The sequence below is a fragment of the Mauremys mutica genome, chromosome 4 (assembly GCF_020497125.1).
Source record: "Mauremys mutica isolate MM-2020 ecotype Southern chromosome 4, ASM2049712v1, whole genome shotgun sequence".
Taxonomy (NCBI): Eukaryota; Metazoa; Chordata; order Testudines; family Geoemydidae; genus Mauremys; species Mauremys mutica.
This window is the reverse complement of record NC_059075.1, coordinates 157026862-157095728: the sequence shown is the minus strand read 5'-3', so window position 1 is coordinate 157095728 and position 68867 is coordinate 157026862. Positions and strand designations below refer to the sequence as shown.

Genomic DNA, 68867 nt, shown 5'->3' with positions numbered 1-68867 from the left:
GATTCCTGGTGCTGACGGACGCCACCAGCCCCGTGTCACATCAGAGCCACCAGAGTCCTTGGGCAGCCGGGCTGCATCGCTGCACGTCGCACCACACACAGGAATCGGTTCCCAGGAAGCGGGGAGGGTGGAAAACCAAGAGGAGAATCTGCAGATTGTGACCACGGGGGAGAGAGGAGACACCACAGAGCCAGAAGCAGAACTGGGTGTGACACCAGAGGAGAGAGAACAGGGAGAAGTTCAAAGCGTAGAGACGTGTCCAGTTGTCTGGTGCTCAGTGCAGCAGGTGAGAAGAACATCATGGAAATCCGAGCTGTGGCAAAGGAACCGGTGTCCCAACAGGACACGCTGGGGGATGGATTCTCGGCCAAATCCTTGGGGAGGTCAAGTGGGCACAAAAGACGCTCCAGAGAAGGCAAACAGCCTTCAGGAGTGGGCAGATCCGTCAGCAGCACCTCCCATCCTTGACTGTCTGGGTACTGACTGCTGGGAATCAAGGACATGTTTAACAAATGCTTCAGTATGTGCTTTTGCCAATACTTCCCCTCTCACAAACACAGAGTCTGTGTAGCCAGGGGTGGCTCTAGGTATTTTGCCGCCCCAAGCACGGCAGGCAGGCTGTCTTCGGCAGCTTGCCTGCGGGAGGTCCCCGGTCCCGTGGATTTGGCGGCACGCCTGCGGGAGGTCCGTCAAAGCCGCGGGACCACCGGACCCTCCACAGGCATGCTGCTGAAGGCAGCCTGCCTGCCACCCTCGCGGCTACCGGCAGAGCGCCCCCCGTGGCTTGCCGCCCCAGGCACGCGCTTGGTGTGCTGGTGCCTGGAGCTGCCCCTGTGTGTGGCAAAAACTTTTAATAAAAGGAGGGAAGTAACTCCGCATTAATTTGGGAAAACACCACAACTAGGGTTCAGAAACACAAACCATGAGAAAAAGACCCACCCCCAAGTAAGTTGGTCCGTATCCTTTTCCCCTCAGGGTCTTAAGTCCAGCAACCCAAAAGTCCCTTTAACGTGCCCGTCCTTTCTCTCTACCCCACTCACAGTTGCTGACCTTGGACAGTGCAGACCCAGAGTTCAGAGGTTCAACTGCTGAGTTCACCTCCCACCCTGTGCGGAAGGCGGCGGGGGGGATAAGGAGGCACCTTATATGCTCCACTGCTCAGGCATTCACTCATCTGTCAATAGCCGATTGCTGCATCTCTGCAGGGCTGTGCTCTGGCCCTCTCCACCAGCCACCCTACTGGTCACACTACTTTGCCAGCTGCCCACTCACCAAGATATCTTCAAGGCCCCCCACCACACTTAACACAGCTCTCAGTGATTTCAGCTGTGAGTGTGTAAGCTTCACTGCTGCTGCATCATACTGAGTGGTTTCTTATAATAGAGACACTGTCCTGAAGTAGATCTAATACTTAGGGTACGTCTACACTACAGGATTATACCGATTTTACATAAACCGGTTTTGTAAAACAGATTGTATAAAGTCGAGTGCACGCGGCCACACTAAGCATGTTAATTCAGCGGTGTGCGTCCATGTACCGACGCTGGTGTTGATTTCTGGAGCGTTGCACTGTGGGTAGCTATCCCGTAGCTATCCCATAGTTCCCACAGTCTCCCCCGCCCTTGGAGTTCTGGGTTGAGATCCCAGTGCCTGATGGGGCAAAAAACATTGTCGCGGGTGGTTCTGGGTACAGCCTCACCCCTCCCTCCGTGAAAGCAGCAGACAACCGTTTCGCGCCTTTTCTCCTGGGTGAACTGTGCAGACGCCATTCCACGGCAAGCATGGACCCTGCTCAGCTCAAGACAGCAATCATGGACGTTGTAAACACCTCGCGCATTCTCGTGCACTCAGTGCTGAACCAGGACCTGCAAAGTCAGGCGAGGAGGAGGCGGCTACGGCAGCGCAGCGACGAGAGTGATGAGGACATGGACTCAGAATTCTGTCAAACTGCGGGCCCCTGCGCTTTGGAGATCCTGATGGTAATGGGGCAGATTCTATCCATTGAATGCCGATTTTGGGCCCGGGAAACAAGCACTGACTGGTGGGACCGCATTGTGTTGCAGGTGTGGGACGATTCCCAGTGGCTGCGAAACTTTCGCATGCGTAAGGGCACTTTCATGGAACTTTGTGACTTGCTTTCCCCTGCCCTGAAACGCCAGAATACCAAGATGAGAGTAGCCCTCACAGTAGAGAAGCGAGTGTCAATAGCCCTCTGGAAGCTTGCAACGCCAGACAGCTACCGGTCAGTCGGGAATCAATTTGGAGTGGGCAAATCTACCGTGGGGGCTGCTGTGATGCAAGTAGCCAAAGCAATCATTAAGCTGCTGCTACGAAAGGTAGTGACTCTGGGAAATGTGCAGGCCATAGTGGATGGCTTTGCTGCAATGGGATTCCCTAACTGTGGTGGGGCGATAGATGGAACCCATATCCCTATCTTGGCACTGGAGCACCAGGGCACCCAGTACGTAAACCACAAGGGGTACTTTTCAATGGTGCTGCAAGCACTGGTGGATCACAAGGGACGTTTCACCAACATCCACGTGGGATGGCCGGGAAGGATTCATGACGCTTGCGTCTTCAGGAACACTACTCTGTTTAAACGGCTGCAGCAAGGGAATTACTTCCCAGACCAGAAAATAACAGTTGGGGATGTTGAAATGCCTGTCGTTATCCTGGGGGACCCAGCCTACCCCTTGATGCCATGGCTCATGAAGCCATACACAGGCAGCCTGGACAGTAGTCAGGAGCTGTTCAACTACAGGCTGAGCAAGTGCAGAATGTGCCTTTGGCCATTTAAAGGCGCGCTGGAACACATTACTGACTCGCTCAGACCTCAGCCAAACCAATGTCCCCTTTGTTATTGCTGCTTGCTGTGTGCTCCACATTCTCTGTGAGAGTAAGGGGGAGACCTTTATGGCGGGGTGGGAGGCTGAGGCAAATCACCTGGCCGCTGATTACGCACAGCCAGACACCAGGGCGATTAGAAGAGCACACCAGGAAGCGGTGCAAATTAGAGAAGCTTTGAAAACCAGTTTCACCACTGGCCAGGGTACAGTCTGACTGTTGTGTTTCTTTTTCCTTGATGAAACCCCCACCCTTGATTGACTCATTCACTGTAAGCCACCCACCCACCCCACCCCCCTTCGATCACAGCTTGCTTTCTAAGGAAATAAAGTCACTCTTGTTTAAAAATCATGTATTCTTTATTACTTAATTATAAAAAGAGGGAGAGAACTGACAAGGTAGCCCGGGTGGGGTTTCAGAGGAGAATAGTAGGGAAGTAAAAGGCCACTATAAAAATTTTATAATTTCATAATTTCATAATAATGAGAGCCTTTTGGTTGGGCTGTCCACTGGGGTGGAGTGGGCGGGTGCACGGAGCCTACCCCCACGCGTTCTTACTCGTCTGGCGGGTGAGGAGGCTAAGGAACATGGTGAGGGGTGAGGGTGGTTATACAGGGGCTGCAGCGGCACTCTGTGATCCTGCTGCCGTTCCTGAAGCTCCACCATACACCGGAGCATGTCAGTTTGATCACGCAGCAGCCCCAGAGTTGCATCCCGCCACCGCTGATCTTCCTGCCGCCACCTCTCATCTCGAGCGTCCCTCCTGTCCTCAGTTTGGTCCCTCCTGTCCTCACGGTCACTGGCATCTTTCCTGTACTTTGGTACCATGTCCTTCCACTCATTCAGATGAGCTCTTTCATTGCAGGTCACTTCTATGATTTCCGAAAACATTTCTTCTTGCATTATTTTTTTCCGCCGCTTCATCTGGGCTAGCCTTCGGGATGTGTAGGGAGGCTTGAAAAATTTGCAGCTGCGTGAGGGAGGGAAAAAAGGGAGAGAAGTATTTAAAAAGATACATTTTACAGAACAATGGTTATACTCTTTCATGGTGAACAACACTATTCACCTTACATAGCACATGTGATCTCCCTACAAGGTCGCATTTTGCATCTTCATATTGAGGGCCTGCGGCTTTGGTGTTAGAGATCTCACAGCCGCAGGTCCAGGCACCAGAATTCTGATTGCATGCGGCCATGGTAAGCCATTGTCTTTCGTCTTCTGCAGCCTTCATCTATCCAGTGCCCTCCTTTCCCAAATAGCAAGCAAAGCCCGTTGAGTGCTGCTTCTTTCCTGTTAATGTGCAGCAGCAGAAACCACCCTGTGGCTGGTATCATGGAAGATCACTGCTAAACACCACCCTTTCCCCAACCCCCCAGCCGCGTGGCTGGTAGCAGGAAAGATCCCTGCTAGCCAAACGCGGAAAAGCTCAGCGCCAATTGCGCCCCCTCCCCTTCCCCCCGCTTGGCTACCTGCAGGGAAGGATTTCTTTTAAGCAACAGGCAAACAGCCCAGTAGGAATAGCCATCTCTGTCCCCTTACTTAAATTCCTGAATTTCAACCAGGTTACCATGAACGATATCACTCTCCTGAGGATAACACAGAGAGATAAAGAACGGATGTTGCTTGAATGCCAGCAATCACCGGGACCATACGCAGCTAGGCTTTGTCATGCAATGATACAATATCTAAACAAATATTTTGCCTCGGTCTTTAATGAGGCTAATGAAGGGCTTCGGAATAGTGGCAGAGTGACTGATGGGAATGAAGGTGCAGGGTTGGAAATTACAGTATCCGAGGTAGAAGCCAAACTTGAACAGCTTAACAGTAGTAAATCAGGCGGCCCGGATAATCTTCATCCTAGAATATTAAAGGAATTGGCGAGTGAAATTGCAAGCCCGTTAGCGATAATTTTTAACGAATCTCTAAACTCGGGGGTTGTACCGTTTGACTGGAGATTAGCTAATATAGTCCCTATTTTCAAGAAGGGGAAAAAAAGTGACCCGGGTAACTACAGGCCTGTTAGTTTAACATCTGTAGTATGTAAAGTCATGGAAAAAATATTAAAGGAGAGAGTAGTTACGGACCTTGAGGTCAATGGCAATTGGGACAAATTACAACATGGTTTTACGAAAGGTAGATCGTGCCAAACCAACCTGATCTCCTTCTTTGAGAAAGTAACAGATTTTTTAGACAAGGGAAATGCGGTGGATCTAATATATCTTGATTTCAGTAAGGCGTTTGATACGGTACCGCATGAAGAATTACTGGTTAAATTGGAAAAGATGGGGATCGAAATGAAAATCCAGAGGTGGATAAGGAACTGGTTAAAGGGGAGACTGCAGCGGGTCGTATTGAAAGGTGATCTGTCAGGTTGGAGGGAGGTTACCAGTGGAGTTCCTCAAGGTTCAGTTTTGGGTCTGATCTTATTCAATCTATTTATCACTGACCTCGGAAACAAAAGTAGGAGTGGGCTGATAAAGTTTGCGGATGACACGAAGTTGGGAGGTATTGCCAATTCGGAGAAGGATCAGGATATCCTCCAGGGAGATTTGGATGACCTTGTAAACTGGAGTATTAGTAATAGGATGAAATTCAATAGTGAGAAGTGTAAGGTTATGCATTTAGGGATGACTAACAGGAATTTTAGTTATAAGCTGGGGACGCACCAGTTGGAAGTAACGGAAGAGGAGAAGGACCTCGGAGTCCTGGTTGATCACAGGATGACTATGAGTCGGCAATGTGATGTGACCGTTAAAAAAGCTAATGCGGTCTTGGGATGCATTAGGCGAGGTATTTCTAGTAGGGATAAGGAGGTGCTAGTCCCCTTATACAAGGCGTTGGTGAGACCTCATTTGGAGTACTGTGTGCAGTTTTGGTCTCCCATGTTTAAGAAGGATGAATTCAAACTGGAACGGGTACAAAGAAGGGCCACTAGAATGATCCGAGGAATGGAAACCCTGTCGTATGAAAGGAGACTTGAGGAGCTCGGTTTGTTTTCCTTAACCAAAAGAAGGTTGAGAGGAGATATGATTGCACTCTTTAAATATATCAGAGGGATAAATACCAGGGAGGGAGAGGAATTATTTCAGCTCAGTACTAATGTGGACACGAGAACAAATGGATATAAATTGGCAGTCTGGAAGTTTAGGCTTGAAATTAGACGAAGGTTTCTAACCATCAGGGGAGTGAAATTCTGGAACAGCCTACCGAGGGAAACAGTGGGGGCGAAGGACCTCTCTGGTTTTAAGATTAAGCTGGATAAGTTTATGGAGGGAATGGTTTGATAGGATAACGTGATTTAGTCAATAGGTCAATAAAGTGCGACCACTGGTAATTAGTACCGAGGGTCAATGTTGGGATATTGAAAGTCTTTTTCCTGAGTGTCTGGCTGGAGAGTCTTGCCCGCATGCTCGGGGTTCAGCTGATTGCCATATTTGGGGTCGGGAAGGAATTTTCCTCCAGGGTAGATTGGCAGTGGCCCTGGAGGTTTTTCGCCTTCCTCCGCAGCATGGGGCAGGGGTCGCTTGCTGGAGGATTATCTGCTACTTGAAGTCTTTAAATCAGGATTTGGGGACTTCAACAGCTGAGTCAAGGGAGAGAATTATTTCAGGAGTGGGTGGGTCAGCTTTTGTGGCCTGCATCTTGCGGGAGGTCAGACTAGATGATCATAATGGTCCCTTCTGATCTTAAGTTCTATGATTCTATGATTCTATGATACCAGATTACTTGCTACATGCATGGCGTGGTCAAGTATCCTACCATGGAGGACGGAATAAAGCAGCGTTGCCCAGAAACCTTCTGCAAAGGCTTTTGGAGTACCTCCAGGAGAGCTTCATGGAGATGTCCCTGGAGGATTTCCGCTCCATCCCCAGACATGTTAACAGACTTTTCTAGTAACTGTACTGGCCGTGAATGCATCCCAAGTCCTCAGGGCAAATTAATCATTAAAAAACGCTTGCTTTTAAACCATGTTTCATATTTACAAGGTACACTCACCAGAGGTTCCTTCCATGGCTTCATTGTCTGGGATAGTTGCTTGGGAGGACTGGGAGGGTAATTCCGTCAGGGTGAGAAAAAGCTCCTGGCTGTTGGGGAGAACGGAGTGCTGTGTGCTCTCTGCAAGCTCGTCCTCCTCTTCCTCCTCATTTTCCCCGTCCGCAGAATCCTCAGCCATGGCTGCGATTACCACCCCCACCTCAGAATCCATGGACAGGGGTGGGGTACTGGTGGTGAACCCCCCTAGAACTGCATGCAGCTCAGCGTAGAAGCGGCATGTTTGCGGCCCTGCCCCAGACCTTCCGTTTGCTTCTTTGGTTTTCTGGTAGGCTTGTCTGAGCTCCTTAACTTTCACATGGCACTGTACTGAGTCCCTGGTGTGGCCTCTGCATCATGGCCTTGGAAATTTTTTCAAATGTTTTTTCATTTAGTCTTTTGGAACACAGTTCTGTTAGCACTGAATCCTCTCCCCGTATAGCGATCAGATCCAGTACCTCCTGTGCAGTCCATGCTGGAGCTCTTTTTCGATTGTCAGGAGACTGCATTGTTACCTGTGCTGATGAGCTCAGCGTGGTCACCTGTGCTGGTGAGCTCTCCATGCTGGCCAAACAGAAAATTAAATTCAAAAGTTCATGGGGCTTTTCCTGTCTACCTGGCCAGTGCATCCGAGTTCAGATGGCTTTCCAGAGCGGTCACAATGGTGCACTGTGGGATTGCTCTCGGAGGCCAATACCGTCGATTTGCAGCCACACTAATCCTAATCCGATATGGTAATACCGATTTCAGCACTGCTCCTCTCGTCGGGGAGGAGTACAGAAACTGGTTTAAAGAGCCCTTTATATCAATATAAAGGGCCTCATTGTGTGGACGGGTGCAGGGTTAAATCGGTATAACACTGCTAAATTCGGTTTAAATGCGTAGTGTAGACCAGGCCTTAGAGATCTAGGTATCAGTGACTTCAGCTCTACAGCATACAAGAAGGGTCTCTACTAAATCTAAATTAGCTCTCTTATTATACTATGAAAAGGAAGGATCAAGGAGCATCTAAATACACTTAAGCACCAGATACAATAACTTAACTCTGTTCTTCCAGAAAATTAGGCTTTGGAACCCATGTTCCCTGCCTCCCGAGTGGCATTTAGTTGAGGGTGAGTCCCTCCATCGGGGTATGACAGGTACAGTTCTGCTGCCCTCAGTTCACACAACAAGGACAACAACCCTTTATTACTCCTGCCCCAATAACAAGGAGACTGGGGATCCCACACCAGCCACAAGTGATCATTTGGGCCAGCAATCTCATCATGCTAAGCACCTAGGCAGGGTGGGTGTGCCCATACAAACGAGATCAGCTTCTGAAGTCTTTTTCCACCGCTCACCACTAGATGTCAGGGGAGAGCTCATCCAGACTCTGCTTAAACTTCAGCCAGGGTGCGAGGCCACAGGCACCGGAGCTGTTCTGCAAGCAGAGCCGTGGGGAGTGACCTGCCCAGCACAGGGCGCCCCAGAACTGGTGACAGCGCCCGGCGGGTGTGAACACAGGAGCCAGTCAGCACAGAGTGGAGCTGGTGGGGGGGTGCACAGGTTAACCACTCAGGAGCTGTGTTAGCTACACAAGTTCCTGTCCCAGGAATTATCACCATAAGCAAGTTTCTGAGGCCTGCGTTCCTCAGGCCAGGAGTCCCCCCTGCGCATGCCAGGACCACAGAGGTCTCACTGCGGGTACCGTGTCTGAAGCGCCTTCCTACATTGTACTAGGGTAAAACCTCACAGGTGACCCAGGGTGTTTCATGTCTCACAATACTGAGTTGGGGATATCTGTGTAACTTACACTCAGATTGGCTTATGGGAGTAACCCAAAATTATCACTTCTATGTCTGGACCCGGCCCCAGGACTGTCTCTCTCATTCCAGCTGCTCCCAGACTCTCCATCCCCCGGCGATCAGCCGGGACAGACACAGCGAGCTCCTTCCCCTGCCACGTGTGGGGATTCTACCCCGGGGACGTCACTGTCACGTGGCTCAGAGACGGGCGGGTTCTGACCGACGCCACCCACTCTGCCCCCCAGAGGAACCCGGATGGGACCTTTAACCTCACCCTGACCTACACCTTCACCCCCACCGTGAGTGACTCCGGCAGCATCTTCTCCTGCCGCGTCAGCCACGCGGCTCTGGCCCAGCCCCTGCGGGAGGAGTTCCCCCTGGATGTCACAGGTGAGGGGCGTTGGGCTCCCGGCTGGATGTTATGGGCTGATGGGGGCACTCAGCTGAGTCCAACATGGGACCCCAGCAGAGACCCATGCTGGTACATGGGGGAATATTGGGGGTGGGGGGTGGGATGCTGGCACCCCCAGGGCTGAAGGGGCCCAGTACAGTAGTGGGGGCAGCGGGAGGCCGGAGGAGGGCTCAGGTCTGACTGTGGCTTTATAACAGAAATGCCAGGGCAGCCGGCACCCCTGACCCCCAGCTCCCCCCGCCCCCACTCTGCGCAGGCCCCAGGCTGGGACAGAACAAGGCTGCGATTCTGCCTGACAAAATGTACCATAAAGGGCCAGGCCCAGTGAGCCCAGGCAGCCCTGCGCCTCCGTCCTGCACCCCCTGGCGGGTGGGGGCAGCGCGGGGAGGGCACCGCACCCCACGGGGAGATGCCATGAGCCGGCTCTGACTTTCCCTCCCTTTCCCGTCCCGGACCAGGAGCGGATCACACCAGCACCGCGATCGGGGCGACCCTGGGGATCCTGGTCGCAGGGGGAGCTGCAGCCGCAATAGCCATTTACTGCTGGAGGAAGAGGCAGGAAGGTAACGGGGGACGGTGCCATTGGCCAGTGGAGGGGGTGCTGTGTTACCCCAGAGGGAGCAGAGAGTCCGGGGGGGGGGTGGAGGGAAAAGGGACACCCCAGGGGCTGTGGGGCTGGGGGTGTGTGTGTCTCTACAGACTGAGCCCCCTGCAGCAGATGACTTGCAGCTCCTGATACTGGGGGGCACAATGTAAAGGGGGGACGTGTGACCGCCCCACATGTCGCCCCTGGGGGGAACTTCCAGCCCCACCTCCCTGGGCCAGGGCAGCCAATCCTCTCCCCCACCCCCCTCCTGGGGCAGGTGTCTCTGGGACTGTCTGGGGCCAGCCCTGGCCCAGGGGGATTCACAGCCCCAGTGTCTCCCCAGAGGTGGCTGACACCGCAGTGGGGGGCAGGGGTGGGCAGGGCCCCTCCTCCAGGGGCCAGGGAACCTGCTCCCACGCCCCACCTCAGTGACCCCCTGCCCTGTGCCCAGTGTGGGGGCTGCTGTGCTCCCCACACCAGAGTTACGTGCCGGGGGGTGTCTCTGTCCTTCTCCGGCTGCGCCTCCCCCAAGCTCGCTTGGCCGCGCTCCCTGGCAGCTGGGGGCAGGAGGGAGCCGGTTCTCACGCCGGCTGCTCTGGGTCTCTGACGTGGCGCATGGCAGCTGCTGGAGAGAGACCCTGTGACGTTCCCCTCTGGTGTTGTCTGGACCTGTGATCTGCTAGGTCACTCCAACGCTTGACACTGGGAACCAGCCTGACCCTGCTCTGCTGGGAGGACCCCACTCCTGGGCTGTTCATGCACAGCCTCTGGCAAGTAAGCTGCTCCCAGCTACTTGCAAGTGAATGACACTAGCCAGTATCTACAGTCCCAGACCCTGGGAACCTTGAGCATGCCAAGGGGCAGGTGCAGCAGGACAAGGGAGCCCCTCTCCCTCCCTCGGCAGCCCAAGCAGAAATCGCGGGGGGGGGGGGGGGTTCACCCCTCCTATCCCCCTACCTGTCACCTCGGGCAGGGCCCATCCCCAGGGGAGGTTTCACCCTCCTGCTCTCAGGGATCTGCCATTCCCGGCCCTGAGCTCCGGCCGGACGTGTCTCCCAGATTCCCCCGCCCCCCACACTGACCCGTGGTCACTCTGACCCCAGGCAGGGGAGACCCCTACTCCGTCTCCGAGGTGCTGGGGCCGGCGCGGTGTCTCCTGGGACAGGAGGTGACCCTGAGCTGCGCCATGGAGGGGACGTTCCCCGAGGACACGGCTGTGACGTGGGAGCGGATACACGGGGAGGACAGGACGGTGATCGGGACTGATGGGGTCAGCGAGGCTGGGGAGGGGTCTGAGCACCAGCCGCTGTTACAGCCCCAGCCCCAGCGCTGGAGAGCGACACAGGAGAGATCCCCTTGTAAGGTAACTCCCGTCTCTTCATGTGCAGGTACATCTAGCCCCGTGGCTGTAATTTTCACTCCGTGCATCTGAAGAAGTGGGGTTTTACCATGGAAGCTCATGCCCAAATCAATCTGCTAGTCTCTAAGGTGCCACCGGACTCCTCGTTGTTTTTTTACAGGAGAGATCAGGGACCTGCCTCACGGCCTCCCTGAGCTTCACCCCCACGGTGCAGGACGACGGGGTGCGGGTCAGGTGCAGCTTCCACCACGAGGCCAGAGGGATCCGAGAGCAGCGAGAGTCCAGGGAGATCCAGCTGTGGGGTGAGTAGTTGTCATGGGGTCCCCGGGCGCTGCTCTGGAACTGCTCCCCACCAAGCCAGGCAGGACTCTGGGAGCCTCCTCTCCCTCGGAGCAGCCTGTCTGCAGGGCAAGAAGCTCCCACGGCTTCACCACCTGGGTCTGACCTTGGAGCATTCAGCATCCTCTGCCCCTCCGTGCGCTTCCCACAGCGAGTCCACCCAGGCGGGGTCCTGGGGGGGCCACAGGGTCCTGCCCCCCACTGCGCAGTCAGACGGGACTCTCAGCCAGCCAGTGACACAGAGGTTTATTCGATGACAGGAACAGGGTCTAACACAGAGCTTGTAGGTACAGAGAACCGGACCCCTCGGCCGGGTCCATTCTGGGGGGCAGTGAGCGAGACCCCCACATCTGCCCTCACTCCTCGTCCCCAGCCAGCTCCAGACTGACCCCCTCCAGCCCCTCCTCCTCTGCTCAGCCCCTTTCCCCGGGCCAGGAGGTCACCTGATCTCTTTGTTCACTTTTAGCTATTCCCTTGCAGTGGGGGAAGGGCCCCGGCCATTTGTTGCCAGGAGACAGAGTGTCGGCCATTTATGCACACTGGAGACTTAAGAAATGCATGGGGGAAACTGAGGCACCCACATAGTATTTAGAGAAAACATTAAGAACATTCCCACTTCATCACAGTCCCCAGTGTGGATTGTCTTGGAGATCCTCTCCCAAGGGAGACCCCAAAGGGACACCAGGGATCCCTGAGCCTAGAGGAGACAGGAACTGCTGGGGGGGGGGATCGTAGGGCGAGAGCATCACCCCCCTAGAGACTAGACAGGAGGGTGTGAGAGAGAAGATCCACTCTGTGACTGAGCTGCCTTGTTCCCTCTGGTCCAGCTCTGTGTGCTGATGGTGAGCTGTGAAGAAGCCAGTGCAGGGGTGGAGGGTGTGATGGAATAGGGAGGTTTGTGTGGTTGGTAGGTGAGAGCAGGGACCCTCTGTGTGCTTGGTAGGCAGAGACAGGTATGCAGCTGTAACATGAGCCTGGCTGGGGGAGGGGAGGTCTCACCTCTGGCTGTAGCTAGACAAAGGGAGGTGGGAAAGTGGAATCAGTTTTTCGGTTTGGGAGCTGGGTGGTGGGTCTCAGGGGATCCTAGGCTGGGATCTAAGCACCCTGAACCCCCCAGAAGGGCCAGATTGGGGGTCCTGGCTCTGAACCCAAGCTGGGCGGTATCCTGTGTTCCTGTTGTTCAATAAACCTTCTGTTTTACTCGCTGGCTGAGAGTCACTGTGAGACCAGGAAGAGGGGTGCAGGGCCGGACTCCCCCACACTCCGTGACAGAGGGTGAGACCCCGGGTCCTCTCCAGCTACAGCCCGTCCCACTTGGCCCCAGTGTGTGGGGGGAGGGGCCTGGCACTTTGCTTCTTCTCACATTGCGCCCCCCGGCCCCCGGGACCCAGGATACAAATCTAGTGGCCAGAAGTCTGTCAGTCCCTTCTATGCGCTAACCCGCCACCCCCGGCCCCTGTGTTGCCTTCAGCCACTGGGGCTAACCGGGGTTCCTGGAAGTCAGAACAAACGGAAAGGGATTCAAATCCCAAACTAGCTGGGAGGGGAGGGGGATTTCCCTCCTTTGCATCCCAGTGAGAGGAAAATCCCTCAGCCCCTGATCTCACTGACGCTCCTGCTGTCCCCACCCAGCCCCACCACAGGTATCCAGGATCCAGGTGTTACCGCACTGGGAGCCCCGGGACGAGGTGCCATTTGCTGTACAGATCCAGAACTTTTACCCCAGGGGGATTCACCGGCTCCAGTGGAGCTGGGACGGGGCAGAGAGATGGAGAGATGAGAGCCCAGAAATCCGCCAGAACCCGGATCTCACGTTCAGTGCTACCAGCGTCTGGAGAATCCCCAGTGACCAAATCACCCGTCCGGAATTTACAGTCACCGTGTCCGTTCAGCAAACCCCTCAGAGCCCCGCAATCGAGAGGGAGATCAGAGCCGGGGACACAGGTGAGGGGGCTCCCTGGGGTCAGACGGGGAATGAGCAGGAATCGCTGCCCCCCGCGGGGTCCCTGAGGGGTAAATGAGCTTTGGGAGCTAATATTCCTCGTCCCCCTTTCCGGCTGGAGACGCCGATGGGTCGGGGTGTAACAGTGTCACACACGGGGGTGATTTTATGGGGTACCAGCCCCACTGAGGGGTCAGATCTCTCCTGTCTGAAGGGAGGGGGGAGCAGCCCCCACCAGGCCCCATCTCCCCCTTGTGGAGCCTGTAACTGTCTCTGGATGTTTCATTCCCCAGGTCTCCTGCGGCCCCCAGAGGTGTCGGAAATCTCCCAACCCGAGTCAGTGACGGAGGGGGAGGAAATCACCCTGAGCTGCCGCATGACGGGGCATTTCCCCGGGGCGCTGGGAGTGGCCTGGCTCAGGAAGGAGAAATCAGCTGCAACCAGGCGATCTATGCAACAGAGCAAGGGAGACACCCTGGTTCCTCTAGAAAACTCTGCCGAGTACAGAATCGAGCCCGGAGCTCCCGACACACAGGATGGGAAAAGCTTCCAGCAGGAGACGAGACTCAGCTTCACCCCCTCGGTGCAGAGAGACCAGGGGGCCGAGTACGTCTGCTGGGTGGGACACGTCGCCCTATGGACTCCCATGGAGAGACGCAGCCAGGAGCTGCAGGTGACAGGTCAGACTGCACTTTAAAACAACATTTTATTATCAGGGAATCCACCAATTCGGGCCTGTCTAGAGTAGGAAAATGGGTTGTGTTTGTAGGATGTTCACGGACATGGTTTAAGTAACACTTCTGTAAAGGCTCGTGTAGACAGGATTTAGCACCTGTGAAAACCTGATAGCCCCTGCTCGATGTCCCTAATCTACACAGAGTCTTGGGCCCAAAAAGGAAAGTGACTCTCTCACCATCTAGCCATCAGCAGAGGACATGCTCAGACATCCCCCCAGAGATGGAGGCTTTGTGCCTCCATAAACACAATCCCTGCCTGAGGGACAGAGCCCGCAGGGGACGTGCGTGATGCCTCACCCTCTGAATGGTGTATCGTGCTGTCTGCCACACAGCTGGCCTGGCCCCTATGCAGGGTGAGTGACTGAAATCAAAACCATTGAAATCACTGGTTTGAATCATGATTTCAGTCCATGAGCAGGAAGCCTTGAGTTCAGTCACCGGGTTTAATCCTGTTCGCATTTGTACTTTTCAATTATTTTTCCTAAAGAAAGGTTGGTTCTGGTTGGTTGGGAACCGTTAAACCAAGTGAATTAGCAACTAAATCTCACCACCTAAATCTGGTATTTCTTTTTGCTAGCCAGGAGGATGCCCTGTGCCCACACACATTGATTTCAGCAACTATACAGCTTAACTCATATATATTCAGATTCTGAATATTGATGTTTTTTGTGTTTGCGAATGGTGAATGATGCATTTCTTAGTTACTAGATGATGGTTAATTTTTCATGGTGTGGTCTGTAGTTAGTGAATTGAAGTGATTGTTTCTGGTCATTGTGTCCTTCAGGAGTTTAGAGCTAGTAGATCTCACCCTTTCACAACTAGTTTTTATTCAGAGATGGGAAGAGAAGGAAGTTTTCCTGCTCTTCCAACTCCCAGTCAGTTTCTTATCTTTAAATGTCATTGAACTGAACTAGCTGAATAACCTTAAATGAAGGAAATATTCTCCTAGAACGTACAGACGAGACGATTGCACTTAAAAGCTGGTTTGGCACTTCAGCAAACTTTGGTTCCAGGTGTTTAACTGAACAGTGACTTCCACCAGCTCAGTGGTTTGACTTGCTTTAAAACTGACCATACATCCCTTTTTGGCTGAGACAGTCCCTTTTTTAAGATCTGTCACTGACGCTCCTGCTGTCCCCCCAGTCCGGCCGCAGGTGTCCGGGATCCAGGTGTTACCGCACTGGGAGCCCCGGGACGAGGTGCTGTTTGCCATCCAGATCCAGAACTTTTACCCCGGGGGGATTCACCGGATCCAGTGGAGCTGTGATGGGGCAGAGAGATGGAGAGATGAGAGCCCAGAAATCCGCCAGAACCCGGATCTCACGTTCAGTGCTACCAGCGTCTGGAGAATCCCCAGCCGGGAACTGAACCGTCCGGAACTCAGAGTCCGAGTGTCCGTTCAGCAAAGCCCTCAGAGCCCCGCAATCGAGAGAGAGATCAGAGCCGAGGACACAGGTGAGGGGGGTCCCTGGGGTCGGACGGGGAATGAGCAGGAATCGCTGCCCCCCGTGGGGTCCCTGAGGGGTGAATGAGCTTTGGGAGCTAATATTCCTCGTCCCCCTTTCCGGCTGGAGACGCCGATGGGTCGGGGTGTAACAGTGTCACACACGGGTGATTTTATGGGGTAACAGCCCCACTGAGGGGTCAGATCTCTCCTGTCTGAAGGGAGGGGGGAGCAGCCCCCACCAGGCCCCGTGTCCCCCTTGCGGGGCCTGTAACTGTCTCTGGATGTTTCATTCCCCAGGTCTCCTGCGGCCCCCGGAGGTGTCGGAAATCTCCCAGCCCGAGTCAGTGACGGCGGGGGAGGAAATCACCCTGAGCTGCCGCATGGTGGGGCATTTCCCTGCGGATCTGACTGTGACCTGGCTCAGGAGGGACAGGGGAGCCGGAGCTGCTGTTCCCCTGCAGGGCTCTGCCGAGTACAGAATCGAGCCCGGAGTTTCATGCACACGGGACTGGAAAAGCTTCCAGCAGGAGACGAGACTCAGCTTCACCCCCTCGGTGCAGAGAGACCAGGGGGCCGAGTACGTCTGCCGGGTGGGACACGTCGCCCTAGAGACCCCCCTGGAGAGACGCAGCCGGGAGCTGCAGATAACAGGTCAGTTTCCGGAATGAATTTATATTCTTGCAGACCCTCACTGTGTCTGTGTGTGAAGCCTGCTGGGCTGGGATCAGCTCCGTTATGATCTGTACTTTAAACGTTTGAGCATCTACACTTGCTCTTAGGCACACGGGTCAATTTCGATGAATCTTCACACCCACTGCAAATCCAAACCCAACCTCATCCCGTGTCCAGGTCAGCTCCTTGCTAACGTGGCCAGAGGTGGTGTTCTGGGCAGGTTTTCAGGCAGAGTGAGCTCACAGGGGAACCCCAAATGTCAGCTAGAGCACGGTGCCTGTGTCACCCCTCGTGTGGCTCAGTGGGAGATCGGGAGGAGCAGGGACCTGTAGCTAGGTAATCCCCCCAGCGCCGAGTGGAGCCGGACAATGAGCTACCGTGTCTGACATACAACACTCCAGGCTGTCACTAACCCTCAGGCACCTCCCTGCTTTGGAGTGCGGACTGGGGTCACTAGGGGCAGAATTAGCTTTTGCCACCTGTGTGAAAATTGGTCCAAATTTAGCCTCGCTGTGCACCTCTGCCATCACCAGTGACGCGTCCTCAGGAGAAGCATGTCAGAGCTTGGCAGCCGAGCGTGCTCCACCCCCCGAGCTCTCGGCGTGTGCTCCCCAGGGCTGAGCTGGGCTTGCTCTGTGCTCCTGTTGGACGCAGGAACGGAGAATAGGGAGATTGTCTTGTTCTTTCCATGGCCCCGCTCCCCCAGCTGGCACCCAGGCAGCGTGGAGAAGCAGAGCCCAGCCGGGCTGGCATGCAGAGCGGGAGGAGCAGTGCGGGAAGGGCTGGGCTGGGGGATAGAGACAGAAAGGACAGGCTGGGTTGGGACATGGCCGTGAGACGGGGTCAGAGCAGGAGGCATTGGGAGACGTGAGCAGAAGTGTCTGCAACTACTAGACGGTCCCCTGCAGACCCTGCAATGGGACCCAAGAGTCCCGAGTCTTCCCCTTCCCCCGCTGTCAGCAGGTCGCTGTGATGCTCGGGCCGTGCTGTGTCTCGTCCCCCTAGGCCCCGACTCCAGGAGTGCGCCGGGGCTCAGGCACCCCCAGGAAATAGTAGGGGGTGCTCTGCACCCACCAGCCACAGTGGTAGTGGGGCCCCAGGCTGGCCGCCGATCAGGGGGTGGGGAGTGGAGCAGCGAGCGGCTGGCAGGAGGCGCTCGGGTGAGGCAGAGAGGCGCAAATGGCAGGTGTGCAGGGGGGTCCTTGGGGGAGGGGGCAGAGCCTCTGAGAGGGGGTGGTGCAGGGGCAGGAGGAGGCGGAGTGAGGGTGGGGCCTTGGGGCGGAGTGTGGGTGGAGCATCCACTGGGAAAAGAGTCAGCGCCTGTGTCATCCCCCTGTAGTGCCTGATCCACACAGAGGATAACAGCCTACTGCCGCTCACCTCACCCCCAGCAGCAGGGCAGTAGTGGCCCCACACTGACTCCTGACCCTCTCCTGGATAACCGCAGCACCCCTGAGGCTGTGGGTGTCACAGGGGTCGCTCAGGGGAGCTCTCGCTGGGTGAGGGGAGGGCCTGGCAGAGGCTGCTGGGGACACAGAGCCAGGTCAGACCAGATGGTGACGGGGGGCGTGTGTCAGATCGCCAGGTGCTGTAACTATGACGTGCGATTTCCACACGTTCTAGAGCCACCACAAGCTCCAGTTCTTCGCGAGATCTCCCGGCCGCAGGTCCTGGCCCCCGGGGAGCAGGTCACACTGAGCTGCCAAATATCCAGGTTCTACCCCAAGGAGCTGAGCGTGACCTGGTACCGACGGGGAAGGGGAGAGTCGGAGTTCAGGTGCTTAAACAACCTGGACACCCACAAGATTGTCACCCCAGACCCCACAGCCGCGCCAGACAGGAAATCCTACAGCGTGACGTCCCAGCTCCGCCTCACCCCCGTGCTGCCCGAGGACGACGGGGCAGAGTACCGGTGTTCTGTGGAACATCAAACCCTGCAGGAGCCTGAAGGAAAATCCACTGGGCCGCTGGAGCTGCGAGGTACGAGCGAGCGGGACAGGGCAGCGCCGCGCTGACGCTGGGGTTGTTGTGGCTGAGGAGGTCTCTGCTCTCAGGCTCTTGGAGCGTCCAGAGGAAGCGTCGCTTTGGGCTGAGCCTCCTCCGGCCGGTTCCCAGCACGTGGGGCGGTTCCTGGATCGTTTGGGGACTTGCCCGTTGGCTGCTTGCAGGTTCCCCCAGCGCTGGGGAAAGAGGGTGTCAGGTCTGCAGAGAATTGATGGGCGGGTGCAGCAGCCCCTCTGGTTAAACTGGGTTCAGTTTCCCACTTAAGGCAGGGACTCCCCCTCATGATTTCGCAGGAGAACAGTGTGTCCTCCCCAGACTCGCAGCCCAGGGTCTGAGGGCAAAGCAGGAATTGTCTAGGGAATTTCAGCTAAATCTGGGATCTGGTACGGGAATGGGAATGAATCATAGAATATCAGGTTTGGAAGGGACCTCAGGAGGTATCTAGTCCAACCCCCTGCTCAAAGCAGGACCAATCTCCAACTAAATCATCCCAGCCAGGGCTTTGTCAAGCCTGACCTTAAAAACCTCTAAGGAAGGAGATTCCACCCCCTCCCTAGGGAACCCATCCCAGTGCTTAGCAAGTTAAAGAAGTATGGGCTGGATGCATGGACTATAAGGTGGATAGAGAGCTGGCTAGATCACCGGGCTCAACGGGTAGTGATCAACGGCTCCATGTCTAGTTGGCAGACTGTATCAAGCGAAGTGCCCCAAGGGTCAGTCCTGGGGCCGGTTTTGTTCAATATCTTCATTAATGATCTGGAGGATGGTGTGGACTGCACCCTCAGCAAATTTGTAAATGACACTAAACTGGGAGGAGTGGTAGATATGCTGGAGGGTAGGGATAGGATACAGAGGGACCTAGACAAATTAGAGGATTGGGCTAAAAGAAACCTGAGGAGATTCAACAAGGACAAGTGCAGAGTCCTGCACTTAGGACAGAAGAATCCCATTCACTGCTACAGACTAGGGACCGAATGGCTGGGCAGCAGTTCTGCAGAAAAGGACCTGGGGGTTACAGTGGACGAGAAGCTGGATATGAGTCAGCAGGTGCCCTTGTTGCCAAGAAGGCTAACGGCATTTTGGGCTGTATAAGTAGGGGCATTGCCAGCAGATCGAGGGACGTGATCATTCCCCTCTATTGGTCATTGGTGAGGCCTCATCTGGAGACTGTGTCCAGTTTTGGGCCCCACACTACAAGAAGGATGTGGAGAAATTGGAAAGAGTCCAGCGGAGGGCAACAAAAATGATGAGGGGGCTGGAGCACATGACTTATGAGGAGAGGCTGAGGGAACTGGGATTGTTTAGCCTGCAGAAGAGAAGAATGAGGGGGGATTTGATAGCTGCTTTCAACTACCTGAAGGGGGTTCCAAAGAGGATGGAGCTTGGCTGGTCTCAGTGGTACCTGATGACAGAACAAGGAGCAATGGTCTCAAGTTGCAGTAGGGGAGGTTGGATATTAGGAAACACTATTTCACTAGGAGGGTGGTGAATCCAGCCCTGATATTCTATGATTCTATGATTCCAGAGGACTGGAAAAGGAAGAATCTAGTGCCCATCTCTAAAAAGGGAATACGGACAACCCAGGGAATTACAGACTAGCCAGCTTAACTTCTGTACCTGGACAGAGAATGGCGCAAATAATTAAGCAATCAATTTGGAAACACTTAGAAGATAATAAGGTGATAAGTAACAGTCAGCATGGATTTGTCAAGAACAAATCGTGTCAAACCAACCTGATAGCTTTCTTTGAGAGGGTAACAAGCCTTGTGGATAGGGGGGAAGTGGTAGACGTGGTATATCTTGACTTTAGTAAGGCTTTTGATTCTGTCTCGCATGACCTTCTCATAAACAAACTAGGGAAATACAACCTAGATGGGGCTACAATTAGGTGGGTGCAAAACTGGTCGGAAAACTGTTCCCAGAGAGTAGTTAGCAGTGACTCACAGCCATGCTGGAAGGGCATAACGAGTGGGGTCCCGCAGGGATCGGTTCTGGGTCCGGTTCTGTTCAATATCTTCATCAATGATTTAGATAATGGCATAGAGAGTATACTTACGAAGTTTGCAGACGATACCAAGCTGGGAGGGGTTGCAAGTGCTTTGGGGGATAGGATTAAAATTCAAAATGATCTAGGACAAACTGGAGAAATGGCCTGAAGTCAATAGGATGAAATTCAATCAGGACAAATGTGAAGTGCTCCCCTCAGGAAGGAACAGTCAGTTGCACACACACAATGGGCAATGGCTGCCTAGGAAGGAGAACTACGGAAAGGGATCTGGGGGTCAGAGTGGATCACAAGCTAAATATGAGTCAACTGTGTGACGCTGCTGCAAAAAAAAGCAAACATGATTGTGGGATGTATTAGCAGGAGTGTTGTTTTCACGGACTCACAGATCGTGCCCACTCTTGGCCCCATGTGGTCTGTGGTGGGTGCCCCTTCCAGTGAGACAGCCCTTTTCCCGGGGGTCCACTTTCTCTCGGGACTAGGCCTCTCCACCTCCTGGAGCCGCACCTCCCTGAGCCTCAGCACGTCTGTCTCTGCCGTGGGCCCCCCAGGGAGTCCCCTCGCTCTGGACCCCCTGGGCCTCCTCACCCCCGAAGGGGACGATGCAACCCCATTCCCTAGCCCGGAGCAACTCTCAGCCAGCATAAAACAGGAGGGTTTATTGAGAGTTGAACCCAGCACAGGAAACTCTCAGGGCCTCAGGCCTGGCCTCCCCCAGCCCAGCACATCCCAGTCCCCCTGCAGCCAGGGGGGCTCTGCCTGCCCCCCCCCCTCCAGCCCCGAGCTCCCCTGCTTCCCAGCTGGGCATCTGAGATCACCAGCCCCAAGCTCCACCTCTGTCCTTTGTCTTCTCTCCAGGTAAACAGGGTTGTCTGGGTCTCCTCTCCTCTCAGCCCTCCTCTAGCCCCTATGGCTGGAACCGGCTGGTCAGGTCACCGGGGTCCTCTCCCCGCAGCCCATTGACTTCCCATGGGCCGGAACTGGCTGCGACTCCTGAGCTGGGTCTCCGTGTCGCTAGGTCACCAGTTGCTGGGGTCTCCATCCTCCAGGCCATTGGCCGGGGTCTCGAGTCCCTCTCCGGTCCTGTGTCCCAATAAACTCCCTCTCCCCTCACCTTGTTAAACCAGTAACACCCGGGGACACTGAGTCCCACCCCCTGTGCATGCACCCACTGGAAAAACACGAAAAAAACCTCAAGAAAATCCCCCACTTCGTCACAGTTGTAAGCAAGACACGATAAGTAATTGTTCCACTCTATTCCATGCTGATTAGGCCTCAGATAGAGTGTTGTGTCCAGTTCTGGGCACCACATTTCAGGAAAGATGTGGACAAATTGGAGAGAGTCCAGAGAAGAGGAAAAAAAATTATTCAAGGTCTGGAAAACATGACCTATGAGGGAAGGCTGAAAGAACTGGGTTTGTTTAGTCTGTCGAAGAGAAGACTGAGAAGGGGACATGAGAACAGTTTTCAAGTACATACAAGGTTGTTAAAAGGAGAAGGGAGAAAAATTGCTCTTCTTAACCTCTGATGAAAGGACAAGAAGCAATGGGCTTAAATTGCAGCAAGGGAGGCTTAGGTTGGACATTCGGAAAAACTCCCTAAATGTCAGGCTGGTTAAACACTGGAATAAATTGCCTGGGGAGGTTGTGGAATCTCCATCACTGGGGATTTTTAAGAGCAGGCTGGACAAACCCCTGTCAGGGATGGTCTAGATAATACTTAGTCCTGCCACGAGTGCAGGGGACTGGACTAGACGACCTCTCGAGGTCCCTTCCAGTTCTACGATTCTGTTTGAAGACATTAGACTGTAATTAAGCAAAGTGATTAATGGCTGTTTCCAGTCCTTGCTCTATGGGCACAACTGGCCCTTGCCCGGGGGAGCTGCTGCTCCCCACACCGCGCCGTGGGACTGACGCCACCTCCTGGGGTTGAAGCTACTCAAACCTCAGCAGAGACGGCCCCTTTTCCACAGGCCAGGCCGCCCACAGTAAAGATGGCTGCTGTCCCCTGTTGTTCCAATGGCACTGAATCTACTGGCTGCCCTCAGGAAAGATGGCCGACCACATGACAATGAGGCTGCCCCTACCAAAGCTGGCTGCCCTCTCCCATGGTTTCCATACAGCAGTAGCCAGGCTGCCCTCTCAGAAGAGCCCCCCCCGTGCTCCTTGGCTGGAAACCAGGGCTCATCTGCTCCATGGGGCTGTGGCGGGCGTAGGGACCAGACGCAGCACTGGATGGGCTCCCCTCACCGGCACAAGGCCGGCACCGCTGGGTGGAGTTAGGGGTAAAGACCGACACACTGACACCCCCCCCAACACCATTAGCTTCTTTTTGTCCTGCATCTCCTCCGTCCCCACTGCCTTCCATATTCCCACTCATCCCAGTGACTCAGGGGAGGGGACGCTCCTGTTCCCCACTTCCGACCCCCCCTCCAGTCGCTGTGTTCGACACAGAAACATCCGTGAACAACTCGTCACCGGGTTTAACGGATGGGAAGGCTGGTCACATGTGATCCCCCCCCATCCCATTCCCAGCATGAACCCTGCAAAGCCAGGAAGCGCCAAGGTTTGGGGCAGCTCTGAGCCGTCGCTGAGGTGCCTGGGGCCTGGAAGGGGTGTGCCCAGTGATGAGCTGCCAAAATATTAACAACTGGTTCCCTCCTCCTCCTCACCCCATGAGGGGGTGGTGACCCCCCTGCCCCCGGGACTCCTGCCCTATCTACCCCCCTTCCCTGTCCCCTAACTGCCCCCTGCCGCCCCATCCAACCCCTCCTCTTATTCTTGACTGCCCCCCGGACCCCTGCCCCATCCTACCACCCCTTCTCTCTGTCCTGACTGCCCCTGGAACCCCTGCCCCTGACTGCCTCCCACCGCCCCATCCAACCCCTGGTCCTTCCTGACTGCCCCCCCAGGACCCTTGCCCCCATTCAATTCCCCTGTTCCCTGCCCTCTGACCGCCCCCAGTCCTGACACTAATCCACCCCCGGCCCTCTATCCAACACCCTCTCGCTGCTCCCTGCCCCCCTTACCGCGCTGCCTGGAGATGGGGGCCATGCCCCCCAGAGCCATGGCTGGGAGCCACGGGCGCTGGGCTGGAGTTGGGGGCTGGGCCAGAGCCACTGGCCTGCCCGAAATCGGGGGCTGGCCTGCAGTCGGGACTAGGGGCCGGCCCGGAGCCACTGGTCAGGCCAGAGTTGAGGATCGGACCAGAGTCGGGGACCGGGGGCTGGGGCCCAGCCCAGAGCTGGGGGCCACAGTTGCTGGCGGGCCCGGAGTTGGGGTCCAGGTCGGCGTCCGGCCCGGAGCCACGCCGCCTGGCCAGCCAGTGTCGGGGTCCGGGTCGGCGTCGGGGGCCGGCCCGGAGCCGCGCCGCCCGGCCGGCCGGAGTCGAGGTCAGAGCCGGGGGACGGCCCGGAGCCACGCCGCCCGGCTGGATTCGGGGTCGGAGCTGGGGGCCGGCCTGGAGCTGCGCCGCCCGGCTGGATTCGGGGTCGGAGCCGGGGGCCGGCCTGGAGCTGCGCCGCCCGGCTGGATTCGGGGTCAGAGCCGGGGGCCGGCCTGGAGCTGCGCCGCCCGGCTGGATTCGGGGTCAGAGCCGGGGGCCAGCCCGGAGCTGCGCCGCCCGGCTGGATTCGGGGTCAGAGCCGGGGGCCGGCCTGGAGCTGCGCCGCCTGGCCACAGTCGGGGTTGGGGGCCGGCCCGGAGCCGCGCCGCCTGGTTGGGGTCGGAGCCGGGGGCGTGCGGCGCCTAGAGCCCTCCTCGTGCCCCCCCCCCGGCCCAGCTCACCTACAGGAAGCTGCTGCTTCCTTCTCAGCCCTCCCAGGCTTCCCGCGCTAACAGCTGATTGGCAGGAAGCCCGGAGGGGGAGTCTTCAGAGGAGGAGGCAGAGGCAGAGCTGGAGCCAGGTGAGCTGGGGCTGGGGGCAGGGCAGGGAGCTGCTGGAGCTTTTGTTAAATTTAAAAGCCCTTTACAACCGGTTCTAAAAGGGTTTCTAAATTTAACAACCGGTTCGCGTGAACCGGCTGCAGCTCACCACTGGGTGTGCCCAGCCGCTGGGAAGCACCGTGCTCAGCCCGGGTCGACAGACACGCACTCAGTCTGCTCCAGCTACTGCCTGACAATAGCCGTGTGGCCACAGCGGGGGGGCGCCGAGTGCGCCCCCAGGGGCCAGGCAGGGAAGTGATGGGCAGGATCCCCTGGGAGGCTAATATGAGGGGGCAGGGAGTCCAGGAGAGCTGGCTGTATTTTAAAGAAGCCTTTTTGAGGTTGCAGGAACAAACCATGCCAACGTACACAAAGAATAGTAAATATGGCAGGCGACCAGCTTGGCTTAACAGTGAAACCTTTGGTGAGCTTAAACACAAAAAAGAAGCTTACAGGAAGTTGAAACTTGGACAGCTGACTAGGGAGGAGTATAAAAATATTCCTTGAGCATGCAGGGGTGTAATCAGGAAGGCCAAGGCACAATTGGAGTTGCACCCAGCAAGGCATGTGAAGGGTAACAAGAAGGGTTTCTACAGGTACGTTAGCAACAAGAAGAAAGTCAAGGAAAGTGTGGGCCCCTTGCTGAATGAGGGAGGGAACCTAGTGACAGAGGATGTGGAGAAAGCTGAAGTACTCAATGCTTTTTTTGCCTCAGTCTTCACAGACCAGGTCAGCTCCCAGACAGCTGCACTGGGCACCACAGTATGGGGAGGAGGTGAGCACCCCTCTGTGGAGAAAGAGCAGGTTAAGGACTATTTAGGAAAGCTGGATGTGCACAAGTCCATGGGGCCGGATGCGCTGCATCCGAGGGTGCTAAAGGAGTTGGTGGATATGATTGCAGAGCCCTTGGCCATTATCTCTGAAAACTCATGGCGATCGGGGGAGGTCCCGGACGACTGGAAAAAGGCTACTGTAGTGCCCATCTTTAAAAAAGGGAAGAAAGAGAACCCGGGGAACTGCAGACCGGTCAGCCTCACTTCAGTCCCCAGCAAAATCATGGAGCATTCTGAAGCACTTGGAGGAGAGGAAAGTGATCAGGAACAGTCAGCCTGGATTCACCAAGGGCAAGTCATGCCTGACTAACCTAATAGCCTTCTATGAGGAGATAACTGGGTCTGTGGATATGGGGAAAGCAGTGGACGTGTTATTCCTTGACTTTAGCAAAGCTTTTGATACCATCTGCCACAGTATTCTTGCCAGCAAGTTAAAGAAGAATGGGCTGGATGATTGGACTATAAGGTGGATAGAAAGCTGGCTAGATCATCGGGCTCAACGTAGTGATCAATGGCTCCATGTCTAGTTGGCAGCCGGTATCAAGCGGAGTGTCCCAAGGGTCGGTCCTGGGGCCGGTTTTGTTCAACATCTTCATTAATTATCTGGATGACGGAATGAATTGCACCCTCAGCAAGTTCACAGATGACACTAAGATGGGAGGAGTGGTAGATATGCTGGAGGGTAGGGATAGGATACAGAGTGACCTCAACAAATTGGAGGATTTGGCCAGAAGAAATCTGATGAGGTTCAACAAGGACAAGTGCAGAGTCCTGCACTTAGAATGGAAGAATCCCATTCACTGTTACAGGCTGGGGACCATCTGGCTAAGCAGCAGTTCTGCAGAAAAGGACCTGGGGGGTACAGTGGACGAGAAGCTGAATATGAGTCAACAGTGTGCCCGTGTGGCCAAGAAGGCCAACAGTATATTTGGCTGTATGAGTAGGAGCACTGCCAGCAGATCAAGGGAAGTGATTGTTACCCTCTATTTGGCACTGGTGAGGCCACATCTGGAGAATTGCGTCCAGTTTTGCCCCCCCCCCCGCCATAGAAAGGATGTGGACAAAATTGGAGAGAGTCCAGCACAGTGGAGGGCAACGGAAATGATCATGGGGCTGGGTCACATGACTTACAAGGAGAGGCTGAGGGAACTGGGGTTATTTAGTCTGCAGAAGAGAAGAGAGAGGGGGTATTTGATAGCAGCCTTCAACTACCGGAAGAAGGGTTCCAAAGAGGATGGATCTAGACTGTTCTCAGTGGTGGCAGATGACAGAACAAGGAGCAATGGTCTCAAGCTGCAGTCAGGGAGGTCTAGGTTTCAGAATCATTAAAAAGGGGAATAGAGAATAAGACAGAGAATATCTTATTGCCCTTATATAAATCGATGGTACGCCCACATCTCGAATACTGTGTGCAGATGTGGTCTCCTCATCTCAAAAAAGATATAGTGGCACTAGAAAAGTTTCAGAGAAGGGCAACTAAAATGATTAGGGGTTTAGAGAGGGTCCCATACGAGGAAAGATTAAAGAGGCTAGGACTCTTCAGCTTGGAAAAGAGGAGACTAAGGGGGGATATGATAGAGGTCTATAAAATCATGAGTGATGTGGGGAGGAAGTGAATAAGGAAAAATTATTTACTTGTTCCCATAATACAAGAACTAGGGGTCACCAAATGAAATTAATAGGCAGCAGGTTTAAAACAAATAAAAGGAAGTTCTTCTTCACGCAGCGCACAGTCAACTTGTGGAACTCCTTACCTGAGGAGGTTGTGAAGGCTAGGACTATAACAGGGTTTAAAAAAGAAAATTCATGGAGGTTAAGCCCATTAATGACTATTAGCCAGGCTGGGTAAGGAATGGTGTCCCTAGCCTCTGTTCGTCAGAGGGTGGAGATGGATGGCAGGAGAGAGATCACTGATCATTGCCTGTTAGGTTCACTCCCTCTGGGGCACCTGGCATTGGCCACTGTCGGCAGACAGGATACTGGGCTGGATGGACCTTTGGTCTGACCCGGTACGGCCGTTCTTATGTTCTTAGGTTGGATATTAGGAAACACTATTTCACTAGTAGGGTGGTGAAGCACTGGAATGGGTTCCCTAGGGAGGTGGTGAAATCTCCTTCCTTCTAGGTTTTTAAGGCCCTTTCAGGGTTCCCTTCCCATTCTGAACTCTGGAGTACAGATGTGGGGACCCACATGAAAGACCTCCTAAGTTTATATTCCACCAGCTTCGGTTTAAAACTTCTCCAAGGCACAAATTCCTTCCCTTGTCCTTGGATGGTATTGCTGCCACCACCAAGTGATTTACACAAAAATTCAGGGAGGGGCCCCTTGGAGCCCTATGCCCCCAAAATATCCCCCCAAGCCCCTTCACCCCCTTCCTGGGGAGGCTTGAGAATAATATACTAACCAATTGGTTACAGTCTGAGCACAGACCAAACCCTTTGGTTTTTAGGACACTGAAAATCAATCAGGTTCTTAAAAGAAGAATTTTATTTATAAAAAAGTAAGAGAATCACACCTGCAAAATCAGGCTGGAAGGTAACTTTACAGGGTAAAGAACAAGATTTAAAACACAGAGGACTCCCCTCTGACTCTGCTTCCCAGTTACAAAACAGGAATGAAATTACCTCTTAGCACAGGGAAAATTCACAGGCTAAAACAAAAGATAATCTAACGCCTTCCCTTGCTTTACTTTCAATTGTTGTAATCTTAGCTGCTCATTTCAGGTATGTTTTCCGGAGATGTTTTACCTGCCTGGTCCCACTCTGCATCCGGAGGGGGAACAAACAAAGAGAGCAACAAACAAAAACTCCCCCCTCCCCCCCCCATTTGAAAGTATCTTCTTTCCTCATTGGCCCTTTTGGTCAGGTGCCAACCAGGTTCTTTGAGCTTCTTAACCCCTTCCAGGTAAAGATTCAGTGCAGCTGCTCAGGAGGGATTTGACGCTACTCTCAGCTGTATGTTTATGACACGCCCAGCTTGACAAAGCCCTGGCTGGGATGATTTAGTTGGGGTTGGCCCTGCTTTGAGCAGGGGGTTGGAGTAGGTCCCTCCTGAGGTCCCTTCCAACCCTGATAGTCTACGATTCTGTGCTTGCCCACAACAGCATGGGGCAAGGAGGGAAGGATTCCCTGGCATTTAAGGGCCAGCTGGTGATCCCCTCCTCACAGTGGGTAGCCGAGTGTAACAGTCCGGTGCAGGGGCTCGGCCCTCTCAGGTGTGCCAGGGAGCCAGGCCGACTCACTACACGGCCTAAGTTTGTTATCAGTCTCCGAAGGTCCAGGGGTTCCGCCCCTCAGGCGGGCTGAACAAAAGGCAAGCAGTCAATAAGGCCCACGCCCTCAGTCAGGGCGGGGCAGCAAATAACAGTTCTAAGCTCAGACCCTCAGTCCGGGGCTGAGCACACAGAGTCATTGAGATAAACCCAGGCCCTCCGTCAGGGCGGGGCAGCAAACAATAGTTCAAGGGGCTCAGGTCCTTACAGCAGGAGCTGAGCAATAACACAGTCAGAAAGCCCAGGCCCTCAGTCAGGGCGGGGCAACAAACAATAGTTCAAGGGGCCCAGGTCCTTGCAGCAGGAGCTGAGCTACCGCAATAGTTCAGGGCTCAGGTCCTTGTGGCAGGAGCTGAGCAATAACAAAGTCAATAAGGTAAGCCCGGGCCCTCAGCCAGGGTGTGGCAACAAACAGCAGTTCTAGCCCAGATCCTTACAGCAGGAGCTGAGTAATCAGAGTCAGAGGTTTAAGCTCCAAGCCCTCAGTCAGGGCGGGGCAACAACCAGGAGTTCTAGCCCAGACCCTCAAGCAGGGGCTGAGCAGACCGAGTTAGTGATTTAAGCTCCAAGCCCTCAGTCAGGGCTGAGCAGACAGCATTAGTCCAGGGCTCAGGTCCTTGTAGCAGGAGCTGAGCTACAGCAATAGTTCCTGAAGCCCAGGCCCTTAGTCAGGGCGGGGCAATAAACAAAAGTCCAAGGCTCAGGTCCTTGTAGCAGGAGCTGAGTAGTCACCACAATACAGGGGGCTCAGGCCCTTGTGTCAGGCGCTGAGCCACAGCAGGTAAGTGCAGGCTTCTCTGCCTGAACGCTGGTAGGAGGAGGAGTCTGCCACCCGTGAGTGGGGTGGCAGGGGGGACACAGGCCCACCCACTCCACTGTGTCCCAGCCCGGGGCCCTAGTAGCGGCTATCACTGCCGCTGGTCAGTGGGGTCCTGACCGCAACACACTGACATGGGCGTGTCAGTGCCCTCAGCCTGACAGGGGTCGGCTACCCCCGGGCTACACTCCATCTCCCCCTCCTCGGGTACCTGCTCGTCTCTGGGGTCGGGCACTGGGTCCCACACCATGGGCTCCTCGCCGTGCTGGGAGCCGGCTAGCTCGGGCTGCTCCTCCGGACTTGGGTCGGGGGGATGCTCCAACAGCTCCTCGGGGTACCGAGCTCGGGGCAGGCTCGGCCAGTCCTCTTCCAGATACCTGGCTCAGGGAAGGCTCGGCCAGTCCTCCTCCGGGTACCTGGCTCGGGGAAGGCTCGGTCCGTCCACCTCCGGATACCTGGCTCGGGGAAGGCTCGGTCTAGCAGGAGCTCGGGCAGGAGCGTCTGTCCTCTCCGGCCGCCGGGCTCCAACTGAGCGTTGGGGCCGGGCCTTTATACTTCCTGTCCCGCCCCTTGACTTCCGGGGGGCGGGGACAGGTGGTGATGGCTCCGCCCACTGAGGTGGTTGTTCTGGTTCCTCTCTCTCTGGTGCGGCCAGGAGCCAGGCCGACTCACTACACCGAGCTACAGTCAGCAGGCCCCCCGCGGCTCGGCCATTACAAGCACATTACGAGCCCTGGGGGATTCCTGGACCAGTCCTGGTGCTTCCTTGTTCGGTGCGTGGGATTTAATACTAGACCCGGGACATGGGCGTCTCGTGTGAGATCAGCCCTGTCTGTCCCCACCCACCCCCTTTCCCAGCGGCGCCGGAGTCAGTTCTCTGGAGAGACGCGTTAAACTCTCCCCTTTACCAGCCCATAAGCTTGCGCATAACATTTCATGAGGGTGTGCACCCAGGGAATTTTATTAGTATTTTTTTAAATGCAAACATTTATTGACTACTCAATCATAAAGGACATTGTTTTTATTAATTAAACAAACTAAAGAAACTAAAACTTAACTTATTTTTTTTTAAATTAACAACTAAATTTTACTTAAAAAATGAGACACAAAATACCAAATTTTTGCTGTAGTGATAACCAGGCGTATACAAAGATACAGTCAATTTTCATGATCTTTATCTTTAACCAGATAATGAGCTAACCCAAATTGACCAAAACAGATTAAGGTTTCTTCATCTTCTTGTCCTAGAGAATGAGACGTCGCTCACCAGGTGTTATGGACTTAAATTCCTCAATCACATAATTGTAATTAACTGACAAAGACAATTCTTGTTCAATGTACAAAATCATGAGTGAGTCGAGGTGCTGTTGGGACATTGTACTTCTCAGTTTGTTTTTTACATGTGCTAGTTTTGAAAAGGCTCTTTCACATGAACAGCTTGTCTGCTCCTTTTCTTATCTTAACAACGAACCGAGCCATATTTTAAAATGAAAAGGGGTATCATATGATTGAATTAAAACGCAAAGCCACAGGCTTGTTATGCTATTTCAGTAGAGTACACGCGACAAAGATTACAAACACTGTAGACACTGCGCTGGGCATGCCTGACGCTGCTGCTTATATAGGCCAAAGAATTTTCTAGAATAGTATTCGGAGGGGAGGGGAGGACTGATGGTGATGCAGTGCCACGGTGGTGGGGCGCACGCTGCGAGCGAACACGGGCTTTCTATATAGAGCGTATCATGCGATTAAACTAAAACGCAAAGCCACTTTTTTTTGAGACATTAGGGCAGGGGTGGGCAAACTTTTTGGCCCGAGGGCACATCGAGGTTCCAAAATTGTATGAAGGGCCAGGTAGGGAAGGCTGGGCCTCCCCGAACAGCCGGGCCCTGCCCCCTCTCTGACCCCCAACTGCCCCCTCAGAATCCCCGACGCATCCTGCTCCTTGTCCCCTTATCTGCCCCCCCCCAAGTCCCCCAACCACCGCCCCGGGACCCCACCCCACCCCAACCCCTCCGTCCCCTGACTGCCCCAACCCCTATCCACCCCACCACCTCCTGAAAGACCCCTGGGACTCCCACAATCCAACCCCCCATTCCCTGTCCCCTGACTGCCCCCCTGAACCTCTGCCCCATCCAACCCCCCTCCCCGCTCCCTGTCCTCTGACTGTCCCCGGGACTCCCTGCCCCTTATCCAGCCCCCCCATCCCCAGCCCCCTTACCATGCTGCTTACCCCCGCCTCCCCCCTCTCCCGGAGCCTCAGCGCACCGTGTCCAGGAGCTCCTGCTGCTCGGCCCGCTGGAGCTCGCAGCCCCACCTCCTTACCACGCGGCTCTGAGCGGCAGGAGCTCAGGTCCCGCTGGAACCACGCCGCTGAAGCGCTGTCCAGGGCCACTCCTGGTCGCGACGTGCCAAGGCTCTGGGGGATGGGGGAAGGCTGGGGCGGGGCCAGGGGGAGCCTTCCAGGCCAGGAGCTCAGGTGGGCCGGGCGGGACGAGCTTGCCAACCCCTGCACTAGGGTGTGCCTGGGCACACCCGGCACACCCCATACGCATGCCTATGTACCAGCCCCTGCTCTTACTGACGCTCCTGCTGTCCTCCCAGCCCGGCCGCAGGTGTCCGGGATCCAGGTGTTACCGCAGTGGGAGCCCCCAGAGGAGGTGCCGTTTGCTGTCCAGATCCAGAACTTTTACCCCAGGGGGATTCACCTCATCGAGTGGAGCTGTGATGGGGCAGAGAGATGGAGAGACGAGACCCCAGAAATCAACGAGAACCCGGATCTCACGTTCAGTGCTACCAGCGTCTGGAGAATCCCCAGCCGGGAACTGAACCATCCGGAGCTCAGAGTCCGAGTGTTTGTTCAGCAAAGCCCCCGAGAGCTCCTGATCAAAAGAGAGATCAGAGCCGGGGACACAGGTGAGGGGGCTCCCTGGGGTTGGACGGGGAATGAGCAGGAGTCGCTGCCCCCCGCGGGGTCCCTGAGGGATGAATGAGCTTTGGGAGCTAATATTCCTCATCCCCTTTTCCGGCTGGAGACGCCGATGGGTCGGGGTGTAACAGTGTCACACACGGGGGTGATTTTATGGGGTACCAGCCCCACTGAGGGGTCAGATCTCTCCTGTCTGAAGGGAGGGGGGAGCAGCCCCCGCCAGGCCCCGTCTCCCCCTTGCGGGGCCTGTAACTGTCTCTGGATGTTTCATTCCCCAGGTCTCCTGCGGCCCCCGAAGGTGTCGGAAATCTCCCAACCCGAGTCAGTGACGGCGGGGGAGGAAATCACCCTGAGCTGCCGCATGGTGGGGCATTTCCCCGGGGAGCTGAGAGTGACCTGGCTCCGGAGGGACAGGGGGGCCAGGGCTGCTGTTCCCCTGCAGGGCTCTGCCGAGTACAGAATCGAGCCCGGAGCTCCCCACACACAGGACGGGAAAAGCTTCCAGCAGGAGACGAGACTCAGCTTCACCCCCTCGGTGCAGAGAGACCAGGGGGCCGAGTACGTCTGCCGGGTGGGACACGTCGCCCTAGGGACCCCCCTGGAGAGACGCAGCCGGGAGCTCCAGGTGACAGGTCAGTGTCTAGCTGTAAATTTCCCACCCTTCAGTCCCAGGAACTCTTCATTGGGGTGCTTGAGACCCTCCACCCAGGGAGGAGACTCATTACGGGCTACGCCACACTGCCGATGAGCTCACATTACGGGGCCTCGGACACCTGTACCCAGCACTGAGGCCCCTGACTCGGTTTCCCAGCTTAGGAGCACAAGGATTCTCCAGAGCTGCTGCAAATCCCAGCTCGGCCTCATCCCGAGTCCAGGTCGGCTCCTTGCTAACGTGGCTGGGGCTGTTGTTCTGGGCAGATTTTCAGGCAGAGTGAGCACAGCGCCCCCTTTGGTTCAGGGAGCTGTGCCAGGAGCACGGGCAGGAGAGGGTGGGTGAACCCCAAGTGTCAGCGCATGGTGCCCATGTCACCCCTTGTCACCCCTCGTGTGGGTCAGTGGGAGATCGGGAGGAGCAGGGACCCTAACGCTGGCATGATGGGGCCAGGATCCCCCGGGGACAGGAGTCTGCTGCCAGCCAGACTCACCCGCTGCAGAGTCCGTCCCAGAGAGCCCAGTTGTGGCAGGGCTCAGGGACCCGGCTGGAGAGTGAAGGGTGCTGGATAAACACCCAGTCAGCATCACCAACAGGGACCAGGTGGCCTCATAACTAACCTGTCGGGAAACAGGCGTCCTGAGTGTTGCCGGCCCAAAAGGCCTGAGGCAGCAAACAGTGGTTCGTTGCCCGGTGTGCGTCGCACTAATTATCACACCAGGGTGGAGAATGCAGAAAAAGTTTATTTGAGCTCAAGTAAGGTGCCAGGGAGATATTACAATCTCAGATCCTGCACACAGATACAAGCTGTGTGTCCCTTCTTATACATGATTTCAACAAGGCATCCTCATTACCCCCCATTGCCCACTTACCCCCCTTCTCCCTTCTAGTCCCCTCCCATATAATAGGCACTTTGTATAGTTAACAATTAAATCATCCTTGACAGCAGACAATTCATCTCGTAACTTTTCAAGGCTGTTACTTTGGTTTACTCCTGGATTTATTACCCTGTCTCTCCTCTCTAAACGAAACACAAGTAGGGCCCCTATTTACTATCTCCTGCTGTCCGTGTTGTACTGATAAGAAACAGTTACACATTCCATTCTCACTTCTAACTTGGGAATTCAACTAGAATTTAACAGAAAGGGACTCTTAGACCAGCATAAAATAACTTTGGTTCAATTCAGGCCTAGTACAGAAAGACTTCATTAATACTGTGGTTTTCTACCCTCCTGAATTATCTAGGGATATGCCTAATGACTCCAACAATCCCCCCCTTTGAGAATACTCAACAAACATTTGGCTGAGTTTTCTCATACTTTGAAGACAAAAAAACAATTAAACTCTAGGGAGCTGGGGTATTCAGTCCCACATTCATCCTCCCTATGGACCCGGTAGGATTCGGTATGTGGAAGCCCACACCCACCCGAACCGGTCCACATGCCTGGAAGGAGCACTGTGAATGTTCATACTTCCATCCAGAAAGTGTCCAAGTATGTCATCCCCCTGACCACAGATCAGATGGTTCCTGATAGTCTGTAAGGGCAGTGGGCCAAGTCTGGTGCTCAAGATCCATCTAAATATACCAGATCCCACTGCAATACCTTCCCAGTCTCAGTGATTTTCAATACCATCTCTGTCAGCAACTTCTGGGGGTCATAGAACTAAGGGTGGAAATGACATGTAACCCACCAACTCTAGCCTGTACTTGGGATAGCTGAGCTACAAAAATAAGGCTAGTGGCCTTTTCTAGTTGGCCCAATTTCTTATCATGTTCCCAGCTTGTAAGAATATTTCAAATGGCTGCTGTATTATTGGCCTGAGTCCACAGAGATCTGATCAATTCCCTCTTCTTGCAGAGGAAATAACCCAGGCTCTCTGTTGTGCTAATCTAATGGCAGCCCCTTGTGAGCAATACATGCTGAAGGATTTATCCAAACCACAGGGTGCAGCCTGTAGAATAAACCCCAAAATCTAATCAATACCACAGTCTCAAACAGGGGTCCCACAAATTTCTTCCTGCCAGTGTATAATTCTTGGTCTCTACACCAGGGTCAGTTCATAATGTCCTTTATGGTCAGGAAATCCTGAATTCTGACACTGCACAACGCTGTTGGTGGTCAGCAGGGCTTAATAAGGGTCTTTCCAGCATAGAGCAAAAGCAGTCTTTCGCTGGTGGAGCTTTACATCAGTCCAGTTTCCTGGTTCCAAGGGTGGCAGGACTCCTAGGGTCTTTGTGTAGTGCATCTTTACCTGTGAAAAAAGAAACCTAACACATTTCATTAGTGCCTGTCAACGATTTGCAGACTTTACAGCTGTGTGGGCACACTTAAGCCCCCCCTTGTCTTGGTTGTTAGCTAAGTCTTAGCTGAGAGCAGTGTCCTGAAATGGGGCTAATGCCCTATCTTTAAACTCAGCATGTTAGCTATTTTTCCTCAGTTAACTCGTTCTTCTTCCTTTGTCCTGTTTGGCTTCTTTTAACCTACAAAGGAAACTTAGCCTTCACTTATACATCTTTTGCTAACAATGAACACATATACATTGCCTTTATACAGTACATTAGTCTTATTATTTAAAGTTTATCACATCTATCCTTTCACTAAAATAACTTTCGTCAAAGCTTTGGGACAACAAGTTAGGACAAGCACACCCACTTTGACGAGTTTATTTCATAGAGCCTCTAGTCCAATAGTTTCCCACCATCCCCAGCCCTCTGGCTAGAAATCTGAGATAGCCAGAAGGATTCAAATACAATATGGGGAGTGGGTTAACTTTCCATGTCCTTGCTTCCAAAAACTATTAGTATGCAAGTTTTACTAACAATTTTCAATTAAAAGATTTGGCCAATAAAATTTCTCTTTCTCTTACTTAAGGAGATGTATTAAGCTTTAGTATACCATATTTTTCCCAATTTATCCAAACACTTTGTATTCCAAGTTGAACAAAACAAGTATCTGTATTCCAATCCAGACCATCCCATAAACAAAATAATTTTGGCCACGAGACGAACACCACAAGACAGAACATAAAACATAAAACATAATTTTACTGTGCCATCAAAGGCATGGTATGTTGAATGCTGTTCAGCTAGCATCAGTTTTCTCTGATTATCTGAAAGACAAAAACAGGGGTCTACCCTTTCTGGGCAATCAATCATCACTGAAAATATACAAATACCTTCGTTGATTTCAGGCAAAACAGGGGAATTACCCCATATTTTCATATATATGTTTCATAGGCAGCTTAGGTCTCAGTGACTTCTACTTTATCAGTTAGATAACTTGCATCAATACAGATGCTTCCTGACTTGCTTTGTACTTTTAACTCCTGCTTTTAAACACTGAAAGAAAACATCATCACTTATAGTGCCTTTAGAACCTAATAAGATTTCAATTACATAGCACTATATAAACATTTTTTAGATAATTCAACTAAATGGGTTATAACCAAATGATTGCAATCTAAAAATTTCTTTGCCTGAATTTATTTACAAACATTTCAAAAACACCAAGAATTTTTCTCTTTAGCATTTTTACAAAGTTCAACTGCTGTTCCCTCCAGCAACTATGGAGTTAACTTTTCACTCTGCCTTAAATCACTATTCCAAGTATCCTCCTGGGTATTTGAAATCCCCATGTTTATACCTATTTACTCCTTTCTTCCACTAGACCCTCAAAAGTTTCCAACCCGTTTTTCAATCTCTCCGTCTGTTGCCTGCCTGCCTGCCTGGGCCCGATCCTTCTTTTCTAGCTGAACCGTTCTTTCCCTAAAACATTTTAACTCACAAGACTACCCGAGTCTTCCCTTGTGAGGCTTGCCACCTGGGCAAAACACATGGCCCACTGGTGTTTAATTATTTAATTTCCTCTTGTAGCAAACACACTGCTGTTACGGTGTATGCTGAGCACAAATAGTTAAATTTTGGCAAGTCCCTGAAGGACTGGTACTTGCTTAACCAGGGCTTCCTTTTCTAACTGAAAATCCTGTCTCAAAGCCTGCAACTTACCCTGAGCGCAGGTTTGAGTTGCTGTCTGGGTCATGATCTATGCTCTTAATTGCTCAATTCTAGTTATCAAGTACATATTTGTTCCTTTTCTCCAACTACTCTATTGGCCAGTCCTGCTGCAACTGGGGGTAGAACCCCTTTCTAGTGCTCAGACTTACTGCAGCTGAGAGTAGGCTCACCTTTAATCATGCAATCCTCAACATATAACACCAACAGTTCCAAACAAAAGAAACACAACATAACAAAGGTAAAACAAATAGATGGTGTAAATTCTATAGGGCTCCCCCATTCTCAATTACTCACCAAACTGTAACAAATCTGTTACCAATTTATCTACTGCAGGATATTGGGGGAGGATAAAACACACCATATAACCAAACCCCAAAGCTTCCCCAAGCCTTAAGCCACTTTAATACTCACACATATCCAGACTGACCACGTCTGTATATAACATTCAGAAAAGGGGAATAGGTGGACGGGAGATTATTCTGTATACAGCTTGTCCAGTATTTCCAACATGCTTCCACTCTTGGGAGAGCTGTTCTTTTACACCCTGGAATCTCCTGCAGTGTCTCTTTCAGAGATTCCAGTTCAGGTCACCAAGCCATACCAACTCTGGTATTGCAAAAACTGTTAAATCTCACTGAACAGTTAAGCTTTGCAAATGCAATCTCAGTTCTGTAACTTAGATTACCTTTAATTTACCTCTGTCTATATTTTCCCACAGCCAGCCGGGGCTAAAAGTTTTTCTTTATACTTAGCATAGTCTGACCTAACACGCAGAGCAGCTCTCTCTTTATCTCTGGGCTTAGCCGAGTTTCAAATTAACCCATTCCTAGACGAATTGCTCACACTGTGTCAGAGGCTTTTCCTTTGGTGATTAAAAGCTCCTCTGAGATATATGATCTTATCTAGATTGAAGATACCTTCTAATGGACATTGTTTAGATGGATTTTCACGCGTGTAAAGATTCCAATTCTCTAAATACCTGCAGGTTTCAGGACCATAATGTACATACATGTACTATGCTGGGGTACCCTTAGGGGGTGAGGTAGAACGTTTAGACTGTCCCTTCCCCCATTTTCCACTTACACACACAAAGAGGGGGCCCTGTCCGCGCTAGCGGCTCATAAACTAAGAATCTCTCCCTACAGGACACTCACACAGGAGAGATTAACGAGGATGACTGAATCTTCTACATCTCCTTTTAGCAAAGAGCGTCGGCTAGTCTCTGGGAGACACAGCGCCGTATACTCTAATTGCATTCAATGAGATGATCAGACTGTCAGTAGCCCACACGGAAAGGAAGGGGGGGGGAGGGAAGATAGGTTCACACATTCCTAGACCCAGGCAGCTTCCTCGCCGGACGATGCCAGGCTGAGTCAGCCCACCGTGGGTCGGATCTCCTAAAGATCCACTAGTTACTGGGCTTGCGTTAGACTACTCCTGATCATTAGCATTTGCTTCACAGGTTAATCTGGGCGTCTTCCAGTAACAGACACTCACACTGGTATACACACACACACACACACCAAGACCATTATTCCCATGAACAATCCTCCTCCCAGTGCAGCTCTGGGGCATATGATGGGGGATTTTTACAAGAGCTCTTTATACAAACAGCTTCAGAAGCTACCCATTCGCTAACAAAACAAAAGTAATTGAAGGATCATGTTGTAATTAAGTGATCCTTCTGGTGGCCACCTTTCCTGGCTCTCTAGTTGATATTGAGGCCAGTCAACTGTACAGAACCTTTTTAGTTTACCCTTAATCATTGGATCCAAACCAAACACTTTCCAATTTGCTAGAATGCATTCTGGGGGCATACACCGTGCCCTGCCTGTACTCCATCCCTGCCCCATACCTATGGGAAGACACTGGGCGTCCCCAGGTCTTAACAGGCAAACAAAAGGTTAACAGCACTGAACTGTTCCTACCTTTTCCACAGGACCGGTTCCTCACCGTCGCCCGCAGCTGCTTCTCCACTATCTGAGTGCGTTGCACCGTTGTGCCTTCCAAGGTCGGTCTGACACGTCCCTGCCGAGGCCCCCGGTAAAAGCACCGGTGCGCGCTGGCATCGGCAGTGACTGTCGTCCACCGGCCATTGGAGGAGTCCGGGCAAGGCATAATTTTGCCTCGAGCCCACCCAGGGACGCCAAGACTGTTGCCGGCCCAAAAGGCCTGAGGGAGCAAACAGTGGTTCGTTGCCCGGTGTGCGTCGCACTAATTATCACACCAGGGTGGAGAATGCAGAAAAAGTTTATTTGAGCTCAAGTAAGGTGCCAGGGAGATATTACAATCTCAGATCCTGCACACACAGATACAAGCTGTGTGTCCCTTCTTATACATGATTTCAACAAGGCATCCTCATTACCCCCCATTGCCCACTTACCCCCCTTCTCCCTTCTAGTCCCCTCCCATATAATAGGCACTTTGTATAGTTAACAATTAAATCATCCTTGACAGCAGACAATTCATCTCGTAACTTTTCAAGGCTGTTAGCTTGGTTTACTCCTGGATTTATTACCCTGTCTCTCCTCTCTAAACGAAACACAAGTAGGGCCCCTATTTACTATCTCCTGCTGTCCGTGTTGTACTGATAAGAAACAGTTACACATTCCATTCTCACTTCTAACTTGGGAATTCAACTAGAATTTAACAGAAAGGGACTCTTAGACCAGCATAAAATAACTTTGGTTCAATTCAGGCCTAGTACAGAAAGACTTCATTAATACTGTGGTTTTCTACCCTCCTGAATTATCTAGGGATATGCCTAATGACTCCAACATGAGCACACCCAGAACAGCCCAACCCTGTCCCCCTGCCGGAGCCAGCCCTGCCCACATGGCACCAGAGAAGGGACTCTTCTGTCAGCCCCAGGAGCTGGAGCCGGAGCCCCCACAGGCCTTGGCCCAGCCGGGGAAGGAGACACACCCCAGGACACAGCAGCTGTCGCTCCGGGAAATGGGGCTGTGACGCTGTAAGGACGCTCCTGTCCTGGCCCCGGTGGGGCAGGGAGAGGAGGATGGGCTAGACGAGCCCTATACGGCCTCCCCCAGCTCTGATCCCTAGCCAGACCCCAAACCAGGCTGCTGGGCCCCAGTCCTGAAAACAGACCCTGAGCACAGGGGGAATCCTGCGCCCTGCCACCCTCTGACAGCCGCTCGCCGGCCGCCGGGATACGCCAATCAACACGCTCCTTGGAGTGAACAGCCACCCCCTGGGGTCACCGTCACTCTGCCCACAGGGGGTTCCTGCCCCCCGGCCCGCCCAGCACTGCCCAGCGGGATCCGCACTCACACTGTGCTGCCTTTCACAAGTGCTACTGCAGGCGTTGGTGGTCCCCAGGCCCGTCCCTCTGCGGGATTCTCCCCCTGGCCCTGGCCCGGCTCCGGGGCAGCGTCTGTGCCCGGGGTGCCGGTGAGCTCCCAGCTTTGAGAAGCAGGATAACGGGCAGTAGGAACAGCAGCAGCCAGGCTGAGCGCTCCAGGCCGACACGCCCAGAACAAGTCGGCGTTGCTGAGCTCCGGCTAATCTAGAGCGGCTGCGGAGGGGAGCCCGGCTGGAGCTCTGTGGCCATCGGAGCTAGGGGCTGTCCCAGACAGTCACACGTTGGCTGGCCGGGGTGGTGAGGCCCCACACTGACCGGCACTTCTCTGCGCGTCCGTCGGTCTGTAACGCGGTGACACCTGAACACCACGTCCCGCCATTCCAAACCTGCCAGGAATGGCCTGCGCAGCGGTGGCCAGGACCCTGCTGATCTGGGGACGATCGGCACATCAAAAGAGAGGACAGGGGGGTGCATGGAGCCGCTGTCACCTGTCTGTGGGTGGTACTGGCCACACGACACCCCCTGCTTGTCCTCCCGATAGCGTGTGACATGCTGAGCCCCAACCACAGGGGAGAAATAGCTGCTCCCCCTGCCGGCAGCCATGGGGCGGATGCTCAGCCAGCAGGGGCAGCCAGAGGGAGAGGAGAGAGCAGGCTTCATTCCTGCCTTCCTCAGAGTCTCCTCCAGGTGTGTGTGTGGGGGCACCAGCCACCCACCCCTCTCTCTCAGTCCGGGGGCATGAGAGGTACTTTGGGGATGGGGGAAAGAGAGAGAGAGAGATCCCCTGACACGGTGAGGAGAATGGGGACCCCTTGCGGGAGGGAATTCGGGGGCACAGAGATCCTGGTATGGGGGGAAGGGGGAGATGGAGGGCAGGGGAGCACACAGAACCCTGCCATGTGGGGCAGTGGTAGGTTGTCCCTGAAATAGAGGGGTGGAAGGGGGCACCAGGGCGCTTGTGGGGTGTGTGGGGAGATGCGAGGAGCCCCTGGCTGGGTGCGAGGAGCCCAGCCGACACAAGCTATGCGGTGTGCGACCCCCCAGCACTGGATACATTTCAGTACTGCAGTGGCCGGACAGGCTCATGTCACAGACCCGGCAGATCTTGCCCCCCCGGCAGACACTGTCCCGCCCAGCAGTGACGGCAGCCGTCCCGCTCTGGGGCCGGAGTCACTAGCCCTGGTCCCATCACTCGCCCTGGCCCATGTGCAGGCAGGTTAGGTGACAATCTGCCCCCTCTGCCCCGTGTAAGCACATGCTCCCAGCTGTGCCCAGCTCTGCCATGGCCGCAGAGCCGGTGCTGCTGGCTGTTCCCTACTGGGGTCTCCCAAAGCACCGCAGTGCCCAGAGCAGAGACCCCTGAGGCGAGGGTCACGCGCCTGCCCCGACAAACGCCGTGATACGGCCCCGGCCCTTGGGCTGCCCCCGCGGATGCTGCGCTCAGGAGAGGCCGGGGAAGGGTCGGGAGAGCAGAGGGGTGGGGGCAGAAGGGTCCCTTGTCCAGGTGTGGGCACAGAGCTCAGCAGCGGGGCAGGGTGAACGTGGGGTTCAGGGGGGCAGGTGAGCCCATTGCCCGGCCTGGAGGATGGAAAGGGGGGAGGAGCCCGGCTGGCTGTGGGGAGAAGAGAACGGCCCCAGCACTGGCAGCTGGAAGCTCTGATCAGACAGTGACTGACTGGGCTCAGCTGGGCTCCGGCCGGGCTCGGGGCCTGGGCCGTGGCAGAGGGGCTCCCGGGGGGCAGCGCCGCGGAGCCGGGGTGGGTAACACTGCGGGGACCCAGCCTGGGGCAGGAGACGGGATTTGCTGGGAGCTGGTAACGCTGGTTTGTAGTTTCAGTCTGGCAGCGTCCCTGACCCTGAGCGTGTCCCTCCCCCGCTGGGGGCTCTCAGCAGCGACTGGCCCCACAGAAACAAACTCCTCCAGCCGGCCTGGGGAGGGGCTGTGGGACCTGGGGGCAGCCTGTGGCCGTGCCAGTCTCAGGGTAACCCGGGGGCTCCGGTTCTGCCGAAGGATGTGACCCCGTGGGGCCCCCTCAGCGACTCACCCCCCCGCTCGGTTTGTTTTCTAGGACGTGCAGATTCTGCACCAACCAAACCATCTGCATCTGAGAACAGGAGTCGAGACGCAGAGCCCGCGAGTAGCCCGGGGGCAGCTGCTGTGACTGGCCCACTGGTGGAGGAGAGGGCAGGTGACACGGCACCAAAAGGCAACGCAGGGGGAGATGGTGGGGCTGAGACCAAGTCAGAGAATGACACACACAAAGGCACCACAACGACACAGAATGACACGGCCCCAGCCACACCGGCAAGGGAACAGGCCAGGGATGGTGCAGACGGCCCCACACCAGCAAAGAGGGGCACAACCAGCGACACATCAGCAAGGGAACAGGCCAGGGATGGCGCAGACGGCCCCACACCAGCAAAGAGGGGCACAACCAGCGACACATCAGCAAGGGAACAGGCCAGGGATGGCGCAGACGGCCCCACACCAGCAAAGAGGGGCACAACCAGCGACACATCAGCAAAGGAACAGGCGGGAGACAACACAGCCGATGAGAGCACAACCAGCGACACATCAGCAAGGGAACAGGCGGGAGACAACACAGCCGATGAGAGCACAACCAGCAACACATCAGCAAGGGAACAGGCCAGGGATGGTGCAGCCAGCCCCACACCAGCAAAGGGGGGCACAAGCAGCTACACATCAGCAAAGGAGCAGGCAGGAGACAACACAGCCGACGAGGACACAACCAGCGACGCGTCGGCGAAGGAGAAGGCAGGAGACGACGCAGACGACGAGGACACAACCAGCGAACTGGCAGAGGGCGGCCCAGGCGGTGCCAGGCCAGCAATCGGTGTGGTAGGAGACAGGGTCGCCAGCACCACCCCAGTGACTAAAGTGGCACCAGATGCCGTGGTCAGTGCCCCTCCAGCTGGGGGCCCGGAGCCCAATGCTGAGGCCAGTGCCACACGCGGGGGAGATGATGCAGACAGGGCCGAGCGGGTGGAAGAATTTGGGGTAGATGGGACAGCAGGTGCCTCTCCAGGCAGCTCCGAGCAGACAGCGTAGCCAGGGCTGTGCCAGCTGCCCACCAGGGGAGGTCGTGTGGCCATTGCTGCCATGCTGGGGGAGCCGGGGGCGGCCGATGGCGTGTGTCATAAATATAGAGGGAAGGATAAGAACCTCTCTGTATGCAGTGGCATCAAATCCCTCCTTGGCAGCTGAACTGAATCGCCTCACCCGTAAGGGGTTAAACAGTCAATAATCTGGTTGGCACCTGACCAGAAGAACCAAAGATACTTCCAAATCTGGGGGAGAAGGTTAGTTGTTTGTTCCCTCTCCAGACAGGGAAAGAAGCCAGGCAGGTACAACATCTCCTGAAAATATACCTGGAATAATCCATCTAAAACCACAGAAACTGTAAGTAAGGCAAAGAAATGTGTTAGGTTATCTTTAGTTTTAGCTTGTGACTTGTAGCTTCCTATGCTACAAAGGTAGTTTTAGTCCTGTTTTTGTAACTGTGACGCTGAGTCCTCTGTGTTTTAAATCTTTTTCTTTACCCTGTAAAGTTACCTTCCAGCCTGATTTTGCAGGTGTGATTCTTTTACTTTTTCTTTATAAATAAAGTTCTTTTTTTAAGAACCTGACTGATTTTCATTGTCCTGAAGACAAAGGGTCTTGTCTGTGTGCACATTGTAACCAATTGGTTGGTACATTATTCTCAAGCCTCCCCAGGAAAGTGGGTGAAGCGGTTTGGGGGGATATTTTGGGGGGATAGGCGAGAATTAGAATGGGGCTAATACCCGTCGGCGGGTCGGAGCCCTAAGGTGGAAACCAGATGTGGCATTTTCCCGACACACCCACCACACTGTAAAACATTGGGATGCCTGTATATCAGGAGCAAGTGTTAAATCTCTGGAAGATCTGTTTCTCCTAATGCAAATGGAGCAGTTCTTAGAGGGCGTTTCTGAGGACACAGAAAGATACATCCTAGCTGGGAGCCCAAAACTGTAACGGAGGCGGGGGAGATCGGAACTAAATGGGTGGAGGGGGCGGAGAAGAAGAAAGCTAGTAGCAGTTGGAGCGGATATCAGAAGGGGCAACCCGAGAAAACACCCTACCAAGGGGGACAGCCCAAAGCCCCACCTACACCCCAAGGAAAACTCCAAACACCTTATCGTCTCACCACACCATTCTCCAGCCACCCACCTCGCCCCGGGGACCAGTCAGCCGGGCGATGTTTTAAATGTAACGAGCTGGGGTGTGTGAAGGACAACGGCCCCAAGAACCCCAACAGACTGCAGGTCATTACACCGGGGTCACACCAAAGTTCCCCAGGCCCAGGTACCCTCAGAGCGAAGGGAAACTGTGAGTGTGGTCGGGAAGCAGGTTATCGCGTGGAGGGACACTGGGGCACAGGTGTCAGCTATTCACCAATCCTTATTGGACCCCAAATTCATCAACCCAGAGGCTCAAGTGATGATTCAACTCTTCAAGTCAAGCACTTTTAACTTGCCTACAGCCAAGTTGCCTGTCCAGTACAAGGGCTGGTCAGGGATATGGACTTTTGCAGTCTGATGATTATCCCATTCCCATGTGTCACGGAGTGTGGGGGAGTCCGGCCCTGCACCCCTCTTCCTGGGACTCCCAGTGACTCTCAGCCAGCCAGTAACACAGAAGGTTTATTGGACAACAGGAACGCAGGCTACAGCAGAGCTTGTGGGCACAGCCAGGACCCCTCAATCGAGTCCTTCTGGGGTTCAGGAAGCTTAGTTCCCAGCTTGGGATTCCCTGCACTGCACCCCCCAGCCCCAAACCGAAACTGAACTGACTCCCTCCAGCCGGCCCCTCCTTCGTCCAGCTTCCCGGGCAAAGGTGCTGACACCCATCCCCCCTGCCTGGCTCAGGTTACAGGCCCTGGTCCTGTCCATCACCTAAATTCCTCCCCGGCTCTCCCATCCCCCACACAGACAGTTCCTGCTCCGTCACACTATGCTGCTGGGGGGAGACTTGGCCAACCATGTGAAGCTGGCCAAGAGGTGGGGAATGGTCACCGGCAGCCAGGCTAAGCAAACCTTCACACCCATCCCTGTTTCTGAGCCGTCCACCAGGGCCCCGTGTGTGCTACCAGAGACCCAGGCTGAGGTGATGGAACCGGACCCCATGCCCATGTCTGCGGCAGCAGTAGTGGATCCAGTCGCAGAGACCCAGACAGAGACAGTCCCAGAACTGGAACTGGCGGAGCAACCAGCACCAGAACCATTGCCAGCCCTGAATCCAGCATTTGCAACCCCGTCTGCAACTCCAACGCCAGAGGGCACCACCGAGCCTGCACTGGCAGCAGCAGATAAACCTGCACAAGAGGCTCAGCCGGCGCCTGAAATACAGCATCGTGCACCAGCTGTGACAAAGTGGGGGATTTTTTTATTTTTTTGTGGTTTCCCAGGGGGTTGCATGCAGGGAGGTGGGACTCAGTGTCCCTGGGCGTTACCGGTTTAACGAGGGGAGGGGAGAGGGAGTTTGCTGGTGCACAGGACTGGAGAGGGAACTCGGGACCCCGGCCCGGCCTGGAGGATGGAGACCCCAGCGGCCGGTGACCAGGTGACCCGGAGACCCAGCTCAGGAGTCGCAGCCGGTTCTGGCCAGTGGGGACAATGGGCTGCGGGGAGAGGACCCCGGTGACCTGACCAGCCGGCTCCAGCCAGAGGGGCCAGAGGGGGGCTGAGAGGAGAGGAGACCCAGGCCTGCCTGTTTATGACCCTGTTTCCCTGGAGAGAAGCCAATGGACAGAGGGGGCTTGGGCCAGCTCCAGACTGACCCCCCCTCCAGCCCCTCCGCCTCTGCTCAGCCCCTTTCCCGGGCCAGGAGGTCACCTGATCCCTTTGTCTCCAACACCTTCAGCTGGCACCTTTGCAGAGGGGGGCAGCAATCCCACCCCCTGATCCCACCACCTGGATATTAAGAACTGCAGAGGGGACACTGAGGCACCAACACAGGATTCAGAGGGAACATTAAGAACATTCCCAGTTCGTCACAACCCCTTCAGGGGTGAGGAGGCCCTGGGGGGGGGCCCAGAGCGAGGGGACTCCCTGGGGGGCCCACGGCAGAGACGGACGTGCTGAGGCTCAGAGAGGTGCGGCTCCAGGAGGTGGAGGGGCCTGACCCCGGGAGAGAGGGGACCCCCTGAGAAGGGCTGTCGCACTGAAAGGGGCACCCCCCCCCGGACCACACGAGGCCACGCGTGGGCACCATCTGTGAGTCTGTGACAGGGACGGAGGGGGCTGTTCTGGTTAGCACGGGGTGGGATGGGAGCTGAGCCCCATCACAATTCCTGGGGGGACCCAGCCCCCCCCACCCCAGGGGATTCACCCTCAGCCCAGTGGGAAGAGGGTTCAGGGGGCGGGGCGGGGCCCTTCCCCTGGCTGATCCGGCTCGGTGAGTGTCTGGGTGTCACGGGATCAGTAACCGTAAACTCTTATCGCTGCACTTTGCCCCGTGTTCCAGCCGCTCCCCATGATCCATGGAAAGTGAAAGGGAATTCGCTGGGGGCCCTGCCAGCCCCGGAGATGGTGACTCTGTGGGGACGGAGGGCAGGGACCATGGGGCTGGGGGGTCTCCTCCTCCCCCTCCTCGTCCTCGGGGTGGCCGGTAAGTACAGACCCCAGTGTCCTGGGGCAGGGCAGGGCGCCCCAGGGCTCCCCGGCAGAGTAAAGTCCCGGGGATGGGGCCTGGGTACAGGGGGGTCAGTCACTGCCCAGCTCTGCCCGGCCTCAGCCGCAGGGTCTGCCCTGAGCCCGTGTGAATGCCCCAGAGTGTGACAGGAGCCGGGGAGGGACCGGGGGAGCCGCGGGGGATCCCGGGGGCAGGAGAGGGGGGTCGGGGTCTGAGCGAAGGGACGGGCACACTGAGATCTCAGACAGGGCACCGGGGACCTGCTGCCGCCCAATATCTCGGTGTCTGTCAGGGCACAACGTCTGAGCAGTGACCCGGCCGGTCACCTCCGGACCTTGCCCCAGGGACAGGAGCTTGGGAACAGCCAGGCCGGAGCATCCCAGCGCCCCTCTCGGCTGGGTCCTGCCTCCCACAGCAGCTGGCCCCCGATATTGGGACAGGAACATCCACGGACTAACCTGCCCCCAGAGGAGCCCCCCGCCCCCCCATGACCGCTCCGTGAGGGGCTGGCTCAGGCCCAGAAGGAAGCAGGGGGGTTAGAGCCCTTCTGCTGGGTCCCCCTGTGCCGCAGCCCAGCAGGGAGCGCACGTGTGGACGGGGGGGGGGGGGGAGGTGTTTATTACGCTGTGTCGTCTAACCCGGCTCTGCCCCATCCCTGCCCCAGCTCTGTGCCCCAGTGGGGTGAGCCGGGCTACTGCCGACAGGGCCACAGTCAGAGATCGCTCGAGGGGTGTGAACAGGGCTGGAGCGAATGTGGGAAGAAGCCCAGAGCTATTGGCTAAACCTCCCTTTGCTGCATTGTCCTGGCTCGGAGGGATCCCGTGTGGGACGATTTGGGAAGGAGAAGGTGGGGTGTCTAGTAACTGATACACCCAGAGGAGCCAGGGCGCAGCCGGCATCTCCCCTCCCTGGCTCGTCCATCCCCAGGCAGCGACCTCCCCCGCCGCACGGCCCAGCCCTGCACAGAGCCCCAGAGCCTGATTTTCTCTTTCCCTGTGCAGGTTCCCGGCTGCAGCTAGTCACAGATCCCTCCTCCCGGGCCCTGCTGGGCTCTGGGGCGCTGCTGAAATGTCGGTTCGACGTTGGGGGGCCGGTCGATCTGAGCGCCCTGCGGGTTCAGTGGTATCTGTTTGAGGAGAGGATCGCGCAGTACGACCAGGGCAGGGTTGAATCCCAGATCAGAGGGAGCCTGTCAGAGCAGGAGTTGAAGACGGGGGATGCCTCTCTCTTGCTATCCAGTGTGACGGTGTCGGATGAGGGGCCATATAAATGTGTCGTTGGCTACGGTACGGAGCAGCTGCAGGGAGAGACGACCCTCCGTGTGCTCGGTAAGGACTGGAGACGAGCTCGGACGTTCCCTGGCTGGGAACTCAGGGCTGGCTGGTACTGGATTGGTCCCACAATCCAGCAGGTGGAGGAGGGGATGGGGGGGTGAGGACTTGTCTACACTGGATTGCTCTGGTTTAACTAAAGGTGTGAATTGAAACTGAGTTCACTAACCCAACACAACCCCCCAGTGGATGCTGTTACTGGCGGCTGTGACCGGTGTACAGCGTGCACGGTGAGCTGATCAGTGTCGGGTGTAAGGGAAAGTGAAACAGTGAAAGTTAAACCAGTGACAGGGTGTGTGGACGGGGCAGGCGAGGATGCGAACACTGGCCCGGGCAGAGGAGGCAGTGATGGGTTTCACACACAGCCGCTCTCCCACCTGAAGGTGGGACAGTGACGCTGGCAGAGCAGGTGCCAGCTCATGCCAGGGTCCCCGCGTCTCAGCTGAACACTGACAGAGACGGAGCTGGGATCGGCCTGGCTCACCTGTGGGTCAATATTGCTGGGACCGTGAGTCCAGACCGGTCAGCAGCTGTGTCACCACCTGCCCTGCACCCTGGGGTGCCTCCCAGTGCTTCCTGCTGCAACTTCTACCCTGGGCTCCTGAGAGCCAGACCAACAGCCTGCAGGTCCCACCCTGTGTGTCTGTGTGTAGCCACAGCCCTGGGCCGGCAGCCCTGACCCCGCAGCCTGTCAGCAAACACCAGCCACGCTCTGGCTTCCACCAGACGTGGTTACTGACAACGCGCTCCCTGTCCCAGACGTTCCCGGCCCAAGAGTCCGTGTTCTGCACGGTCCAGCCCTCTCCTGCGCAGTCCAGACAGCTCAGGCCGTTACCCTCTGCAGGGATCAGACTACAACAGTCTGCGGCCGGGCAGGGAATTACCCCAGCAATTCACAGCCCTGGATTCGTTTTAACTAAAGAGTGAACAAGTTTATTTAACTACGGCGAGAGAGATGTTAAGTGAGCACAAGTCTGAGGCGCTAAAATCAGAAATGGCTACAGGAGAAATGAAGATAAAACGTTTTCTGAACGTAACGAACTAGACTCGGTTCAAGGTGAGGTTCTCCCCACAGGCTCCCGGTAACTCAGCTGCCCAAATTCCCAGGCCAGGATCTGCCCCAGTGTCCAAAGACTGTTTCTTTTGTCTGCCTATGTCAGACAGAGCGAGCTGGGTAGGGAGAGATGTTAGGGGGCTTATTCCTTCCCCCTCTCACTTCCCTGTTCCTTCTCGCATGAACAGAGCAACAACACCCGACATCCAAAGGGGCAAACAATTCGATGTTTATTGGGGTGAACTTCCAGCAAGCCTGATTCCAGTTTCCTTCCTTAGTGTCCCCCTTCCCAGCTCTGACACCACAGAGCCTGGCCTGTGTCCCTGTTCCTGTTCCCATCCCCCCCTTAGCAAAACATGATCCCAATTCCCCTATCCCCAGTCCCTGTTCCCATTCCCCCTGCCCCCCACTTCCTGATTGACTGCAGACTAGATAGTAAAACCTGAGTTCTGCTTAGCTATACCCTAACCAGTCATTTTACTGAAATGTAACTAACCAATCCTAACATATTGCACCATGGTTATTTAACCAGTTATATCCCACCACCTTCATTGGTTTACACCCAACAAAATTAATTATACAGTGACAGAAACACTCACAGAACAGACAGAGATTATACAGACAGACAATAGGGACGTGGAGACGGCAGGGATAGAACAACACAGAAATGAGGGTTTCACACCCCAGCTATTGATCAGTGAGTTCTTGCCAGACAGGATGCCATCAGACTAAGTTTCCTTTCACATCGTCTAGGCTCTTCCCTTTCTCTGGAGGTGACAGGAATATCAGGACAGGATTATATTCCTAAGAGCCCAATAGCACTTTATTTCAATGGGACTAGTTTGGAATGTGTGGATGCCTCTGCTGCTTAGCCGAAGAACCAGGCCTCAGGCTGTCACAGTAAGAGAAGGCCACTACACAGACAGACAGTGATTTTTGATTCTTTCTTTGATATCTCTATAACTAGCTAAGTGATAAGAATACACCTACATTCTTAAAGTCTAGGCCTTCGCAGACAGGCCTGAATATTTTCTAACAAGAGAGTTTGTGCCCCTCACGTGTATAGTTCAGTCACCCTTTGAAATGCACTTTCCTGAGGGTCACTCCTGGTTAAAGTCAGACAGTGAAGAAGGTGCCGTGTCGGGGGGGGGGGGGAGGAGGGGGCTGCACGCTGTTTCTTCTCACCTCTGTTTGCAGATTTTCCTTGTCTCTGGTTTCCCCCTCGCGCTGTCTGAGGCCCCTGCTTACAATTTACATGTAAGTGGAGGTAAACTCACAGTCCTTTGTTAGAGCCCTGCCTGTCCAGGCCTGTGTAACCGGTGCTACGTGGGCTGGAACGTGGCAGCCAGCATTATTCGGGGGGATCCCGAATCTTACGTCATGTTGCTACACACGTTTCACCAGGATGTTACTGACCAGTGAGTTCTTAGTTTTCAAATGACCCCTCCCCACACAGGTGCCAACTTCTCCTGGAGCCGGTGGGTGCTCGCACCGCCCCAAGCCCGCCCCGAGTCCACCCCTGCCCTGCCCCCTCCCACCCCTGTGCCCCCATTCCACCCCCTTCCCAAATCCCTGCCCCAGCCCTGCCTCTTCCCCGCCTCCTCCCGAGTGTGCCATGCTCCCCCCCTCCGTCCCACAGCTCGTTACACCGTGAAACAGCCGTTTCGTGGTGGCAAGAGCTGGGAGGAGAAGCAGGGACGCGGCGCGCTCGGGAGGAGGCGGGGGTGGAGGTGAGCTGGGGTGGGGGGGCGGGGAGCTTGGCTGCCGGGGGGTGCAGAGCACCCACCAGTTTTTCCCTGCGGGTGCTCCAGCCCCGGAGCACCCACAACGTCGGCACCTATGCCTCCCCAGGCTGTACAGAGATTATTGTGGTGGCGTGCGGGGTGTGAACTCACAGCCTGCATGAATCTCACTTGCAAGCGCTGTGTCCCGTGTTGTGATGTGACACTGGAGCGGGTGCAGTGGGAGCCTCTGTGGCTGTAGGAATCGCCAGAGAGGGACATTGGTGGAAGAGCTGCTTTTACTCAGAAACTGTCACGCCCCCTCCCACCCCGAAAGAGGAGACCCCCCGATACCAGCCAGGGCAGGGTTGGATCTCGCAGCTGGAAACTCCTGATACCTGGACTGAGAAACCATCCACAAAAGGGCTCACGACGCTTCCTGTGGTTCTGCTCCTGCCCCGTGAAGATGCGTCAGGCGAGTGGAGTCCCCACATCAGTGGAGTTTGCAGCTCAGAGCACAGGGCAGGAGGGGGGTAAACCCCCAAACTGAAGGAACTGAGGCCTGGGCTACACTAAAACGTTAGACTGACCCAGCTCCATCACCCGGGGTGTGACAAACCCACCCCCCAAGTGACGGAGTTAAGCTGAGATAATGCCTGGTGGAGACAGCGCTAGGTCGACCTAGCGACCACCTCTAGGGGAGGTGGGTTAACTACAGCGATGGGAGAACCTGAGTATCCCAGGACACCGCCTGTGACTCCATTCAAGGCTGTTCATGTGCGGAGAAGTTTGCACTTGGTGCAGCTGGCTGATGAAATGTAAGTGTGGAACTCACAGCCCAGGTGGGGTTTGTGGCTGGGTTTTAACCGTGTGCCCTGAGGTTGGTGCTGGCGCCTTTGCGCCGCTGCTGGGAGTGTCAAAGTTCCCTTCTCGGGACAGGTCCTGCCAAACTCTGTGGGGAGGCAAAGGCTCCTTCCTGGGACGGGGTTGTGGAAATTCTGTGCCTCCGTCTGGGATTTAATTCTCACTCCGCGTTGGGCAGAGAGGGAGTTTGCAGGAGGGGGAGGGGAGGGACGAGCTCTTTCTCCGGCTCCAGTTCTATGTAACCGGTGGTGGCCAGCGCTGGAACAGCTGTTGTGACATGTGAGGGATGTGCCATGGTCTGTTTCCAGCCTGACGACCGACACTTCCTGTGCACGACGTGCAGGTTGTTGGCCCGAGTGCAGGGAAAGATTCCTGGTGCTGACGGACGCCACCAGAGTCCTTGGGCAGCCGGGCTGCATCGCTGCACGTCGCACCACACACAGGAATCGGTTCCAAGGGCGCGGGGAGGGTGGAAACCAAGAGGAGAATCGGCAGATTGTGACCACGGGGGGGAGAGGAGACACCACAGAGCCAGAAGCAGACCCAAGTGTGACACCAGAGGAGAGAGAACAGGGAGAAACTCAAAGCGCAGAGACGTGTCCAGTTGTTGTCAGGTGCTCAGTGCAGCAGGTGAGAAGAACGTCGTGGGAATCTGAGCTCTGGCAAAGGAACCAGGGTCCCACCAGGACACGCTGGGGGATGGATTCTCGGCCAAATCCTTGGGGAGGTCAAGTGGGCACAAAAGACGCTCCAGAGAAGGCAAACAGCCCTCAGCAGGGACTCAAAAGGAAGGGGCAGAACCGTCAGCAGGACCCTCCACACCCCCCGGATCTGTCCGGGCCCTGACGGCTGGGAACTGAGGGGCGTGTGTAACAAACGCTTCAGGCAGGGTGCGAGGCCACAGGCACCGGAGCTGTTCTGCAAGCAGAGCCGTGGGGAGTGACCTGCCCAGCACAGGGCGCCCCAGAACTGGTGACAGCGCCCGGCGGGTGTGAACACAGGAACCAGTCAGCACAGAGCGGAGCTGGCGGGGGGTGCACAGGTTAACCACTCAGGAGCTGTGTTAGCTACACGGGTACCTGTCCCAGGAATTATCACCATAAGCAAGTTTCTGAGGCCTGCGTTCCTCAGGCCAGGCGTCCCCCCTGCGCACGTCAGACCCACAGAGGTCTCACCACGGGCACCCTGGCGGCACTGACCGCTGGCCGTATCCTGTGTGCACAGCCGACCGGTGAGACCGGGAGCTGGGTCAGAGGGGAGGTGATCACAGGCCACATGGACCTGAGTGACTGGGGACCCGATGTCTGAGAGCAGGCGGCTGTTAAGTCCCGCAGGCAAAGGCAGAACGGGATCGAGGGGCTGGAAGTTGAAGCAAGACACATTCAGACTAGACTTCAGAGTAGCAGCCACGTTAGTCTGTATGAGCAAAACCAATGAGGAGCCCTTGTGGCACCTGAGAGTGAGCATAAGCTTTCGTGGGCTACAACCCACTGCTTCGGATGCATAGACCGGAACATATAGTGAGGAGAAGTAATATATACACATACAGAGAGCATGAAAAGGTGGGAGTAGCCACACCAACTCTCAGAGGCTAATTAATTAAGATGAGCTATTATCATCAGGAGGAAAAAAATTTTTGTAGTGATAATCAAGATGACACCATTTTAGACAGTTGACAAGAAGGTGTGAGGATACTTAACATGGGGAAATAGATTCAATATTGTAATGACCCAGCCACTCCCAGTTTCTATTCAAACCCAAGTTAATGGGATCTAGTTTGCACATTAATTCAAGCTCAGCAGTTTCTCCTTGGAGACGAGAGTCCCTGTGCACGTCTTTCCCAGGGCGGAGAATCAATGGCTGGAACAACTCACCTGGGGAAGTGGTGGGTTCTCCCGAGTCTCTGACTCCTGACTGGACGTCTTTCTAACAGACACTCTCTAGCTCCGCCAGACGTGCCGGGCTGGCGGCAGGAATGACAGGGGCGCTCTCAGCTCTGTGTATGTGGGAGGTCAGACGAGATGATCATAATGGTCCCTTCTGGACGTAAAATCAATGACTCCTGCCCCCAGATGTAATTCCTTCAGGGGAATCCAGCTGCCCAGCAGGTACATGAGGTGCACTCACACAGCTGAGTGCCGGGTTCTCCTGCCCACTCTCGTCCTGCTCCTAATAGATGTGAGCCAAGGAAATCGTAACCCAGCGCCCTCCTGACCTGTCTGGCACTGACACCTTCTGTACTCTGGACCTTCAGTTAGGGTGACCATATGGCAAATGTGAAAAATTGGGACCAGGGTGGGGGGGAATGGGAGCCTATATAAGAAAAAGACACAAAAATCGGGACTGTCCTTCTAAAATCAGGACACCTGGTCACCCTAGTCTCAGTCACCATGTCTGACGCGCCTTCCTACATCCTACTGGGGTAAAACCTCACAGGTGACCCAGGCTGTTTCGTGCCCCACAGTCCTGAATTGGGGATATTTGTGTAACTTGCACTCAGATTTGTCCATGGGGGTATCCCATAATTATGCAGCAGGAATAGCTCAGTGGTTTGCGCATTGGCCTGCTAAACCCAGGGTTGTGAGTTCAATCCTTCAGGAGGCCACTTAGGGATCTGGGGCAAAAATTGGTCCTGCTAGTGAAGGCAGGGGCTGGACTCGATGACCTTTCAAGGTCCCTTCCAGCTCTAGGAGATTGGTATATCTCCAATTATCTTATCTTATCTTGTCTCTCTCATTCCAGCTGCTCCCCGACTCTCCGTCCCCCGGCGAGCGGCCGGGACAGACACAGCGAGCTCCTTCCCCTGCCACGTGTGGGGATTCTACCCCCAGGACGTCACTGTCACGTGGCTGAGAGACGGGCGGGTTCTGACCGACGCCACCCGCTCTGCCCCCCAGAGGAACCCGGACGGGACCTTTAACCTCACCCTGACTTACACCTTCACCCCCACCGCGAGCGACTCCGGCAGCATCTTCTCCTGCCACGTCAGCCACGCGGCTCTGGCCCAGCCCCTGCGGGAGGAGTTCCCCCTGGCTGTCACAGGTGAGGGGTGTTGGGCTCCCGGCTGGATGTTATGGGCTGACGGGGGCACTCAGCTGCGTCTGACATGGGACCCCGGCAGAGACCCATGCTGGTACATGGGGGAATAGTGGGGGTGGGGGTAGGATGCTGGCACCCCCAGGGCTGAAGGGGCCCAGTACAGTAGTGGGGGCAGCGGGAGGCCGGAGGAGGGCTCAGGTCTGACTGTGGCTTTATAACAGAAATGCCAGGGCAGCCGGCACCCCTGACCCCCAGCTCCCCCCCCCCCCCCCACACACTCTGCGCAGGCCCCAGGCTGGGACAGAACAAGGCTGCGATTCTGCCTGACAAAATGTACCATAAAGGGCCAGGCCCAGTGAGCCCAGGCAGCCCTGCGCCTCCGTCCTGCACCCCCTGGCGGGTGGGGGCAGCGCGGGGAGGGCACCGCACCCCACGGGGAGCTGCCATGAGCCGGGTCTGACTTTCCCTCCCTTTCCCGTCCTGGAGCAGGAGCGGATCACACCAGCGCCGCGATCGGGGCGACCCTGGGGATCCTGGTCGCAGGGGGAGCTGCGGCCGCAATAGCCATTTACTGCTGGAGGAAGAGGCGGGAAGGTAACGGGGGACGGCGCCATTGGCCAGTGGCGGGGGTGGGGCGCTGTGTGGCCCCAGAGGGAGCAGGGAGTCCGGGGGGGCTGAGGGGACAGGGACACCCCAGGGGCTGTGGGGTGGAGGGGCTGCGTGGCCCCAGAGGGAGCAGGGAGTCTGGGGGGGCTGCGGGGACAGGGACACCCCAGGGGCTGTGGGGTTGGAGGGGCTGCGTGGCCCCAGAGGGAGCAGGGAGTCTGGGGGGGCTGAGGGGACAGGGACATAGTCAGGGGCTGTGGGGTGGAGGGGCTGCGTGGCCCCAGAGGGAGCAGGGAGTCCGGGGGGGGTGGAGGGGACAGGGACACCCCAGGGGCTGTGGGGCTGGGGGTGTGAGTGTCTCTACAGACTGAGCCCCCGGCTGCAGACGACTCGCCCCTCCTGATACTGGGGGGCACAGTGTAAAGGGGGGGACACGTCCGGGTCCATTCTGGGGGGCAGTGAGCCAGACCCCCACATCTGCACTTCACTCCTCGTCCCCAGCCAGCCCCAGACTGACAACCCCTCCAGCCCCTCCTCTGCTAGAATCCTAGAATCTCAGGGCTGGAAGGGACCTCAGGAGGTATCTAGTCCAACCCCCTGCTCAAAGCAGGACCAACTCCAACTAAATCATCCCAGGCCCCAAGCTCCAGCCGGACGCATCTCCCAGACCCCCCCCCCCACTGACCCCGCGTGTCGCTCTGACCCCAGGCAGGGGACCCCCCTACTCCGTCTCCGAGGTGCTGGGGCCGGCGCAGTGTCTCCTGGGACAAGAGGTGACTCTGAGCTGCGCCATGGAGGGGAAGTTCCCCGAGGACACGGCTGTGACGTGGGAGCGGATACACGGGGAGGACAGGACGGTGATCGGGACTGACGGGGTCAGCGAGGCCGGGGAGGGGTCTGAGCACCAGCCGCTGTTACAGGCCCAGCCCCCAGGCTGGAGAGCGACACAGGAGAGATCCCCTTGTAAGGTAACTCCCTTCTCTTCATGTGCAGGTACATCTAGCCCCGGAGATGTACTTTTCACTCCGTGCAGCTGAAGAAGTGGGGTTTTACCATGAAAGCTCATGCCCAAATCAATCTGTTAGTCTCTAAGGTGCCACTGGACTCCTCATTGTTTTTTTACAGGAGAGATCAGGGACCTGCCTCACGGCCTCCCTGAGCTTCACCCCCACGGTGCAGGACGACGGGGTGCGGGTCAGGTGCAGCTTCCACCACAAGTCCAGAGGGATCCGAGAGCAGCGAGAGTCTGGGGAGATCCAGCTGTGGGGTGAGTGTCCCCAGCATAGGCGCTGACTCTGTGGGTGCTCCGGGGCTGGAGCACCCACAGAAAAAAATTGGTGGGTGCTCAGCACCCAATGGCAGCTCCCCATGGCCTCGCCCTGCCCCCCTGCTCCAGTTCACCTCTGCTTCTGCCTCGGCCGGGAGCGCGCCACCGCGTCCTGCTTCTCCCCCCTCCCTCCCTCCCAGCGCTGGCACCCGAAACAGCTGATTTGCGGGGGGGAGATGGGGAACGCGGCGCACTGGGGGAACAGGCGGGGCTGGGGCGGGGATTTGGGGAAGGGATCCAATAAGGGCAGGGAGGGGGCGGAGTTAGGGCAGGGACTTTGGGGCTGGGGTTGGAATGGGGGTGGGGCCAGGGGCGGGGAAAGAGGTGGAGGGGCACGGGCACCCACTGGCGCCGGAGAAAGTTGGCGCCTATGGTCCCCAGGGCTGAGTTCCCCCTCTGGGGGGGATCCCGTCCTGCCTGCAGGGTTGCTGGGCCTGCAGGGCGTCAGGAGACGCCGGGCGAGAGGCGTTGGGTCTCCGGGGGCTGGGGGGCCTGGGGCTGCTCTCTGCTCGCTGAGAACGTCGCCGGTGAGGGCTGGGGGAGCCGGGCTGGGGGGGGGGTTGCTCTGATTTCAGGTCTCTACCTGCCCCCCCTGCCCAGCTGAGCCAGGGTGAAGGGTGGGAGGTTGCTGGGCTGGAGTCCGTCCCCGGTCTCCCCTCGGTGATGGGGGGCTTGGATGGGAGGGGATGGAGGTTTGAGGGGAACAAGCAGAGGTCTAAGCTCCCCACCCGCTCCGCTGCCCAGTCTCTGGTTCCCCAGGGGGGTCAGAAGCAGGAGGAACAAACGGACAAAGGATTGTGAATTACACAGTGACCAGGGCAGAGATTTCCCGCTATGGGATCCCAATGTGGGGTAAATCCCTCAGCTCCCCAGCCCCTGCTGTCACCGACGCTCCTGCTGTCCCCCACAGCCCAGCCACAGGTGTCTGAGATCCAGGTGTTACCGCACTGGGAGCCCCGGGATCAGGTGCCGTTTGCCGTCCAGATCCAGAACTTTTACCCCAGGGGGATTCACCAGATCCAGTGGAGCTGTGATGGGAAAAGCTGGGAAAAGTCTGAACCAACCGACTACAGGCAGAACCCGGATCTCACGTTCAGTGCTACCAGCGTCTGGAGAATCCCCAGCCGGGAACTGAACCGTCTGGGGCTCAGAGTCCGAGTGTCCGTTCAGCAAAGTCCTCAAGAGCCCCCAATCGAGAGAGAGATCAGAGCCGAGGACACAGGTGAGGGGGCTCCCTGGGGTCGGACGGGGAATGAGCAGGAGTCGCTGCCCCCCCCACGGGGTCCCTGAGGGATGAAGGAGCTTTGAGAGCTAATATTCCTTGTCCCCCTTTCCGGCTGGAGACGCCGATGGGTCAGGGAGTAACAGTGTCACACACGGGGTGATTTTATGGGGTACCAGGTGTGACAGAATAGGGAGCATTAACCTGGTAATGTTGCATGGGAGTTTTACGAGTTTTACTGTCTTCTGCTAACATGAGGTGTGCCTCAGTTTCCTTGGGGGTACTGCACCAATACTAGATGGTGCTGGGAAATAAAGGGTCAGATCTCTCCTGTCTGAAGTGAGGGGGGATCAGCTCCCACCAGGCCCCGTCTCCCCCTTACGGGGCCTGTAACTGTCTCTGGATGTTTCATTCCTCAGCCCCAGCCGTGTCAGAAATCTCCAAACCCGAGTCAGTGACAGCGGGGAAGGAAATCACCCTGAGCTGCTGCATGACGGGACATTTCCCCGGGGCGCTGAGTGTGACCTGGCTCAGGATGCCGAGATCAACTATAATCTCTCTATGTGAGGAACAGGTCAAGGGAGACACCCTGGTTCCTCTAGAAAACTCTGCCGAGTACAGAATTGACCCCGGAGCTCCCGGCACACAGGACGGGAAAAGCTTCCAGCAGGAGACGAGACTCAGCTTCACCCCCTCGGTGCAGAGAGACCAGGGGGCCAAGTTCATCTGCCGGGTGGGACACGTCACCCTAGAGATCCCCCTGGAGAGACGCACTGGGGAGCTGCACGTGGCAGGTCAGTTTCCAAGGCCCCTTTTCCAAAGAGCTCAGCTCCCATTTAGGCACCAGAGTAAGTGGCGAGATTCCCAGGAGAGCTCGGTATGTTGGTGCTGAGTGCTGGGGAACGTGGCCCTGGGCTCCTCTGACCATCTGGTGACACATCTGAGCTCGCTGGTGACTGGAGCAGTCTGGCTTGTTTCCGTGTGCAGGGAAGTGGGTTTGTGTAACGCCTGCAGGCAGAGGGGTTGTGAGCTCAACTGACCCCCACCGTGAGGGCAGTTGTGGCCCCACACTGACTCCTGACCCTCTCCTGGATAACCGCAGCACCCCTGAGGCTGTGGGTGTCACAGGGGTCGCTCAGGGGAGCTCTCGCTGGGTGAGGGGAAGGCCTGGCAGAGGCTGGTCAGGACACGGGGCCAGGTCAGACCAGATGGTGACGGGGGGCGTGTGTCAGACCTCAGGTGCTGTTGCTATGATGTGCAATTTCCACACGTTCTAGAGCCACCACAAGCTCCAGTTCTTCGCGAGATCTCCCGGCCGCAGGTCCTGGCCCCCGGGGAGCGGGTCACACTGAGCTGCCACATATCCAGGTTCTACCCCAAGGAGCTGAGAGTGACCTGGTACCGACGGGGAAGGGGAGAGTCGGAGTTCAGGTGCTTAGACAAGCCGGACACCCACGAGATTGTCACCCCAGACCCCACAGCCGCGCCAGACAGGAAATCCTACTTCGTGATGTCCCAGCTCCACTTCACCCCCGTGCTGCCCGAGGACGACGGGGCAGAGTACCGGTGTTCTGTGGAACATGAAACCCTGCAGGAGCCTGAAGGAAAATCCACTGGGCCGCTGGAGCTGCGAGGTACGAGCGAGCGGGGCCGGGCAGCGCCGCGCTGACGCTGGGGTGGTTGTGGCTGAGGAGGTCTCTGCTCTCAGGCTCTTGGAGCGTCCAGACAAAGCGTCGCTTTGGGCTGAGCCTCCTCCGGCCGGTTCCCAGCGCGTGGGGCGGTTCCTGGATCGACCATTGGCTGCTTGCAGGTTCCCCCAGCGCTGGGGAAAGAGGGTGTCAGGTCTGCAGAGAATTGGTGGGCGGGTGCAGCAGCCCCTCTGTTTAAACTGGGCTCAGTTTCCCACTTAAGGCAGGGACTCCCCCTCATGATTTCGCAGGAGGAACAGTGTGTCCTCCCCAGACTCACAGCCCAGGGTCTGAGGGCAAAGCAGGAATTGTCTAGGCCGCCCACAGTAAAGATGGCTGGTGTCCCCTGTTGTTCCAATGGCACTGAATCTACCGGCTGCCCTCAGGAAAGATGGCCGACCACATGAAAATGAGGCTGCCCCTACCAAAGATGGCTGCCCTCTCCCATGGCTTCCATACAGCAGTAGCCAGGCTGCCCTCACAGAAGAGGGCCCCCCGGTGCTCCTTGGCTGGAAAACTGGGGAGGAAATTGTGAGGCGACATCTGTGCCATGAGCCCCAGCTCATGCCTGGAGAGCAGCAGCAGCTGGGGGGCCTGGGGCAGAGATGCTCCCTCCCAGCTCCGGTGCTGGGGGCTCGTCTGCTCCGAGGGCTGTGGCAGGCGTAGGGACCAGAGACAGCACTGGATGGGCTCCCCTCACCGGCACAAGGCCGGCACCACTGGGTGGAGTTAGGGGGTAAAGACCGACACACTGACCCCCCCCCCAGCACCATCAGCCTCCCCCACTGTCTGCCTCCAGCATCTCCCGCACCTTCCATATGCCCACACAGCACCACTTCTGACCCACCCCTTCCCCCCTTCGGTGACTGCGTTAGGCACAGAAAAGTCCTTAAACAACCCTACAATCTGTTTGAGAGATAGGAAGGCTGGTTACACAGGATTCCCCCCCCACCCCCACCCCTATCCCACCCCACCCCAGGATGAACCCTACAAAGCCAGGAAGCGCCAAGTTCTGGGGCAGCTCTGAGCCGTCCCCTGACGCTCCCACAACACGTGTCCAGGGACGGTGACAGACTCGGCACTGCACTGGGGAGCTCCTGGGGCCTGGCAGGGTTGTGCCCAGCTGCTGGGAAGCGCCATGCCCAGCCCGGGTCGACAGACACGCACTCAGTCTGCTCCAGCTACTGCCTGACAATAGCCGTGTGGCCACAGCAGCACAGGTGGGGGGGCCAGGCTAGCACCGAGTGCGCCCCCAGGGGCCAGGCAGGACCGTTCTCCGGTGACTGGCTCGAGCTCCTGCAGCCACACGGCTATTTTTAGGCCCCAGCGCGTCTGTCTGTCCCCGCTGGGACCGACCCCTCCCGGCTGCTGTGTGGGCGTGCCTGGCCAGATACGGACACACTGCAAACGGGACACTCACCTCCCTGCCGATACACCCCCACGCTGTCCCCGTGAGCTCCTGCCCCCCCGTACACATGGCTCTCCGGGTCCCTAGCCTGTGTACAGCTCAACGCAGAGTGCGGTGAGATTGTCAGCACCTTCGGCGGCAGCCCTGCTCCGTCAGTGGGGCCGGGAGCTTTTCACACCAGGCCAGAGATTTGTTTGTTCTGGTTCATTCCTCCCCCGCTGCAGGGATCCTGCCCAGAATTTACACAAGTCACCTCGGAGGTCAAACCTCACGAGAACTTTAGCAAAGGTTGTGACGGAGTGGGACTGGTGTTACTGGGGGCTGGGTACAGATCCTAAGTTTCTAGCAGCAAAAGTCCATGCAGCAAATGCCTGACACTTTGTCGCCTAGCAACTGATGGCCGGGCCCCTCCCTGCAAAGGTGCATCTAAAGGTGTCCACCGCGTCCTGCTTCTCCCACCTCCCTCCCTCCCAGCGCTTGCACCCAGAAACAGCTGATTTGCAGGGGGGGAGATGGGGAACGCGGCGCACTGGGGGAAGAGGCGGGGCTGGTGTCACAGAGTGTGGGGGAGTCAGGCCCTGCACCCCCGGGCTCCCTGCCGATTCACCAGGACTCTCAGCCAGCCAGTAAAGCAGAAGGTTTATTTAGACGACAGGAACACAGTCCAACACAGGTCTTGCAGGCACAGATACCGGATCTCCCCGATTAGGTCCATTTTGGGGGCCTTACAGCCCCCCTCGGGGATCAGAGCCCTCTCTCCCTGCTCCCCTGTTTCCCCAGCCAACAACAGTCTGCCCAGCCCCCTCTGGCCCCTCCTCTCTCCCCTGCCTCTTTCCCGGGCTAGGAGGTCACCTGACCCCTTTGTCTCCAACACCTTTAGCCCGCACCTTTGCAGGGAGGGGCCCGGCCATCCGTTGCTAGGAGACAGAGCGTCAGGCATTTGGCTGCATGGACTTTTGCTGCTAGATACTTAGGATCTGTACCCAGCCCCCAGTAAGACCAGTCCCACTTCGTCACACCTCTCCCCCCTTCGAGACCGAACTGAGCGGGGTCACTCCAGCCAGTGACCTGGGGAAGTTCGAACCCACCTACATTCCCACAGAGGCCCCAGGGTCCCCCCCATTCTGGGGGAAGAGTCACCCCAGGTCATTCCAGTTTCCTGCCCCCCTGTAGGTCGGGGGGGCTCGAGGGCACTTGCAGGTTGCAGGGGGGAAGCCTTATGCCGCCCGCGCCCTTTCCCCACCCCAATACCCCTGGGGTGCATGCGGGCCTGGGGCCTTCTCCCCACGTTCCAGTCTGGGGGGCTGTGATTCGGGCTCTCTCGGTTCAGAGCCCCCCTTCTGACCCTGGCCCCCCTCTGGACAGGCTCCTCGGGGCGGGGCGAGGGTCTTACAGCCATCTCCCCCCTGTCCCGGGCCTTCCTCCCCCTCTGGCAGGGGGCACAGGAGGGGCAGTGCTGCCGGACATGGGCAAAGACCCCAGGCCAGTAATAGTTCTGTAGCAGCCTCTGCTGGGTACGCCAGGCTCCCGGGTGCCCTGAGGGGGGAATGTCATGGGCCTGGCACAGCAGCTGGTGGCGATACTCCTGGGGTACCACCAGCTGCCTCCTGATCCCCCCTGACTCCATCTTCCCTGGGGGAGCCCATTCTCGGTACAGGAGCCCCTTCTCCCACAGGAACCTTTTCCGGCCACCTCGTCCCATGGTCTGTCCCCCCCCGAGGCTGGCCAGGTCCCCTATCCTCCGCAAGGAGGGGTCTTCCCGCACCACGGCCTGGTACTCAGCCGCTGGGGCAGGGACGGGGATCTGCTCTCTCTCCCCGGCTGGGTCTGGAGCCACAGCCTCTCTGAGCCCTGTCCCTGGGGGTTCCCTCCCCACCGGGTCAGGGTCCTGCGCCTCGGGCAGAGTACCTTCCCCGGTGTCAGGGTGCAGAGCCCTGCGTCGGCTCTGACTACGGTTCACGGCCAGGGCACCCCGGGCTTTACTGGGCCAGTCCTCGAGATCCCCCCCATTAACACCTCCGTGGGCAAATGTGGGTGCACCCCCACGTCCTTGGGGCCCTCCTTGTCCCCCCACTTTAGGTGTACCCTCGCCACAGGCACCCTGAATGGGGTCCCGATCACACCCCTCAGGGTCAGGTAGGTATTGGGCACCATCCGATCTAGGCCCACCACCTCGGGCCGGGCCAGCGTCACCTCTGCGCCCGTGTCCCAGTACCCAGTGACCTCCCTCCCGTCTACCTCCAGGGGAACAAGGCACTCGCTCCGGAGGGGCAGCCCCGTGCCCACCCTGTAAACCCCAAACTCAGGGCGGGGAGCATCCAGCCCCTCGGAGGGGTCGACCCAGGCCCCCCCTCCCTCCTTCGCAGGTGGTACGCGGCCAGCCCCACTTTCCTGCGAACGCTGCCCCTCATCCGGCTGGGTCTCTACCAAGTTGCCCCGGTGTGGGGTTGGTCTGCTCAGTTTGTCCCGGAGCTTGGGGCACTAGGCCCGTATGTGGCCTTGTTGGCCACATTGATAGCAGCCCATGTCTTGTGGGTCCCCTCGAGTGGGACGGCTGGACCTGGCGCCAGAAGTTTCCCTTTGGTGGGGCCTCTCCCTCGGCCCCTTCTGGGAGGTCCCATGGTGACTCTCTCTCTGCGTCGAGGCAGACCTACTCCTTCGAGACGCCTCCCTATTATCCCTTGCCCGACTGTCCATGTATTGGTCGGCCAGCTGGCCTGCATGCTGCGGGTTCTCCGGCTTCTGGTCCATCAACCACAGCCTCAGGTCTGACGTGCACTGCTCATACAGGTGCTCCAGTATGAATAGGTCAAGCAGGTCCTCTTTAGTTTGGGCCCCAGCCGTCCCACTTGCGGGCGTATCCCTGCGCCCAGTTGAAGGTATGTGACCTCCCGGGTCTTATGTTGACTCCGGAACCTCTTCCGGTACATCTCCAGGGTCAGCCCAAACTCGCGGAGCAGGGCCTCTTTGAACAGGTTGTAGTCCCCCGCCTCCGCCCCTCTCATTCGGCTGTACACCTCCACGGCGGTGGAGTCCAGTAAGGGGGTGAGGCGCCGGATCCTGTCTGCAGGGTCATCCTGGTGCAGCTCGCAGGCATTCTCGCAGGCCGTCAGGAAGGTGTCTATGTCCTCCCCCTCCTTACGCCGGGCCAGGAAGTTCGTATCAAAGCTCTTTGTAGGCTTGGGTCCCCCCTCGCTCATCGTAGCCGGGGCCTCGCTGTTGTTCAGCTGGGCCAGGTCCAGCTCATGTTTACGCTGCTTCTCCTTCTCCCTCTCCTAGTGTTCACGCTGCTTCTGCTTCTCCTCCAGCTCACGCTGGCTTTGTCTCTCCTCACGTTCCCTTTGTCTCTCCTCATGTTCCCTCTGTTCCTTACGATCCTCCAGCTCTCTCAGTTGTATCTCTCTCTCCAAGTCCAGCTGCCTGCGCTCCATTGAGGCTGAGCGTCGCCGGGATGATCCCCGGCTGGGGGGTGAGCTTCGCCGGGCCGATCCCCTGCTGGCCGGGGGGGTCACGGTGCCCTCGGTAGCTGGGCTCCTCCTCCCCCTCCCCCTAGGCCTAGGGGTGGGAGGTCTCGGGGAGCCCTCAGTGGCCAGCTGACCACTCCCAGCGGGGACAGACACTGGTGCCTGCGCTGCATCTGCCCGGCTGCTTCCCTCAGAGACAGGGATCGGTTCATTCACACGATCTGCGTCCTCCAGCTGGGCAATCAGCTGGGCCTTGGTGAGCTTCCCACAGTGCAGCCCCCTCTGCTTGCACAGCTCCACCAGCTCACACTTGCGCTGCGTGGCATACATCTTCCTGCTGGCCGCTCACAGGCCGGGGTGCTCGCCGCTCCCCACGGGTTCCAGGGGGACCCCTAGTGTGCCAGTCCTTCAGGTCACCACCTCTTTGCCAGGGTCGAGCTGCAGACTCCTCCGCCCCTGGGACCGCTCGCTGCGATCCCCCGGGGGACCCTGTTACTGCAAAGTCCTTCTCTCTGGTCACACTCTCCCAGGGGTTAATCGCCCCTTCGTTTTACTGCTCCCCAGTCACTTACTGCAGGAAGCGCCGTCCACGGGGTGCAGTAGATCCCACCGCTACCACCAGTTGTCACAGAGTGTGGGGGAGTCAGGCCCTGCACCCCCGGCCTCCCTGCCGATTCACCAGGACTCTCAGCCAGCCAGTAAAGCAGAAGGTTTATTTAGACGACAGGAACACAGTCCAGGACAGGTCTTGCAGGCACAGATAACCGGATCCCCCCCTGTCAGGTCCATCTTGGGGCCCCACAGCCCCCCTCGGGGATCAGAGCCCTTTCTCTCTGCTTCCCCTCTATTCCCCAGCCAACTCCAGTCTGCCCAGCCCCCTCCGGCCCCTCCTCTCTGCTCAGCTTCTTTCCCGGGCCAGGAGGTCACCTGACCCCTTTGTCTCCAACACCTTTAGAGGCACCTTTGCAGGGAGGGGCCGGGCCATCCGTTGCTAGGAGACAGAGCGTCAGGCATTTGGCTGCATGGCCTTTTGCTGCTAGATACTTAGGATCTGTACCCAGCCCCCAGTGCGAACAGTCCCATTTCGTCACAGCTGGGGCGGGGATTTGGGGAAGGGATCCAATAAGGGCAGGGAGGGGGCGGAGTTAGGGCAGGGACTTTGGGGCTGGGGTTGGAATGGGGGTGGGGCCAGGGGTGGGGCCAGGGGTGGAGGGGCACGGGCACCCACTGGTGCCGGAGAAAGTTGGCGCCTATGGTCTCCAGGGCTGAGTTCCCCCTCCGGGGGGGATCCCGTCCTGCCTGCAGGGTTGCTGGGCCTGCAGGGCGTCAGGAGACGCCGGGCGAGAGGCGTTCGGTCTCCGGGGGCTGAGGGGCCTGGGGCTGCTCTCTGCTCGCTGAGAACGTCGCCGGTGAGGGCTGGGGGAGCCGGGCTGGGGGGGGGGGGGTGTCGCTCTGATTTCAGGTCTCTACCTGCCCCCCCGCCCAGCTGAGCCAGAGTGAAGGGTGGGAGGTTGCCGGGCTGGAGTCCGTCCCTGGTCTCCCCTCGGTGATGGGGGGCTTGGATGGGAGGGGATGGAGGTTTGAGGGGAACAAGCAGAGGTCTAAGCTCCCCACCCGCTCCGCTGCCCAGTCTCTGGTTCCCCAGGGGGGTCGGAAGCAGGAGGAACAAACGGACAAAGGATTGTGAATTACACAGTGACCAGGGCAGAGATTTCCCGCTATGGGATCCCAATGTGGGGTAAATCCCTCAGCTCCCCAGCCCCTGCTGTCACCGACGCTCCTGCTGTCCCCCCCAGCCCAGCCACAGGTGTCTGAGATCCAGGTGTTACCGCACTGGGAGCCCCGGGATGAGGTGCCGTTTGCCGTCCAGCTCCAGAACTTTTACCCCAGGGGGATTCACCGGATCCAGTGGAGCTGGGATGGGAAAAGCTGGGAAAAGTCTGAACCAACCGACTACAGCGAGAACCCGGATCTCACGTTCAGTGCTACCAGCGTCTGGAGAATCCCCAGCCGGGAACTGAACCGTCTGGGACTCAGAGTCCGAGTGTCCGTTCAGCAAAGTCCTCAAGAGCCCCCGATCGAGAGAGAGATCAGAGCCGAGGACACAGGTGAGGGGGCTCCCTGGGGTCGGACGGGGAATGAGCAAGAGTCGCTGCCCCCCGCGGGGTCCCTGAGGGATGAAGGAGCTTTGGGAGCTAATATTCCTCGTCCCCCTTTCCGGCTGGAGACGCCGATGGGTCGGGGGGTAACAGTGTCACACACGGGGTGATTTTATGGGGTACCAGGTGTGACAGAATAGGGAGCATTAACCTGGTAATGTTGCATGGGAGTTTTACGAGTTTTACTGTCTTCTGCTAACATGGGGTGTGCCTCAGTTTCCTTGGGGGTACTGCACCAATACTAGATGGTGATGGGAAATAAGGGGTCAGATTTCTCCTGTCTGAAGTGAGGGGGGATCAGCTCCCACCAGGCCCCGTCTCCCCCTTACGGGGCCTGTAACTGTCTCTGGATGTTTCATTCCTCAGCCCCAGCCGTGTCAGAAATCTCCAAACCCGAGTCAGTTACAGCGGGGAAGGAAATCACCCTGAGCTGCCGCATGACGGGACATTTCCCCGGGGCGCTGAGTGTGGCCTGGCTCAGAACGCAGAGATCAACCACAGGCTCTCATTTTGAGGAAAAGAGCAAGGGAGACATCCTGGTTCCTCTAGAAAACTCTGCCGAGTACAGAATCGAGCCCGGAGCTCCCCACACACAGGACGGAAAAACCTTCCAGCAGGAGACGAGACTCAGCTTCACCCCCTCGGTGCAGAGAGACCAGGGGGCCAAGTTCATCTGCCGGGTGGGACACGTCACCCTAGAGATCCCCCTGGAGAGACGCACTGGGGAGCTGCACGTGGCAGGTCAGTTTCCAAGGCCCCTTTTACAAACTGCTCAGCTCAGCTCCCATTTAGGCACCAGAGTAAGTGGCGAGATTCCCAGGAGAGCTCGGTATGTTGGTGCCGAGTGCTGGGGAACGTGGCCCTGGGTTCCTCTGACCATCTGGTGACACATCTGAGCTCGCTGGTGACTGGAGCAGTCTGGCTTGTTTGCGTGTGCAGGTTTGCGTAACGCCTGCAGGCAGAGGGGTTGTGAGCTCAACTGACCCCCACCGTGAGGGCAGTTGTGGCCCCACACTGACTCCTGACCCCTCTCCCGGGTAACCCCAGCACCCCTGAGGTTGTGGGTGTCACAGGGGTCGCTCAGGGGAGCTCTCGCTGGGTGAGGGGAGGGCCTGGCAGAGGCTGCTGGGGACACGGAGCCAGGTCAGACCAGATGGTGACGGGGGGCGTGTGTCAGACCTCAGGTGCTGTTGCTATGATGTGCAATTTCCACACGTTCTAGAGCCACCACAAGCTCCAGTTCTTCGCGAGATCTCCCGGCCGCAGGTCCTGGCCCCCGGGGAGCAGGTCACACTGAGCTGCCAAATATCCAGGTTCTACCCCAAGGAGCTGAGCGTGACCTGGTACCGACGGGGAAGGGGAGAGTCGGAGTTCAGGTGCTTAGACAAGCCGGACACCCACATGATTGACACCCCAGACCCCACAGCCGCGCCAGACAGGAAATCCTACTTCGTGATGTCCCAGCTCCGCCTCACCCCCATGCTGCCCGAGGACGACGGGGCAGAGTACCGGTGTTCTGTGGAACATGAAACCCTGCAGGAGCCTGAAGGAAAATCCACTGGGCCGCTGGAGCTGCGAGGTACGAGCGAGCGGGGCCGGGCAGCGCCGCGCTGACGCTGGGGTGGTTGTGGCTGAGGAGGTCTCTGCTCTCAGGCACTTGGAGCGTCCAGAGGAAGCGTCGCTTTGGGCTGAGCCTTCTCGGCCGGTCCCCAGCGCGTGGGGCGGTTCCTGGATCGTTTGGGGACTTGCCCGTTGGCTGCTTGCAGGTTCCCCCAGCGCTGGGGAAAGAGGGTGTCAGGTCTGCAGAGAACTGATGGGCGGGTGCAGCAGCCCCTCTGGTTAAACTGGGTTCAGTTTCCCACTTAAGGCAGGGACTCCCCCTCATGATTTCGCAGGAGGAACAGTGTGTCCTCCCCAGACTCGCAGCCCAGGGTCTGAGGGCAAAGCAGGAATTGTCTAGGGAATTTCAGCTAAATCTGGGATCTGGTTCGGGAATGGGAACGGCACCTCTGAGAAGGGTTTACCTAAAGTCTCTGACCTTTGTTGACACCGTTTGCTAATAACAGCTGGGTCTGTCTCCTTCCCATGACTAAACCCCAGGGAGAACTAGCGGCAAAGGGACAGGTGATGACATTTAGCTGTAATTAAGCAAAGCAATTAATGGTGTATCCAGTCCTTGCTCTTATAGTCACAACTGGCCCTTACTCAAGAGAGCTGCTGCTCCCCAAGCCCCACAGTGGGACTGATGTCACCTCATGGGGTTGAAGCTAGAAACGGCACTTTTTCCACTAGCCAGGCCGCCCACAGTAAAGATGGCTGCTGTCCCCTGTTGTTCCAATGGCACTGAATCTACCGGCTGCCCTCAGGAAAGATGGCCGACCACAT

At 56.6% G+C, this 68867-nt stretch overlaps 3 protein-coding genes and 1 gene segment (V, D, J or C); all 4 read left to right on the top strand.

Moving 5' to 3' along the window:
- Positions 1 to 17708: 17708 nt before the first annotated feature.
- LOC123368475 (nucleolar and coiled-body phosphoprotein 1-like) lies at positions 17709 to 43541 on the top strand. Of its 4 annotated transcripts, none has more exons than XM_045013299.1 (5): positions 17709 to 18135; positions 31613 to 31924; positions 32216 to 32569; positions 41996 to 42371; positions 42444 to 43541. In XM_045013299.1, the coding sequence occupies exons 1-5, from the start codon at positions 17709 to 17711 to the stop codon at positions 42994 to 42996; spliced, it is 2022 nt and encodes a 673-aa protein (XP_044869234.1). In that variant the 3' UTR covers positions 42997 to 43541. The 4 variants fall into 4 exon arrangements, with proteins under 4 accessions (XP_044869234.1, XP_044869235.1, XP_044869233.1 ...); XM_045013300.1 differs by having other exon boundaries at positions 41996 to 42443; positions 42558 to 43541; XM_045013298.1 differs by having other exon boundaries at positions 41996 to 42516; positions 42574 to 43541.
- A 2914-nt stretch (positions 43542 to 46455) lies between these two features.
- LOC123368490 (tapasin-related protein-like) lies at positions 46456 to 56596 on the top strand. Its single transcript, XM_045013328.1, has 6 exons — positions 46456 to 46575; positions 47601 to 47927; positions 54312 to 54611; positions 55098 to 55202; positions 55923 to 56182; positions 56340 to 56596. Exons 1-6 carry the CDS (start codon positions 46494 to 46496, stop codon positions 56505 to 56507), a joined length of 1242 nt encoding a protein of 413 aa, XP_044869263.1. The 5' UTR covers positions 46456 to 46493; the 3' UTR covers positions 56508 to 56596.
- Positions 56597 to 58298: 1702 nt separating this feature from the next.
- Positions 58299 to 59461, top strand: LOC123369160 (tapasin-like). The gene is made up of 2 exons (XM_045014520.1): positions 58299 to 58557; positions 59041 to 59461. Exons 1-2 carry the CDS (start codon positions 58299 to 58301, stop codon positions 59430 to 59432), a joined length of 651 nt encoding a protein of 216 aa, XP_044870455.1. The 3' UTR covers positions 59433 to 59461.
- A 6442-nt stretch (positions 59462 to 65903) lies between these two features.
- Positions 65904 to 68867, top strand: part of LOC123368496 — a 7669-nt gene continuing 4705 nt past the window's right edge. Inside the window, 3 exon segments of the C gene segment in view lie at positions 65904 to 66431; positions 66849 to 67223; positions 67705 to 68061. Of these exon segments, the coding sequence occupies positions 66044 to 66431; positions 66849 to 67223; positions 67705 to 68061 (1120 nt within the window).

What these genes read in the sequence shown, in the direction of transcription:
- LOC123368475 (XM_045013297.1), top strand. Translation starts at nt 17,709, where the DNA reads ATGGTGACGGGGGGCGTGTGTCAGATCGCCAGGTGCTGTAACTATGAC. An exon ending in TGGGCCGCTGGAGCTGCGAG is followed by an intron (nt 18,136 to 31,612) that starts GTACGAGCGAGC and finishes CTGTCCTCCCAG; the next exon opens with CCCGGCCGCAGGTGTCCGGG. An exon ending in GATCAGAGCCGGGGACACAG is followed by an intron (nt 31,925 to 32,215) that starts GTGAGGGGGCTC and finishes TTCATTCCCCAG; the next exon opens with GTCTCCTGCGGCCCCCGAAG.
- LOC123368490 (XM_045013328.1), top strand. Translation starts at nt 46,494, where the DNA reads ATGGTGACTCTGTGGGGACGGAGGGCAGGGACCATGGGGCTGGGGGGT. An exon ending in GACGACCCTCCGTGTGCTCG is followed by an intron (nt 47,928 to 54,311) that starts GTAAGGACTGGA and finishes CTCTCATTCCAG; the next exon opens with CTGCTCCCCGACTCTCCGTC. An exon ending in AGGAGAGATCCCCTTGTAAG is followed by an intron (nt 56,183 to 56,339) that starts GTAACTCCCTTC and finishes GTTTTTTTACAG; the next exon opens with GAGAGATCAGGGACCTGCCT.
- LOC123369160 (XM_045014520.1), top strand. Translation starts at nt 58,299, where the DNA reads ATGCCGAGATCAACTATAATCTCTCTATGTGAGGAACAGGTCAAGGGA. An exon ending in TGGGGAGCTGCACGTGGCAG is followed by an intron (nt 58,558 to 59,040) that starts GTCAGTTTCCAA and finishes CACACGTTCTAG; the next exon opens with AGCCACCACAAGCTCCAGTT.